This window comes from Schistocerca nitens, chromosome 9 (assembly GCF_023898315.1).
Source record: "Schistocerca nitens isolate TAMUIC-IGC-003100 chromosome 9, iqSchNite1.1, whole genome shotgun sequence".
Lineage (NCBI taxonomy): Eukaryota > Metazoa > Arthropoda > Insecta > Orthoptera > Acrididae > Schistocerca > Schistocerca nitens.
This window is the reverse complement of record NC_064622.1, coordinates 87,422,041-87,494,129: the sequence shown is the minus strand read 5'-3', so window position 1 is coordinate 87,494,129 and position 72,089 is coordinate 87,422,041.

The window sequence follows — 72,089 nt, the reverse complement described above, 5'->3', positions numbered from 1 at the left end:
TTGACCAGTAAAGTTAAGTTCTATATTGAACCTAAGGGTATTAGTGTTGTTTTCCAATTTTAATAGTGACATTGTATGTGTGCTTTCAAAACTGCTCATCCTAGGACAATCTATGCCCGATTTCAGTCTGATCAATATACGAAATGCAGTCCGTAATAATCATTGCTGTGTGGTGTTGTGTGAATTTAGCTCGTCCAAATTAATACAAAAAGAGAAAGCTTTAGTTCAGTGGATTTTTCCGGGTCCAAACTTTGCCATATAACGCATCATTACTACGTGTTACTATGCTTGTACATGCACCCACTTGTACAAGGAAAAGCTCACTCATTGCCTAAGTAGGCTGGCGACCGAATCATTAATTATAGGTAGCATCTACTGTGTATACTTCTTGTCCATGCGAACGAGCAATTATACTTTACATATGCTTGATGAATCACTGTAGTTATTGACTGATTACAAGTCCGATCTTGCTTCTATTAGGTACACGCGGTCAATTCATGTACTAAAATCCTTGATTATAAGGTGAAGCCCGTGAACTTATTACAGTACAGGCTTTATACAGCTAACGCACGTCCGTTTAAGGGCGGTAGCGTTACAAGGGTATTAGACTAATAAGTACAGATACTGTAATCATTGGTACATTAATATGTACTTATCTGCGTAGGTTATTTGTATTTCTCTCTGCGTCTAACAGTCTTGTCACAATCACGTCACATAATTTACTCCCTGATGTGTTCTGTACGGTCGTACCTGCACTGCTAACTGGACTACGCTGTCAGTATACACCAGGGGTTCGAGAACTTTTCCACTGACGGAACACTTTGAGAATCCTCGAACTTTGATGGAACACCTTGTATATTTTGAAGATTAATAATTTCTTAAAAACAAATAAGAAAACTAGTTTTGTTCAGTGATTACATCAATTTTAAATCATGTCTAGTAATACAGTAATCACTATAAAATTTTAAAAAATAATCAGCGTCGCCCAGGTGTCTGGAAAAACCGCCCTGTTATTAACAGTTTTCCGCGAAGCACTTATTCACTTCCCACGGAACACCAGTCTTCCGCAGACCATAGTTTTGGAAACCTGTGTATAGGCTAAGAGTTTTCTGTCCGTGTGTCAACACCAGAAGGAGTGCTCAGAGAAAAATAAGCCTTAATAGCAAAAGTCTCCAGATGCTGAGCAGTTGTCAGCATCTGGAAAGTTCCGCAGTTCCTCCTCCGTGGATTCATCTCCATACATCAATTTTGAAGTGTAGTCTGAAAATGGTTCCCCTTTGGCTGTAAACGGTCGCCAATAAACTTGATTTGTGCGATACATACTGTTTTTATAAGTATAATTGTCAAAATAGATCGCTGTTTCTCCCAAAATGTTTTCGAAAGAATATTTTTGTATTCGTAGGTGAAATCTGATGAGTGAAATTTCTTGAAAATATCGCACCCCGCCCCAACTCATTTGTCAAGTGCATGACACTCCGTCCCCTATTTAGCGATAATACAAAACGAGCTGCGCCCCTTTGAAATTATTCAATGTCCTCTGTGAATCGCATCTGATATGAATCCCATACCGTGCAGCTATACTCCAGAAGAGAACGAACAAGCGTAAATGGAGGCCGTCCTTCAGTAGGTTTGTTGCATCTTCTAAATGTTCTTCCTTCCCGACATCATTTTATGTGTGATGGGTGCAAGGAAAGCGTTTCTGAAGAAGAGAAATTTGTTAACATCGAGTATAGATTTAAGTGTTAGGAAGTCGTTTCTGAAAGTATTTGTATGGAGTGTAGCCATGTATGGAAGTGAAACATGGACGATAAATAGTTTGGACAAGAAGAGAATAGAAGCTTTCGAAATGTGGTGCTACGGAAGAATGCTGAAGATTAGATGGGCAGATCACATAACTAATGATGAAATATTGAATAGAATTGGGGAGAAGAGGAGTATGTGGCACAACTTGACAAAAAGAAGGGACCGGTTAGTAGGACATGTTCTGAGGCATCAAGGGATCACAAATGTAGCATTGGAGGGCAGCGTGGAGGGGAAAAATCGTAGATGGAGAGCAAGAGATGAATACGCTAAGCAGATTCAGAAGGATGTGGGTTTCAGTAAGTACTCGGAGATGAGGAAGCTTGCACAGGATAGGGTAGCATGGAGAGCTGCATCAAACCAGTCTCAGGACGGAAGACCACAACAACAACAACAACAACAACATCGTAATTCCAAACACTAGATATTTACTTGGACCGACAACGTTTTAATGTGTGTGATTTATTGTGTATTTGAAACATAACGTAACTGTTTTAATACTCACGAGGGGGACCGCGCCGACCTCATGCCTTATAATCTCATTCTATTTTCCTCGCCATACAGTTTTCTTATCTAAAATCGTTTTGGAATCGTTTACGATCTTCTGATGACTTTACTAAATCCTAAGCGACAGCATCGTCTTCAAACTATCTATGAGGGCCGCCCACACTACTACAGTTTTTTATAGAATACGAGTAGAGGAGAGCCTGTAACACTTCCCCTGGGTACCCCCAATATCATTTTGTTTGCGCAATATGACTTAGTATCAGTTACTACGAAACGTGACCTTTCGGACTGGAAGTCACGAATCTTGTCACACAGCTATAACTACATGTAATATGGAGGCAAAGGAATTTGCTGCTTCTGCTAAAGGGAGTCAAATTCTTCTAGAGCCGGCCGCGGTGGTCTAGCGGTTCTGGCGCTGCAGTCCGGAACCGCGGGACTGCTACGGTCGCAGGTTCGAATCCTGTCTCGGGCATGGGTGTGTGTGATGTCCTTAGGTTAGTTAGGTTTAAGTAGTTCTAAGCTCTAGGGGACTTATGACCTAAGATGTTGAGTCCCATAGTGCTCAGAGCCATTTGAACCATTTTTTGAAATTCTTCTAGAAATTTGAAAATATGGAAACAACTTGAGATCCCCTGTCGATGACATTCATTACTTCATGTGACGAAACAGCCACTTGTGTCTATAAACTATGTCTTGTTAATTTGTACTGGTTATGTTTTAATAGATAGTTTTCTTCAAGGTATTTCGCTATGTTGCAATACAGAATATGTTCCAAAATTCTACAATAATACGAATATCATTAATATACAGGGTATCCTAGAAATGTTGCGACATACTTCGAGGCGTCGTAGCGGTTGTCTTGGGGAACAAATCGAGTAAAGGAACCCATGTCCACAAACGTCATCCAACGACTTTGCAGAGCATCAAAGTTGTAGGCGCCAGCCCTTCAGCAGCAAACGTGACTTTTTACGCTAACGAACATTAGACAGAACGTCTCGAAATGTTATTTCTTATTCAGTGAAGTGACCGACTGCCACTATCGTCAGTGGAAGAGATAGAGCTAGCTGCTGCAGGCAGCCCTTATCTCCAATGAATGCGATTCTCTGTTGCCTTAGTGGATAACTGTTTTGGACAAGGGTTTCGATCTCCAGTTTATTGTCTCTCCGTATTCCGAAAAACACTGAAGATGTTAGAGGGTTCGAGGAGACAAATAAGCGGCGGATGGCAACCCATATCTGAAACCGACATCCACTGATGCAAATGAGTATCGCATTCACAGGAGACAATGCACTCCTAAACAGCAGCAAGCTCCATCGCTGCGATCGTGGCAACCAGACGCGACCACTCAATAACACTGCGGGGCGTTCGGCCTACGGTACGTCTGCGTCCAAAGTCATTTGTCTGTCGAGGGGTGACCCAGCGGCACGTGCTGTCGTCTCTAACTCTGACACTTTGTAGCGTCGTTGCATGACGATTACGGATACCGGTTCCTATCCTCGACCTGTTTCTCATGACACGCTTTACAACCCATCGAAGTTTAACTTTTTATACCTGGGATTCAGTCTTGTAGAACTTAATAAAAGACATCACATTTACGCCAGTGACTGTAACGCTTTCTTTCTTTCATGATTGCAATTTTGCCTTAGGTCATTATCAAGTGCAGATTTTTGTAGCTAAATTGCAATCGTGAAATAAAGAAAGTGTTACAGTCACTGGCATAAATATGATGTCTTTTATACCATCGAGGCAACGGCCTTGACGCAGTGGATACAACAGTTCCCGTGAGATCACCGAAGTTTAGCGCTGTCGGGCGTGGTCGGCACTTGGATGGATGACCATCCAGGCCACCATGCGCTGTTGCCATTTTTCGAGGTGCACTCAGCCTCGTGATGCCAATTGAGGAGCTACTCGACCGAACAGTAGCGGCTTCGGTCAAGAATACCATCATAACGACTGGGAGAGCAGTGTGCTGACCCTACGCCCCTCCTATCCGCATCCTCCACTAAGGATGACACGACGGTCGGATGGTCCCGGTAGGCCACTCGTGGCCTGACGACGGAGTGCTTTTTTGTACCATCGAAGTTTCTTGCAGTATTTATGGGACACACTGTATACAGGAATCAGTCAAGTATGTATTCCCCTTCACAGGAAAGAAACTGCCAGGACAAAAAAAAGGGAGCATATTTCCCGCGCTTTATGATACATTACATTCCCGAAATTTGTCATCTGTCCCATGGAGAAAAAAGACCCTTCAAAAGGCGAAGGAAAGAGCTGGCTTTAGGAGTGGATGTAACAGACTACACCATTTTCTAGTTGTGGATGAAAATACAGAATAGGGTAGAGAGTACGAAATATCATTCTAAGTCTCACGGATTACAAGACGACTTTCGGCTCACGTTCAACAGATTCGGTACTGACTGTCATTGTGCCACAGGGAATGTGTTCAAGCATGTTAGCACACAGAGGGAAACGAGGGATGGCCATACAGTTTTAACAACCACCGCAGAATCAAATTTCCGTAATTAGTTACCATTTTGTTTACAGGTTCACTGTAATGCTACACCCTGAAACACCTAAGCCACATTACAATAGCACGCTGTTAGAGGAGTACAAGATACAGTGCAGTATTGCGTGACAACTAGATATCAGCAACAGGGAAAACGTTTCAGCCCTGTAATGGCAATTAGGACTGATAAAGATGTCATCTGGACTCAGTAACTCGAACTGAAATTCAGGCGAGTGCTGGTTCTTGAAGAAAAGCTTCATTTCGTCCCACTGCGTCATAGTGGAAGAGCTTCAAGCGCACATTCATTTCAGTTACGTACGACCTAGAACAACCCAGAAATGTCTGTAACACAAGGAAAGACCACTGAAAGGGTGTTAAACAACGACACTCATGGTGTCTGGTATTAAAATTAATTTAAGAAGAAACATTCCCGAGTAAAGCCTGAGTAAGAGGATGGACAACTACGAAAAGTAGTTGCTGCTATACTCGGATTTACAGTGTCACCGACAAAAATGCAACCCAACTCCTTGAAAGAGCACACTGGTCTCTTAGTAGCGCTGCAGACGCTTTATACCTCGTAAAGATACAGGTGCAGGGAGCCTATAATATTTTTCTTCATTTCTTTGCTTTGGCGGTAAATATCAATATATTCCAATAAAACAGCAGAACAAATGTTTCAACGTAATTGTTTATATCTCTGCTGTGGGAGATTCTGTTTTCGATTATCGAAACTTAACAATCGTAGTCAGAGCAGTGACGAATAAGAGAAGCTGATCGTTGTTCAAATGGCTCTGAGCACTATGGGACTTAACTTCTGAGGTCATCAGTCCCCTAGAACTTAGAACTACTTAAACCTAACTAACCTAAGGACAACACACACATCCATACCCGAGGCAGGATGCGAACCTTCGACCGTAGCGGTCGCGCTGTTCCAGACTGCAGCGCCTAGAACCTCTCGGGCACTCCGGCCGGCGCTGGTTGTTGAGTTGACAGCGCAGCTGACTTGCTCATTTCCTTGCGTAAAGGTGCGGATAGAACATTTAAATTAATATGCAGTATCTGCGTGAACTGCAGAAATACAGTGTGCCGGCCGGGGTGGCCGAACGGTTCAAGGCGCTACAGTCTGCAACCACGCGACCGCTACGGTCGCAGGTTCGAATCCTGCCTCGGGCGTGGATGTGTGTGATGTCCTTAGATTAGTTGGGTTTAAGTAATTCTAAGTTCTAGGGTACTGATGACCTCAGAAGTTAAGTCCCTTAGTGCTCAGAGCCATTTGAACCAAATACAGTGTGGTCTATGGCCTACGGATAGCCGTAGCGTCTTTGATGTTGAATCAAAAGTCCTCGATTCCGGGTACGTAACGCGCCAACGTTTAAATTTTGATTAATAATCAGCATTGGCGGCCGAAGACTTCCGGCATAATAAGTCTCCCTCAATCTGCCAATGGCCTTGTCAAAGAGAGCGGAGGAGCGGACGGAAGTTCAGGAAACTCTCCTGCTCTTGGGTGGGAAACTGCCCTTAAAGGTGAAAGAATCAGCAACGATCAACGGCACGAGGATGTTGAAGGCAATGGGAACCACTGCATTAATGACTCAAAGCGTGTATACATAGGACATTTGGCATGAAGGTGAAAAAGTGTCATGATGATCTTTCCATTGACCAAAGATTTCGGAATAGTCCCCCTTTCGGATCTCCGGAAGGGCCTGCCAAGGGGAAGCTGACCATGTGAAAATGAGTGAATAACCAACGAACGGATAACGTCCTACGAGTCGGGGCATGGAATGTCAGAAGCTTGAACATGGTAGGGAAGCTAGAAAATCAGAAAAGGGAAATGCAAACGCCCAGATACAGTAGGGTCCAGTGAAGTGAAATGTAAAGAAGACAAGGAAAATAATACAACGGGAGTGGGATTCATTATGGCTCAAATGGCTCTGAGCACTATGGGACTTAACATCTGAGGTCATCAGTCCCCTAGAACTTAGAACTACTTAAACCTAACTAAGGACATCACACACATCCATGCCCGAGGCAGGATTCGAACCTGCGACCGTAGCGGGGATTCATTATGAATAGGAAGGTAGGGCAGAGAGTGTGTGTTACCTTGAACAGTTCAGTGATAGGGTTGTTCTAATCGACGGCACACCAACACCGACAACGACAGTTCAGGTATAAATGCCGATGTCGCAATCTGAAGATGAAGAGATAGAAAAGTATATGGGGATGTTGAAAGAGTAATACAGTGCGTAGAGGGAGATGAAAATCAAATAATAATGAGGGACTGGAATGCAGTTGTTGGGAAAGGAATGGAAGAAACGTTACAGGAGATTATGGGCTTGGGACATGGAATTAGAGAGGAGAAAGACTTATTGAGTTCTATAATAAATTTCGTGTAGTAATAGCGAATACTTTGTTCAAAAATCACAAGAGAAGGGGATACACATGGATAAGGTCATACAGAGATTCCAAAATCAGATACTGGATTGTAAGGGGTACCCAGAGGCAAAGATAGACAGATAACAATGCAATAGTGACGAAGAATACGCTGAAGTTTAAGAGGCTAGTCAGGAAAAATCAATACACAAAGACATTCGGTACGGAAGAACTAAAGAATAACGAGATTCACTTGAAGTTCTCTATGGCTATAGATACAGCAATAAAGAGTAGGTCAGTAGGTAACACAGTTGAAGAGGAGTGGACAAAAAAGGGCAGTCTCAGATGTTGGAATGAAATACATAGGTACAAAGAAGGTAACTGCGAAGAACCCATGGATAACAGAAGAAATGCTTCAGTTGATCGATGAAAGAAAAAAGTACAAAAACGTTCACGGAAGTTCTGGAATACACACTGAAGCGATGACGAAACTGGAATAGGCATGCGTGGTCTGATACAAAGATATGTAAAAGAGGCGCAATACGGCGCAGCGGTCGGCAACGCCTATATCAGACAAGAAGTGTCTGGCGCAGTTTTTAGATCGATAACTGCCGCTACAATGGCAGGTTATTAAGATTTAAGTGAGTTTGAACGTTATAGTCGGCGCACGAGCAATGGGGCACAACATCCCAGAGGTAGTGATGAAGTGGGTATTTTCCGGTACGACCATTTCACTAGCGTACCGTCAATTTCAGCAGCCCGGTAAACCATCAAATATCCGACATCGCTGAGTCCGAAGAAAAATCCTGCAAGAACGTGACCAGAGAAGACGGAAGGGAATCTTTCAACGTGGCAGAAGTGCAAGCTTTCCAAAGATTGCTGCAGATTTCAATGTTGGGCCTTCAATAAATGTCAATACGCGAACCAATCAACGAAACATCTTCGCTTCGGGCTTTCGGAGCCGAAGGCCCACTCGTGTACCCTTCATGACTACACGACACAAAGCTTTACGGCTCTCGCGGGCCTGTCAACACCGAAATTGAACTTTTTATGTCTGGAAACATGTTGCCTGGCCGGACGAGTCTGGTTTCAAACTGCATCTAGCGGATGGACATATACGGGTATGGAGACAACCTCGTCAATCCACTGACCCTGCATGTCAGCAGGGGACTGTTCAAGTTGGTGGAGGCTCTGTAATGGTGTGGGGCGTGTGCATTTGGAGTCACGTGGGACCCTTGGTAAGTCTAGATACGATTCTGACAGGTGACACGTAAGTAAGCATCCTGTCAGATCACCTGCATCCATTCATGTCCATTTTGTATACCGACGGACTTGGGAAATTCCAGCAGGACCACGTGACAACTCCATATGTCCAGAATTGCTAAAGTGTGGCTCCAGAAACACTCTTCTGAGTTTAAACACTTTCGCTGGCCACCAAACTCTCCAGACATGAACATTATTGAGCATAGCTGGGAAGCCTTGCAACGTGCTGTTTAGAAGAGGTCTCCACCCCCTCGTACTCTTACGGGTTTATGGACAGCCCAGCAGGATTCGAGGTGTCATTTCCCTCCAGCACTACTTCAGAAATTCGTCGAGTCCATGCCACGTCGTGTTGAGGCACTTCTGCTCGGTCGTTGGGCCCTACACGATTTTAGGCAGGTGTATCAGTTTCTTTGGCTCTTCAGTGTATAGAAATACAAGTCGCTCAGGAATGAAATAAACAGGAAGTGCAGAGAAGCAAAGACAAAATGGCTCTATGAAAAAATGTGAAGAAATCGAAAAAGAAATGATTGTCGGAAGGACTGACTCAGCGGATAGGAAAGCTAATACAACCTTCGGAGAACTTAAAAAGAATGTTGGTAACATCAAAATTGCATCGGGAATTGCACCGTTAAATGCTGTGGAGAGAGCGGATAGGTGCAAAGACAGTGAAGGCCTCTATGAGGGGGAAGATTTATCTGGTGTAATAGAAAAAGAAACGGGGTCGATATGGAAGGGATAGGGGATCTAGTATTAGAATCAGAATTTAAGAGAGCTTTGGAGGACTTGGGATCAAGTAAGGTAGAAGAGATAAATAATATGGCATCAGAATTCCTAAAATCATTGGGGGAAGTGGTAACAAAACGACTATTCATGTTGTTGTGTAGAATGTATGAGTTTGGCCACATACCATCTGATTTTCGGAGAAATATTATCCACACAATTCCGAAGACTGAAAGACCTGACAAGTGCGAGAATTGTCGTACAATCAGGTTAACAGTTTATGCATACAAGTTGCTTAAAATAAGAATATATGGAGGAACCGAAAAGAAATCTGATGATGTTTTGGATGTAGTTTGGCTTTGTTGTTGTTTTTGTGGTCTTCAGTCCTGAGACTGCTTTGATGCAGCTCTCCATGCTACCCTATCCTGTGCAAGCTACTTCATCTCCCAGTACCTACTGCACCCTACATCCTTCTGAATCTGTTTAGTGTATTCATCTCTTGGTCTCCCTCTACAATTTCTATCCTCCACGCTGCCCTTCAATACCAAATTCGTAATCCCTGGATGCCTCAGAACATGTCCCACCAACCGAACCCTTCTTCTAGTCAAGTTGTGCCACAAACTTCTCTTCTCCCCATTCCTATTCAATACTTCCTCATCAGTTATGGGATCTAATCTTCAGCATTCTTCTGTAGCACCACATTTCAAAAGCTTCTATTCTCTTCTTGTCCAAACTATTTATCGTCCATGTTTCACTTCCATACATGGCTACACTCCATACAAATACTTTCAGAAATGACTTCCTGACATATCTATACTCGATGTTAACAAATGTCTCTTCTTCAGAAAGACTTTCCTTGCCATTGCCACTATACATTTTATATCCTCTCTACTTCGACGATGAACAGTTATTTTGCTCCCCAAATAGCAAAATTCCTTTACTACTTTAATGTCTCATTTCCTGATCTAATTCCCTCAGCATCACCCGACTTAATTCGACTACATTCCATTATCCTCGTTTTGCTTTTGTTGATGTTCATCTTATACCCTCCTTTCAAGACACTATCCATTCCATTCAACTGCTCTTACAAGTTCTTTGCTGTCCCTGACACAATGACAATGTCATCGGCGAACCTCAAAGTTTTTATTTCTTCTCCATGGATTTTAATACCTACTCCGATTTTTTTTTGTTTCCTTTACTGCTTGCTCAATAAACAGATTGAATAACATCGGGGAGAGACTACAACACTGTCTCACTCCCTTCCCAACCACTGCTTCCCTTTCATGTCCCTCGACTCTTATAACTACTATCTGGTTTCTGTACAAATTGTAAATAGCCGCCGGCCGCTGGTGGCCGAGCGGTTCTGGCGCTACAGTCTGGAACCGCGCGATCGCTACGGTCGCAGGTTCGAATCCTGCCTCGGGCATGGATGTGTGTGTTGTCCTTAGGTTAGTTAGGTTTAAGTAGTTCTAAGTTCTAGGGGACTTATGACCTCAGCAGTTGAGTCCCATAGTGCTCAGAGCCATTTGAACCATTTTTTTGTAAATAGCCTTTCGCTCCCTGTGTTTTACCCCTGCCACCTTCAGAATTTGAAAGAGCGTATTCCAGTCAAAATTGTCAAAAGCTTTCTCTAAGTCTACCAATGCTAGAAACGTAGGTTTCCGTTTCCTTAATCTAGCTTCTAAGATAAGTCGTAGGGACAGTATTGCCTTACGTGTTCCAACATTTCTACGGAATCCAAACTGATCTTCCCCGAGGTCGGCTTCTACTAGTTTTTCCATTCGTCTGTAAAGAATCCGCGTTAGTATTTTGCAGCCGTGACTTATTAAACTGATAGTTCGTTAATTTGTCAACACCTGCTTTCTTTGTGATTGGAATTATTATATTCTTCTTGAAGTCTGAGGGTATTTCATCTGTTTCATACATCTTGCTCACCAGATGGTAGAGTTTTGTCAAGACTGGCTCTCCCAAGGCTGTCAGTAGTTCTAATGGAAAGTTGTCTACTCCCGGGGCCTTGTTTCGACTCTGGTCTTTCACTGCTCTGTCAGACTCTTCACGCAGTATTATATCTCCCATTTCATCTTCATCTACATCCTCTTCCATTTCCATAATATTGTCCTCAAGTACATCGCCCTTGTATAGACCCTCTATATACTCCTTCCACCTTTCTGCTTTCCCTTCTTCGCTTAGAACTGGCTTTCCATCTGAGCTTTTGATATTCATACAAGTGGTTCTCTTTTCTCCAAAGGTCTCTTTAATTTTCCTGTAGGCTGTATCTATCTTAACCCTAGTGAGATAAGCCTCTACATCCTTACATTTGTCCTCTAGCCATCCCTGCTTAGCCATTTTGCACTTCCTGTCGATCTCATTTTTGAGACGTTTGTATTCCCTTTTGCCTGCTTCATTTACTGCATTTTTATGTTTTCTCCTTTCATCAATTAAATTCAATATATATTGTGTTACCCATGGATTTCTACCAGCCCTCGTCTTTTTACCTACTTGATCCTCTGCTGCCTTCACTACTTCATCCCTCAAAGCTACCCATTCTTCATCTGCTTTATTTCTTTCCCTCAAAGCTACCCATTCTTCTTGTGCTGTATTTCTTTCCCCCATTCCTGTCAATTGTTCCCTTATGCTCTCCCTGAAACTCTGTACAACCTCTGGTTTAGTCAGTTTAACCAGGTCCCATCTCATTAAATTCCCACCTTTTTGTAGTTTCTTCTGTTTTAATCTACAGGTCATAACCAATAGATTGAGGTCAGAATCCACATCTGCCCCTGGATATGTCTTACAATTTAAAACCTGGTTCCTAAATCTCTGTCTTACCATTATATAATCTATCTGTCAGTATCTCCAGGCTTCATCCATGCATACAACCTTCTTTTATGATTCTTGAACCAAGTGTTAGCTATGATGAAGTTGTGCTCTGTGCAAAATTCTACCAGGCGGCTTCCTCTTTCATTTCTTACCCCCAATCCATATTCACCTACTACGTTTCCTTCTCTCCCTTTTTCTACAGCCGAATTCAAGTCACCCACGACTATTAAATTTTCATCTCCCTTCACAATCTGAATAATTTCTTTTATTTCATCATTCATTGCTTCAATTTCTTCGTCATCTGCAGAGCTAGTTGGGTTTAGGAAATGTAAAGGCGCCAGAGAGGCAATCATGACGTTGCTGTTGATAATGGAAGCAAGACTAAAGAAAAAGCAAAGCACGTTCATAGGACAATGTAAAACGGTGCAAGATGTTCGAAATTCTGAGAAAAATAGAGGTAGCTATTGGGAGAGACTGATAATACACAATACTTACAAAAGCCAAGAGGGAATAATCAGAGTGGACGACTAAGAACGAAGTGCTCGGATTAAAACGAGTGTGAGACAGGGATGTAGGCCTTCGATCCTTCTGTTCAATCTGTATATCGAAGATGCAACTATGGAAATAACAAATGGTTAAAATGGCTCTGAGCACTATGGGACTTAACATCTGAGGTCATCAGTCCCCTAGAACTACTTAGACATAACTAACCTAAGGACATCACACACATCCATTCCCGAGGCAGCATTCGAACCTGCGAGCTTAGCGATCGCGCGGTTCCAGACTGAAGCGCCTAGAACCGCTCGGCCACACTGGCCGCTGGAAATAACAGAAGGATGCAGGAGTGGAATTAAAATTTAAAGTGAAGGGATATCAGTGATACGATTCTCGGATGACATTACTATCCTGAGTGAAAGTGAAGAAGAATTACAGATCTGCCGAATGGAATAAACAGTCTAATGAGCACAGAACATGGATTCAGAGTAAAACGAAGAAAGACGAACGTAATGAGAAGTAGCAGAAATGAGAACAGCGAGAAAATTATCAGGATTGATGGTCACGAAGTAGATGAAGTTAAGGAATTCTGCTACCTAGGCAGCAAAGTAACCAATGACGGAGGGAGAAAAGAAGACATCAAAAGTAGACTAGCACTGGTAAAAAGGACATTCCTGGACAAGAGAAGTCTACTAGTATCAAACATAGGCCTTAATTTCTGAGAATATACTTTTGGATCACAGCATTGTATGGCAGAGAAACATGGACTGTAGAAAAACCAGAACAGGAGAGACTCGAAGTTTTTGAGAGGGGATGCTACAAAAGAATGTTGAAAATTAGTTTGACTGATACGGTAAGGAATGAGGAGGTTCTGCGCAGAATCAGTGAGGATAGGAATGTGTGGAGAAAACTGACAAGGAGAAGGGACAGGATGATAGAACATCTGTTAAGATATCAGGGAATGACTGTCATAGAACTAGAGGGAGCGCTAGAGGGGAAAAACTGTAGAGTAAGACAGATGTGGGAATACATCCAGCAGATAACTGAGGACGTAAGGAAGTGATACTCTGAGATGAAGAGAGAAGAGTTTGGCACAGGCATTCATATAACTGATTCCCGTAGATGGGTAATGGATCCGTCTACTTCAGTGAGGATGCAAAAGTACGTCCGACCTCTTGCGGGAGCCTCAGAGTAGCTTGCTTAGAGGAAATGGACACGGACTGCGTGTAGGTGGCTCTCTGTGGGAATGTGGGCCGGCCTTGAGGCGTACTGAGATAGTCTGCAAGATCACTGTGTCACACGTTCGAATCTTGGTCCGGTACACATTTTCACTTGTCGCCGCTATTCCGCGTAATGTCCCAGTAAAGCTGATGTCAGCAATCCCTACCCTCTTCCTCTCCTCTCCACCCCTCCCCCCCCTACCCACCCACCAACCACCGACGTACATATGATATTTATTGAACTATCTTGATCAAGTTCCAGCATGTCTGACTGAAGGGATAAGTTAAGTGCATGATTACAACATTATTGCATTTGAATCACACAGTAAATTCATTTCTATATCTTTCATCTAAGAATTCCGTAAGTGAAAATTATCACTACTAACTAACACAAGTCCATTCATTGTAATACAACGATATTGGATCACCACTTGATCAAACGTTCACTCCCACTGTTTAAAATTAGGCCAATCATCCCGTTTTATTATAAACTCCACCACGTGGTAATGCAAACCTCCACCGCTGACGAAACTCGTGGCGTTGAAGTAGTGACTATGCTGCAGTCGGTTATTTGGGATCACCGCAGTAAGACGTCTCGACGTGGCAGAATGATAGAAATGAGATACAGCGTTGCACGTGCCGCTGGCTACAAAGTGGGTGAAATTTCCTTGTATGCTGATGTATCAACGAGGGCTGTCCAACGTGCCTACAGGGTATGGAGTACAGCTGACAGTCGCGTGTCGTGGTTTGGGAATAGCTTTCGATGCAAGGTTGCTAATCAACGCTGACGGGAGACAAATCTCACGCCTAGTTAACGACAGCTCGATTTCAGTCCTATCAGGTGTCGCTGCTGTCAGTGAGCGCAGAACTATCTCAATCAGTTTCCGGGCCAACACTGCGAAGGGAACAGCAAGTGACAGACATTTTCTATTGGGGTATCTCGAAAAGGCCGTCGTTCACGTGGACGCATAGTGGTGAACGTCTTCAGTGGAACATCTTCATCGGGACAAACAACACAGCACCTGGACAGTAGGTGATAGAGAAATGTAGTGATGTCTGACTATTCACGAATTTGCCGCTTTTCAAATGATGCAAGGCGACGTCGCACCAACATCCCAATGAGGCGTATAATTAGAAGGGCGTACAGGATGTAGTGTAGGCCAGATCTGGTTCTGTGATGTTCTGAGGGTGTTTATAGCACTCTCCACTTATTAACGTCAACGTGAAACAGAATCCTTTCTTTAGCATTGTCGGTTTTCGAATGTTGCCTTTTTTAGGGTTCTGCACTTGAGCCTTACAATGAGCAGAATATAGGGTTGTGGTTAACTATAACATTTGGGTTGCATTCGAAAAGTATTGATATAATCAATCAACCTTAAATAATTGTTTTTCTAGTATAAATAGTACATTTGACTTCCAATCAGAAAGCTTGATATAAATCAAGAAAAACGGAGCCTTTAAAGGATCACTGGTCATTTCTTGATACTTGAAAACTCTCTCATTAATGGCTACAGGATACTTCCCTCTCACCTGGCATCATGGACTTTTCAAGAAGCAAGGTTGCACAGTACAAGTAAGGGAAAAATTCCGAAGATTGTTAATTTGTAGTTATATCCTGTAAAAATAATTTTTTGCCATTACGAACTTACACTGCATAGGTAATTCATCAAAAATCTCACCAACTACTGTAGAGGTTTTTACCTGGTTTTTAGTAATAGGTAGAGAGATTGACGAGGGAAGTTTGTTTATATAATTTACAAATATTTCGTGCTAATTGGTTGAAATACTAAATGAAGCCCCATGCCGCTGTGAAAACGATGCCCTTGCCACCCAGCCGTGATAGGTGTAAAGCCGACCGACTACAGCGCTACGATGGCGCTTGGATCACAGGTCGAATCTCAAAATTTTGTACATGTCTGGAACAACGTCCATAGGCTGAAATCTTCGTGAAGAAATAATAAGCAGCCAATCAGTTGCCAAATGGAAGGTTTATTTAAGCCCATTGACTATGGTTTCAACGATGACACAGGCCAACAGAATTTTTTTTAAACATTTTTACTTTGATAGCTGATCTTATAGATTTTTATCAGTTGAATCCAAATCCAGCCTTAGTTTTTTTGTATCACCCATAGTTTTCGAGCAATATGCTTTTTATCACATAGTATAAAAATGTCTGAGCAGTACACTAAATCACATTCTTGTTGAAAAAAAAAAGTTCTTTTCTTTTAATCTAGAACCAAGCAATTCAGCTTTTTCTTTCGTTAAGCCCAGATCCCTAACCAAATCGTTAAGCTCGGTCTAGGTAAACAATTTGGGCTCTAGACTTTCTGTATTACGATCAAATTCATCTTCATCGGGTTCATGTCAATCAGATTGTACATCAGAAAATACTTCTCTAGCAATAGAATTTAAATCAATTGGTGGTTCAGGAACCGGTAAATCTACGCCATGCCCTACTGATCGGATGGCGGACAGAAGGTTAGGGTAGCTTATTACCTTCTTGTTTTTTCCATTATGACCAGTAATATCAACACTGTAAAAATAATGATCATCGGCATGATTTCTTGGCTCCCTCCATATCGCAGGAACAGCAAATCTAAAGGCTTTTTTCTCCTTTTTGGACCATTTTCTTAGATCTTCAACACACACGTAACGTACATTACGTGGCGCCAAAGATTTATCTTGATCACCAAGTTTAGGTGCAAAGTATGATAGATAAACCTTTTTCATAAAAACTGTAATGTTTCTTTGTTGTTTTTTAATCACAAATTCACCACAAATATAACAAAAACAGTCAGCAGAGTTTTTACAACCACGATTAGACATTGTATTGAGCACATGTACAGGAATCGGAAAAGTTAGGTTAGGTTGACAGTAAACAAAACACCATCTGTTAACACAAAAATAGAATCGTCCTTTTTCTGCCAGCAAATGTTTTTCAGCAGTGCTAACAACGTGATCTACATTCTTTACACCTCCTTTTTAAATTATTTTATTATATTCTTTAAAAAATCGCTTAATTTAATAAATTTAACTGTAAAATGTGGAGAAATGTTGAGTGATAAAGTATTTTAAGTATCATATTTGCATTTTCCACCCTAAAAAACGTAAGAATAAGGTATTTTCAGCAAAAAAGTTTTTCCATCGTTGACCTGTGTTATGAAAACTTCTCCTTCAGAGGATATTAGTGATAGATGGGTTCCATCGTGGGTTCCATGTTTTAGCGGAGTTCTTTTAAAAATAGCGGTATGGGTCAGTAAAATATAAGATTTCACCACCATCAAACCAAAAACATGCCCAAAAACATGGTCGTCATTGGGTAACACTTCACCAATGTACAGTTCACGTATAACTAGGCTGTTGGATTAGCTGTACATTGGTGAAGTGTTACTGAACGACAACCACTATGAAGGGTACGTTTTTAATATAAGGAATGATGAATTTTTTTATTTTACTAAATCCTTTCGGCTGTTTCTTAATATATCTCCACTGCAACATGGAGCTCCCTTGGGAGCACCCTTGTCACTAGATCCTTCGAAAGAAGACGTTTCTATAAACACTGAAACTATGGTCAAGGGTTTTAAGTAAGAAGACATCACAGGTTCTTGACGAACTGCTCATTCTACACTCGAACACACACACTGACAGTCTATGCCTCCAACACGTACATCGCTTCTAACGCTTCAGAGCAAAATAATAGTGGTAACTGTTACAAAATTGTTCAAATGGCTCTGAGCACTATGGGACTCAACTGCTGTGGTCATAAGTCCCCTAGAACTTAGAACTACTTAAACCTAACTAACCTAAGGACAGCACACAACACCCAGCCATCACGAGGCAGAGAAAATCCCTGACCCCGCCGGGAATCGAACCCGGGAACCCGGGCGTGGGAAGCGAGAACGCTACCGCACGACCACGAGATGCGGGCTAACTGTTACACTACTGCACTTCCACTGTGTGGGATTAGGTACGAATATTCCATAAAATCTTAGCTGAATCATTCTACAGAACATTTCGTCATTTTCGTAACAGCAATAGCCCGGTGGCCAACTGTATCTTTCTGTTCTCTGTAGATTAATGTCAAATCCCACCAGTAACCGCAAAAGGAACGGGAGAAGATGGTCAAAGCACGTGCAATTGCTATTTAGCTTAGGGGGCAAATATAACTCCAGAATTACAAACATAAAATAAAAATTACGAGGCTGAATGTGAAATCAGTCAAAAATGTAATCTTACAATTAAAATATTCTTGAAATTTTTGGATTTCCCGGAAGTGGTATCTTGCCAGTGTCGATGTCGATAAAAATGGTCGAGAAAATGAATTCCGGGGATGCATGAATTACCTGTGTAGGCCTATATACACTAAAGCGCCCACGAAACAGGTAGAGGCATGGGTCTTTAAATAAGACCAGTGTCTGGCGCAGTTGTCAGATCGATTACTCCTGCTACAAGTGCACGTTATCAAGATTTAAGTGAGCTTGAACGTGGTGTTACAGTCGGCGCACGAGCGATGGGATACAGCACCTCCGAGGTAGTGATGGTGGGGATTTTTCGGTACGACCATTTCATAAGTGTACCTTCAATATCAGGAATCCGCTAGAACATCAGATCCTGCAAGAACAAATAGGACGAACGGCGACTGAAGAGAATCGTTCAACGTGACGGAAGTGCAACCCTTCCGCAAATTCCTGTGGATTTCATTGCTGGGACATCAACAAGTGTCAGCGTGCGAATCATTCAACGATAAAGGCTTTCGGAGCCGAAGGTCCACTCGTGTACATTTGATGACAGCACGACACAAAGTTTTACGCCTCGCCTACGCCCGTCAACACAGACATTGGACTGTTGATGTCTGGAAACATATCGCCTGGTCTGACGAGTATCGTTTAAATTGTATCAAGAGGTTGTACTTGTACGGGTATGGAGAGAACATTATGAATTTATGGGCCTTGCATGTCAGCAGGGAACTGCTCAAGTTGGTGGAGACTCCGTAATGGTGTAGGGCATCTGCAGCTGGAGTGATATGAGACTCCTGATACGTCTAGACACGAATCTGACAGGTGACACGTACGTAAGCATCCTATTTCATCACCTGCAACCATTCATGACCATTATGCATTCCGACGGACTTGGGCAGTTCCAGCAGGACAATGCGACACGCTACACGTCCAGAATTGCTACAGAGTGGCTCGAGGAACACTCTTCTGAACACTTCCGCTGGCCACCAAACTCCCCAGACATGAACATTATTGAGTAATCTGGGATGCCTTGAATGTGCTGTTCAGCAGAGCTATCGACACCCTCGCAGCCACGGATTTATCCCTGCAGGATTCATGATATCAGACGTTAGTCGAGCCCATGTCAAAGTCGTGCTACGGCACTTCTGAGTACTCTCGGGCGCCCTACGTCATATTGGACAGGTGTACCAGTTTCTTTGGCTCTTCAATGAATATAAGGGGTGTAACGGGTATAAGTGCAGATACTTCTATGGCCGACTGAAGACGGCGTAATGAACAAAAATACATTATCATTTACGTCCTTTTCAGGCTAGTAATTATAGCCATTACAAGTCATATGCTCCTAGGTTGGTGAGAATCTAAAAGTACATATGACAAGAGCAATCCGTTAACGCATATTTTCCCCTAAGCATCAGGTCAGGTGTTGAAGTTTGCGTGCATGGACGCAAAATAGTTTGTCTATACCGACAGGCATAGCCGACATAGTGGCGCAGTACGACCGTAAAGCAAACTTCACGTCGTAAAGTTTGTGACGTGTTCGTGGGAAGACCGTTCGATGCAGAGAAAAACCATTGAACCAACTGATGTGTGTACACATTAAGGTACTTCATATAAAAACGTCTGCACTTATACCCGTAACGACCTGTATAATACGGAACTCTGGAGTGTATGACTTACTCGCACTTGTGTGGTTGTGGTTTTTTTTTCTACGTGTTCATGATGAGTCTCTTTTGGACATTCGCAAGATGAATGTAACCGTGTTTTTTTTTTTTAGTTTGATAGTCCCTGAAGCAACCTATTTCCCATTTAATAACTCGTTCTGAATCCCACAGAGATTCTGGGAAAATTTGTTGGAACAGCAAGTGATATATCGCAATCAACACCCCCACAATTTGGTAATTATGCGTCGTCTCATCATCAGTTAGTGGTTTCATCTGGATAGGGACTATCTGGAAAGACTTGTGGACTCTCTTCCTAACCGCACAGTTACGTCTCTGAAATGGGCTAATGCTTTTTTTTTTTCAGTCAATGGCACTGGTAACTGACAAGCTTCCATTCAGCACCCGTTTTAACGTTAAAAAAGGAGACGTATTTGGAACTGTACTAGGAATGTGAAGCACCGAGACAGGACATTAGTGAAACAGTTATCTCGCCGAGTGTTCGGCGGAAGGTTTTATGCTGCAGCACTTCCGCAAACTGTCCGGTGACACGTTGTCCACACACTCAGTGTAAACGCACCGCTGCGGCCATTAGCTTCCCGGATGCAACTATAAACCAACGGAGCGAGAAATTCGGCGGTCATTTCCATTGCAAACGAGAGCCAATGGGGGCGCTCTTTGGGCCGGTAAAGCCGTTAGCACAGCCGCCGGCCGCTGCAGCGGACTGCTAATTGCTGCGAATCGAGACCCGAACGACCTCCTCGGCGCAATCAGCCACTTTAAAGCGTTAAAGCGGCGCCAGCCGGACCTCTGTCCAGCCCCCCAATTCTTCACCGGACCAGGCGTCTCTGGTGGCGTCAGTCACCTCGAGCCTCCTCTACTGAAAACAGCACGGACTAAAAATTGGCGAAAAGCCGATAATGGGCGCAATCCCAAGCTGTCAATAGCACTATGAACTCATTTCACAATACAAGTAATATAACGGGATGTGAGTACGACGGAAATTGATGACAGATTAACACTGTGGGGCAGGCAATTACTCTAATCCATAAGTCTGCCAGTTACGGGCAGTACTCTTACCGATTTGGTAAGTACACTACTGGCAATTAAAATTGCTACACCACCAAGATGACGTGCTACAGATGCGAAATTTAACCGACACGAAGAAAATGCTGTGATATGCAAATGATTAGCTTTTCAGAGCATTCACACAAGGTTGGCGCCGGTGGCGACACATACAACGTGCTGACATGAGGAAAGTTTCCAACAGATTTCTCATACACAAAGAGCAGTTGACCGGCGTTGCGTGGTGAAACGTTGCTGTGATGCCTCGTGTAAGGAGGAGAAATGCGTACAATCACGTTTCCGACTTTGATAAAGGGCGGATTGTAGCCTATCGCGATTGCGGTTTATCGTATCGCGACATTGCTGCTCGCGTTGGTCGAGATCCAATGACTGTTAGCAGAATATGGAATCGGTGGGTTCAGGAGGGCAATACGGAACGCCGTGCTGGATCCCAACGGCCCTGTATCACTAGCAGGCATCTTATCCGCATGGCTGTAACGGATCGTGCAGCCACTTCTCCATCCCTGAGTCAACAGATGGGGACGTTTGCCAGACAAAAACCATCTGCACGACGACGTTTGCAGCAGCATGGACTATCAGGTCGGAGGCCATGGTTGCGGTTACCCTTGACGGTGCATCACAGACAGGAGCGCCTGCGATGGTGCACTCAACGACGAACCTGGGTGCACGAATGGCAAAACGTCATTTTTTCGGATGAATCCAGGTTCTGTTTACAGCATCATGACGGTCGCATCCGTGTTTGGCGACATCGCGGTGATCGCACATTTGAAGCGTGTATTCGTCATCGCCATACTGGCGTATCACCCGGCGTGATAGTATGCGAAACCCTACATTTCAGCACGATAACGCACGACCGCATGCTGACACTCATACAACACGGACACAGTGTTATGCAGTTTAGATTCCGTTTACTGGTAGCTTAGGTTGCTTTTCGAGTTGGTTCAAATGGCTCCGAGCACTATGGGACTCAACTGCTGTGGTCATCAGTCCCCTAGAACTTAGAACTACTTAAACCTAAGTAACCTAAGGACATCACACACATCCATGCCCGAGGCAGAATTCGAACCTGCGACCGTAGCAGTCGCACGGTTCCGGACTGCGCGCCTAGAACCGCGAGACCACCGCGGCCGGCCGCTTTTCGAGTCCAGTTTCACAGACGAACATAGGCAATATTGGTGGTAGCTAAGTTACATATTTGTTGCACAAACGTTACAAGTTCTCTGGAGAAATGAGAAACAGTTGTGTGAATATCAAGAGCTGAAAAGACAAGCACGTTCTCAGCAAAGACAGCATGTATTATATACGGAGATCACTTTATACGAATATATTCTTACTAGGACACAATTTACACCATTAAATATTTGCAATTTCGTTACGACAGAAACAATTGCTAGCGCAGCACAATAGCTTGCGTACCTTATTCCAGATAACACCAGAACGAACAGAACAAAACAGACTAGACAGAAGAATGAACATTGCATTGTGTTTTATACTCTTACAAACATGATAATACTTCTTTTAATTACTTACACATTATAATCTCATACAATAAAAATAATGTCTTTTCTGCATCTATCGATCTATATTGTATATTTTTACAGTTAGTGTTATTACCTTTCGCATATAAATCGATGGTTGCAGTTCATTTTGAGTCACATACAGTCATTTTTATTTATGTTTCACCTCGATAAGGGTGAATATTGCAAAAGGGACACTACACGGGCCCTTGGGCTACAAGGAACACACTACTTAATGTTTGGTCCTTGTAGACCAAGAGTGTCACTTTTCTTTCGTTTGTTCGTCACTTTCAGTTCACTTTACCGTGTATTAGGTCATGGGTACACATTCATTTTGAGTCTTTTTACATAACGTGGCTGGGGACAGTTGCAATGTAACAAGCTCTTCAATTTGGACGATGGCCACAGGGAAACCCCAGAAAAACCTCGGCAGAGCTGATAGATTTAACTCTTTGTGTTACTTACACAAGTTGGTTCTACATGTTTTGGTATTATAAGTATTTACTTCGAATATAAAATTTTCTGAAAAGGAAACAAACATATAGTTTTTATATGAAAGTGTTCATCAAATTTTTTATATTGTGTTGGTAATATTTTGAGTTTCTTGTTATTATTTTTGTCGGCGAATTTCTCGTCGTGTGGTGTGGATGACTCTGTAAGTCGCTACCGCGATGCCTCGTGCCCGTTGCCATGGAGCGTCGGCTGGAAACTGTTGTTTTCTTTCTTGTCCGTAGCCGGCGGTCAGGATGTGGAGTACGGATCGACGTTATTTTGTCTGCGTGGGCGTCTGCATTGTTTCGCACCGCTCGTTAATGTTTTCAGCACGGGAGAGGATGTTGACTCGTGCAAATCATGAAACAAATTCACATATGTTATAGAACGGATATTGTAAGATGTTAATGCTGTGGGTAAGAATTGATTAGTGAACATTATAGCATCATCGAGGCACAGGCTCAGTTGTTTGGTATTTTCGTGTTCGTTTGCACGTACTGGTGCTGAATGATGCAGAAGATACGATGCTGAAGTAAGGAGTGCACATCCCTGTTGTCATCACTTCGCATGGAATATTTATGTTTCACAGTTTTTGTTTGACAGCGTTCCACCGTAGTTGCCGTTGCAGTAACGTCCTACTACGTGGTCCGTGACGTTACATTAATTGTTGGCGCACAGGAGGTAGCGTCCAAACTAAAAATGTTGTCTGTACAGTTTCGAACACACACTGATCACAGTTTTGTGTTTTCGCTCACTGCACACAGATATGTTTTCTTAATGTTTGTACCTCGCGCTTTTTCAGTTGTAGAGCACATAAGTGTTCACTGTCCAAGTTGATCACTAATACAGTTCTCAAAGTTCACACTTCCTCTGCGAATACCAACACACTATTATAATTCCTGTTAGTATTGCTTACAGCATGACTTTGATACAATTGTATTACATGATTACTGTTTTTATATATATATATATCACATAGTGACACAGATGTCTGTTCGTTTACACAATATGTTACAATGAATTTTCACAGATCAAAAGCACTTTCGTTCTGTTATTGCATACAATTAAGTGTTACATCATACATGCAACGGATTATGGCCTGACTTGCAATACTTTTATATTTGAGCATTAATAAATTTGTCATAGGGTATATTCATTCGGGGATTAGGACCGCTGCGCATGTGCTTGCTCCATAAGCTGTTAGCGTAATCGCGTATCCTGTAAAAGGTTTGCAACTGTCAAAAACAGGCTCTAAAGTGGAGCTCTCATTTAATCTCAAATATTGTGGCTAGATGCTTCTACTTTCTCTTTTAAGGTCAAAGCACGGCATCACAGATGTCACATGGTATGTGCTCAGTCTTTTGCATACACCTTTTCTATTAATTTTTCATGTGACAGATTAGAATTTAGTGCATTCTTTAAATAAACATTTATCACACAGCATAATAAAATTTGTAGTTACTAACTCTAATAACCACTGAAAGACATCTTACACTTACTGAACGCATTATTGTGGCCAAGATAGATACGAAGCCCACACCTACTACAGTAGTACAAGTTTATATGCCAACTAGCTCTGCAGATGACGAAGAAATTGAAGAAATGTATGATGAAATAAAAGAAATTATTCAGATAGTGAAGGGAGACGAAAATTTAATAGTCATGGGTGACTGGAATTCGAGTGTAGGAAAAGGGAGAGAAGGAAACGTAGTAGGTGAATATGGATTGGGGCTAAGAAATGAAAGAGGAAGGCGCCTGGTAGAATTTTGCACAGAGCACAACTTAATCATAGCTAACACTTGGTTTAAGAATCATGATAGAAGGTTGTATACATGGAAGAACCCTGGAGATACTAAAAGGTAAGACAGAGATTTAGGAACCAGGTTTTAAATTGTAAGACATTTCCAGGGGCAGATGTGGACTCTGACCACAATCTATTGGTTATGACCTGTAGATTAAAACTGAAGAAACTGCAAAAAGGTGGGAATTTAAGGAGATGGGACCTGGATAAACTGAAAGAACCAGAGGTTGTACAGAGTTTCAGGGAGAGCATAAGGGAACAATTGACAGGAATGGGGGAAAGAAATACAGTAGAAGAAGAATGGGTAGCTTTGAGGGATGAAGTAGTGAAGGCAGCAGAGGATAAAGTAGGTAAAAAGACGAGGGCTAGTAGAAATCCTTGGGTAACAGAAGAAATATTGAGTTTAATTGATGAAAGGAGAAAATATAAAAATGCAGTAAATGAAGCAGGCAAAAAGGAATACAAACGTCTCAAAAATGAGATTGACAGGAAGTGCAAAATGGCTAAGCAGGGATGGCTAGAGGACAAATGTAAGGATGTAGAGGCTTATCTCACTAGGGGTAAGATAGATACTGCCTACAGGAAAATTAAAGAGACCTTTGGAGATAAGAGAACCACTTCTATGAACATCAAGAGCTCAGATGGAAACCCAGTTCTAAGCAAAGAAGGGAAAGCAGAAAGGTGGAAGGAGTATATAGAGGGTCTATACAAGGGCGATGTACTTGAGGACAATATTTTGGAAATAGAAGAGGATGTAGATGCAGATCAAATGGGAGATACTATACTGCGTGAAGAGTTTGACAGAGCACTGAAAGACCTGAGTCGAAACAAGGCCCCCGGAGTAGACAACATTCCATTGGAACTACTGACGGCCTTGGGAGAGCCAGTCCTGACAAAACTCTACCATCTGGTGAGCAAGATGTATGAAACAGGCGAAATACCCTCAGACTTCAAGAAGAATATAATAATTCCAATCCCAAAGAAAGCAGGTGTTGACAGATGTGAGAATTACCGAACAATCAGTTTAATAAGCCACAGCTGCAAAATACTAACACGAATTCTTTACAGACGAATGGAAAAACTGGTAGAAGCCGACCTCGGGGAAGATCAGTTTGGATTCCGTAGAAATACTGGAACACGTGAGGCAATACTGACCTTACGACTTATCTTAGAAGAAAGATTAAGGAAAGGCAAACCTACGTTTCTAGCATTTGTAGACTTAGAGAAAGCTTTTGACAATGTTGACTGGAATACTCTCTTTCAAATTCTAAAGGTGGCAGGGGTAAAATACAGGGAGCGAAAGGCTATTTACAATTTGTACAGAAACCAGATGGCAGTTATAAGAGTCGAGGGACACGAAAGGGAAGCAGTGGTTGGGAAGGGAGTAAGACAGGGTTGTAGCCTCTCCCCGACGTTATTCAATCTGTACATTGAGCAAGCAGTGAAGGAAACAAAAGAAAAATTCGGAGTAGGTATTAAAATCCATGGAGAAGAAATAAAAACTTTGAGGTTCGCCGATGACATTGTAATTCTGTCAGAGACAGCAAAGGACTTGGAAGAGCAGTTGAACGGAATGGATGGTGTCTTGAAGGGAGGATATAAGATGAACATCAACAAAAGCAAAACGAGGATAATGGAATGTAGTCGAAGTAAGTCGGGTGATGTTGAGGGTATTAGATTAGGAAATGAGACACTTAAAGTAGTAAAGGAGTTTTGCTATTTGGGGAGCAAAATAACCGATGATGGTCGAAGTAGAGAGGATATAAAATGTAGACTGGCAATGGCAAGGAAATCGTTTCTGAAGAAGAGAAATTTGTTAACATCGAGTATAGATTTAAGTGTCAGGAAGTCTTTTCTGAAAGTATTTGTATGGAGTGTAGCCATGTATGGAAGTGAAACATGGACGATAAATAGTTTGGACAAGAAGAGAATAGAAGCTTTCGAAATGTGGTGCTACAGAAGAATGCTGAAGATTAGATGGGTAGATCACATAACTAATGAGGAGGTACTGAATCGGATTGGGGAGAAGAGGAGTTTGTGGCACAACTTGACCAGAAGAAGGGATCGGTTGGTAGGACATATTTTGAGGCATCAAGGGATCACCAATTTAGTATTGGAGGGCAGCGTGGAGGGTAAAAATCGTAGGGGGAGACCAAGAGATGCATACACTAAGCAGATTCAGAAGGATGTAGGTTGCAGTAGGTACTGGGAGATGAAGAAACTTGCACAGGATAGAGTAGCATGGAGAGCTGCATCAAACCAGTCTCAGGACTGAAGACCACAACAACAAACAACTGATTATGTTTCTAAACAAATTCTATTATTGGACTGATGGTCCGTTAGCATCTTTTTACTCGAAGGCTGATGTGTAAATCATTCCTTGACATAAAGACAAAACATCTTACTTACTAAGCACAAACAAAACATCAAATTCTTACAACTACACAAAAATATATATTGAAGTCTGTGCAAAACCTACATATTACACAAAAATACGGTAAATCATTCGCCGGCTGGAGTGGCCAAGCGTTTCTATACGCTACAGTCTGGAACCGCGCGACCGCTACGATCGCAGGTTCGAATCCTGCCTCGGGCATGGATGTGTGTGATGTCCTTAGGTTAGTTAGGTTTAAGTAGTTCTAAGTTCTAGGGGACTGATGACCTCAGCGGTTAAGTCCCATAGTGCTCAGAGCCATTTGCACCATTTTGGTAAACCATTCATGTCCTATTGTCAGGTACCACAAATTTCTTTAAGTCCTTATAGGGATACAATCCTTTGATCTTCCCACTCCTCACATCAGCTATAAGGTAGCTACAACCGTGCGGTATTTGTATAATTTTAAAAGTCCATTATACAGCATTTGCCATTTCTTCTTCTTCTTTGTTATGAGTGACGACTTAGGATGGTTTCTTATCAAAACTAAGTCGTTTATCTGATATGGGACTGTCCGTTTTATTGACTTGATATCGACTCTTTCGTTGACTAGCGCAGCTCGTCATGTTGCTGATGGCGTCCTTTATATTATCCTCTTGCCTCTTATCTGCTTTGCCGCAGTGGATACACCGGTTCCCGTCGGATCACCGAAGTTAAGCGCTGTCGGGCGTGGCGGGCATTTGGATGGGTGACCATAAGGGCCGCCATGTGCTGTTGCCATTTTTCGGGGTGCACACAGCCTCGTGCTGCCAAATGAGGAGCTACTCGACCGAATAGTAGCGGCTCCGGTCAAAGAAAACCATCATAACGACCGGGAGAGTGGTGTGCTGACCACACGCCCCTCCTATCCGCATCCTCAACTGAGGATGATACGGCGGTCGGATGGTCCCGATGAGCCACGTGTAGCCTGACGACGGAGTGCTTTTATCTGTGCGCGGCAATTTTGGTAGCGGCGTGATCCATTCATTTAGTTCTGCAGTACTAAATAATAACTCATTGGGCGTATATCCAGTAGCTGGATGAGGTAGATTGTTGTGTATATTTTCGAAGAAGGGTAACAGTTCTGGACACTTTGTATGTTGCTAACGAGTATATGTTCGGATAAATCTGTTGAGTTCCCGAAAAATTCTCTCTACGGGACTTACTTCCGGGTGGAAATGTGCAAGTAATATGTGCTTTATGTTTTGGTCACGTAGAAACTCCTTCCACTGAAAATGAAGGCGGTGAATTTTCTAGATTCCTTGGTTAGCGGGATTTGCCAGTAACTACTTCGCATATCTATCGAGGTGAGATATTTGACTTCATAGAATTTCTGTATTTGTTCTTCTAAATTCACCGGTCTCGTCCTAACGGGTACTATAATTTTATTAATGTTCCTGGCGTCTAGGACAAGTCTGATTTTTCCATCTGGCTTGGCTACAACTACCAGCGCTTGCTGTACGGCGAAAGGGATGGTTCTATTATACCCCATTGCAGCATTTTTTGGATTTCTTTGTTAACTGCCTCCCTTTTCGTCCACGGTACTGAATGTGATGCTTGGCAGAATATCGCATGGGGAAACACACCTATATTATACATATACCCTTTGATGATTCCAGGTTTTTCGGAGAAAACACCACTGTGGTTATTCAATAACTGTGCGAGCTGCTTTCGTTGGGATTCAGTTAGATAACATGATTCTTGTGCTTTGTTGTTAAGGGTTTCGGTCCAGCGAAGCGTTTCGTTTTAAGCTACGTCCGAATCATATTCTCCCTGGCCCCTTAAATTGCTGCTTAACTGAAATATGGGCATCTCTTCGCTTTTTACTCGTACGCTCGGGTAATCTTTACCGGGTGTACTTACTGTTCGTGTTAAATCCAGTACAATCTGCTTATTTTCATTCAATAGGGAGATCATCCCGCTGGAGAAATCAATTTTTGCTTTCTCCTCGCTCAGGAAACCTCCCCCCAGGATTCAGGTTACTCTCAATCCTTTGACTACATTTTACGTTATCTTCTCCTAGGCATAAATCTACCAGCACCTGATTCTGAACGTTTTGTGCTTGTGCTCCCATGGCTCCAATGGCACAGCAGTTTTGTACAGGAAATGTCGGTAAGTTGCGGTTTTCGCTCACGGTTTTGAATAGATCATAGCTCATAACATTAGTAGTGGCACCTGTATCTACGTATATTTCTACTGGCAATTCATTAATTCCTGCTTTTATGATGCTTTGTACTTCAGTTATTTCTTTTTTGTTACATTGGTTTGATTCTATAAGTAAATCATGTTGTGTAGTGTTACCATCTTGGTACCTCATTAATAATATATTATCTTGTGTATTGTTTATAGGTGTGCCGTCTGTTTTTTCGCCGACCATCAATTGGGAGCTTATTGTGGCCGTTGTTCGTTTGACGGTCTTGCACTGTGGTGGTTTCCGTCAGTGGGCATTTCTACTATCTTTACGCTGCTATTCGAGTCTGTCCATGTTTGTGGTATTGCATTAGTATTCTGCATAGAATTCCTATTGTTACACTGGTACTGGTTACCGTTAGGAGGCGGTGGCATATAAGTTTGCATCCACTGCATCGGGTAAGTGCGGTTGTTGGCACTACTGCTTTGTTGCGGCCATTGACCTTCATTTAGACGTTTGTTATTGTAGTTATTATTACTGTTACTGTAGCCGGGATGTCCTCTATCTTCCCACCTAGGTTTTTGATTGTAAGATGGTTGACCGTTTCCGTTCTTCCTGTTTTGTTCTGCGGATTGATCTTCCTTTCCATTTCCGTGGCTTCCAAAATTGGAATTGTTGTTGCCATTTTTAAACTTGCGTGGTGAACCGTTACTCTTCTCCCGGTCTTTATTAATCCTATTTTCTTCCTGGGAGAGATCGATTTCGTCCAGCACAGACAAGTACCGTTCCAGGTCATTTTCGGGTACATTTATTAATTTGTCTCGTATATAACCGGGCAATCGGAATTTTAAGATTTTGATCACATCACGGGCTTATATAGGGTCATCCCACTATCTAGCTTTGTTGATATATTTTTCAAAATATTTACGGAGTGTACCCTGTTTGTGATTGTACACTCCTGGAAATGGAAAAAAGAACACATTGACACCGGTGTGTCAGACCCACCATACTTGCTCCGGACACTGCGAGAGGGCTGTACAAGCAATGATCACACGCACGGCACAGCGGACACTCCAGGAACCGCGGTGTTGGCCGTCGAATGGCGCTAGTTGCTCAGCATTTGTGCACCGCCGCCGTCAGTGTCAGCCAGTTTGCCGTGGCATACGGAGCTCCATCGCAGTCTTTAACACTGGTAGCATGCCGCGACAGCGTGGACGTGAACCGTATGTGCAGTTGACGGACTTCGAGCGAGGGCGTATAGTGGGCATGCGGGAGGCCGGGTGGACGTACCGCCGAATTGCTCAACACGTGGGGCGTGAGGTCTCCACAGTACATCGATGTTGTCGCCAGTGGTCGGCGGAAGGCGCACGTGCCCGTCGACCTGGGACCGGACCGCAGCGACGCACGGATGCACACCAAGACCGTAGGATCCTACGTAGTGCCGTAGGGGACCGCACCGCCACTTCCCAGCAAATTAGGGACACTGTTGCTCCTGGGGTATCGGCGAGGACCATTCGCAACCGTCTCCATGAAGCTGGGCTACGTTCCCGCACACCGTTAGGCCGTCTTCCGCTCACGCCCCAACATCGTGCAGCCCGCCTCCAGTGGTGTCGCGACAGGCGTGAATGGAGGGACGAATGGAGACGTGTCGTCTTCAGCGATGAGAGTCGCTTCTGCCTTGGTGCCAATGATGGTCGTATGCGTGTTTGGCGCCGTGCAGGTGAGCGCCACAATCAGGACTGCATACGACCGAGGCACACAGGGCCAACACCCGGCATCATGGTGTGGGGAGCGATCTCCTACACTGGCCGTACACCACTGGTGATCGTCGAGGGGACACTGAATAGTGCACGGTACATCCAAACCGTCATCGAACCCATCGTTCTACCATTCCTAGACCGGCAAGGGAACTTGCTGTTCCAACAGGACAATGCACGTCCGCATGTATCCCGTGCCACCCAACGTGCTCTAGAAGGTGTAAGTCAACTACCCTGGCCAGCAAGATCTCCGGATCTGTCCCCCATTGAGCATGTTTGGGACTGGATGAAGCGTCGTCTCACGCGGTCTGCACGTCCAGCACGAACGCTGGTCCAACTGAGGCGCCAGGTGGAAATGGCATGGCAAGCCGTTCCACAGGACTACATCCAGCATCTCTACGATCGTCTCCATGGGAGAATAGCAGCCTGCATTGCTGCGAAAGGTGGATATACACTGTACTAATGCCGACATTGTGCATGCTCTGTTGCCTGTGTCTATGTGCCTGTGGTTCTGTCAGTGTGATCATGTGATGTATCTGACCCCAGGAATGTGTCAATAAAGTTTCCCCTTCCTGGGACAATGAATTCACGGTGTTCTTATTTCAATTTCCAGGAGTGTATATTGGCGGGCTGTATACTTCAGTCCTCAGGCGTTCTTGAATAGCCTTAGACCAGTATCTGTCTAGAAAAGATTTTTCAAATTGTGCCAGGCTAGGGCAATTTTCTATGACTTCTTTTGCCCATAAGGCAGCGTCGCCTTGTATGGTACGATTATGAACTGAATTTTTTGGCGTTCATTCCAGGCACTCGGTAATACATTTCGGAATCCTTTTATGAAGATTACCGGATGCACTGTCTTCTTTTCCGCGTTAAGTACTTGGTATTGTCTGTGTTTTATTAAGCGTTCATCAGTGTTATTGCTTGTGGAATTAGAAGCTGCCCCCACGGGGTTATGAATAGGAATGCTTCCTGTAAATTGTATGTTTTCTCTTTCCGAATAGCTTTTTTGTTGATATGAACTGTACGTAATGTTCTCATTACCGTATACGTTCCTAACAGGCGTGCCACAGTCAGTGTTGCCAACTCTAAAAAACCCGAGTCGTTAGAAAGTCGCTAAAACTGATTTTACCAGCGGGGGGGGGGGGGGGGGGCGTGGTAATAAAATATTAATAAAAATTGTCTCATACGTAATTGCTATATTGTCTTAATTAAATGACGCATCGCTTGCAACAACATACATATAAAATACGCTGACGTTTAATTAAACATGTTATCATAATTGACGCAACACATAAATTGTTGTTTCAATCACAGTAGTCAAATATACTAGAAATATACAACTATATTTGTAACAAAAGAAAGCAAGAACTCAAATTAGATTACAAAATATATACATACCGGTATGTGAGCTATTCGTCGTCGTCACTCAGAAGACCGAAGAACTCTTCTGTTTCATGCTCTAACAGAACTGTAGTTGATGTAGAGGGTTGAACGTCGCTTGTCTTTATCGATAATCTGTTACTTTGTTTAGTTTTTATAATGTTCATAGAACTGAATATTCTTTCCACTTCTGCACTTGAATGCGATAGGCATAGAATAGTCATTGCTAGCTGTGAAATCAAAGAAAAAGGATCCTCCCCTGCGGCGTTTTTATACTGCAAAACCTCACTCCAAAATCGAATAGTGTTAGTAGTGTTATTCCACCTAATGAATTTGATATTATGCCATTTTTGCAGAATACCGTCTATGAAATAGCCACTAAAACCCAATTCTTTGGCTACATCCGCTACAGCATTATTTTTATTCACTTTTAGTGTTTCTTCAACATTCAGCATTGACATTTTCTTCAGGATCGTAACGTTACTTGGCAGTCTTTGTTGAATTTCTTTTATGAGTTTCATATTAAACTGAATGCATCTCTTCTTCAAATAAACTTTATTTTCTTCAGACAAACTTGACTCAGACAATTTCTGTTCAAACATAAAGCGAAGGTTCGGATTTGCGTACATACATTCGCTTGGAACCGGTGTTGTCAACAAATCAACAGTTGGAAAAACTATGTTTTGTCCGAGTGACTGCATGAGAAATACAAGTGTATTTAGTAATTTAGTGGGATCATTGTCTTCTCCTTCAAAAGCTTTTATTGATATTTGTACGTCTTTTCAAGCATGTTTAAGGTAAAACATCTAAAGATGATTTGAGTCGTCACAATACATCTTGTACAAAAGATTGGCAGTGTAACAATTGTCTTGAACCATGGCAAGTGGAAAATATAGTTTTAGTTCTTCCCTCTGCTCCAGAATTCTTCGTATTGCTGCTTGAATTGAAAGCCAAAGTGTTGCACAGACATTCAAAATTTTTAGTGGCTATTTTCCACAGTTTATTGTCTCATAAACCTTTTTATATTCCTCTTGTCTTTTGGGTGAAATGGGGAACCAATTGTAGGTTTCCCGTACAAGAAACTCTATGTTTCTAGGTATGGTATTCACCGAGGCCTGCGAAACTGCAAGCTGAAGAGAGTGACAAATGCAACGGATCAATACCAAATGCTTCAAACCATATTCTCTCTTGAGTTGTTCCAAAAGCCCATTGTTTATTCCAACCATTGCAGAAGCATTATCTGTGCCAATTTCTACCATATTATCGACTGGAAGTTCGAGATCTTTCAAAGAATTCACAAGAACAGCAGCCAGATTTCTTCCATCTGCAGTTTCTGTAACAGCTAGTTTGAGAAATGCTTATCTAATGGTTTGGTTGTTTACAGTATAGTACTGTACAACGATACCTAGCATTTTAGATATTGATACATCTGTGGATTCATCTATTACTACACTGTATTTTAGGTTACCTATATCTTCAACCAATGATTGTGTAAAATATGGAGCCAAAACATCAGTTTAAATATTAGTGCACTTTGTACGATTTAATAGCATGTTTTTAGCGCCCTTATTACCGGAAAACACCTTCTTGCACAGTATTCCTCAATGATCTACAGCTAAAATAGAACAATGTTCAGCAATAAATAATGAAAGGGTGCCTTCCGCTCTGCTTGCTATTCTAACTGTAGTTTTAGGAACAATTTTCACAGGTAAGGTGCTTTGTGTTTTTTTAAATCAATTTTTTGTTTATGCTTAATAGTTTTCGAATGTTTTCTAATATCACACAATTTAGCGTAAAGCTCTCTTGCACATACTCGACATCTTGTCTTGGATTAGTCTCCAACGACTGGTTTCAGCCATCCATTGAATTCAGGTTCTGCTTACCATGCGTCCCGATATTTTTGAGCGTGCTGCTTCTTCTTCTGCGGTAAATCCATTATGTAATCCACCACAACGTAAGTTTCGCCAGTTTATAATCACTGAAAATACATTAAGACTCAGGCGAACTAGAGGTCATGAAACAATCTACTCACTCGGTAACTCGCTATCCCTCCTATTGTTCATTGTTTAAAATGTAATAATGTCTGAGATACCCGTATCGAATTGTTCTTGCGTTACCACTGTGCATGTGGTAATAATTTGACTGCGAGTTAACATTTCGAAAAATTAGGGGTTGCTAGACAGAAATGTATTTTATTATACTTAATATTACGTATGTTTTTTGTCAATTCCAAAAATAAAGGGAGTTCAAAAGTTGAAGAATTATAGGTCGATACGCTATCGACGATAACAGGCTAGTGGGTAATGAATAAGGAATAGTTCTATAGTCAAGGTTTTCTTACTCTGTGGGCAATTCCCACATTCAGGTTTACTAAATGCTGAACAATGCTACATGATCTGCTAAGAACTTAATTTAACTTAGTAAACCCTTAATTTAACTTAGTAAATCTAGAACAAAGTCAGTGTAGTACCCATTCTATAGTTAAAATCTTAGTTTTGTTAATGAAAATACTGGCCCAAAATAGTTTTGATTTGTACTTCAAAAGTCGTCAGTACTCCAAAAGTCGGCAGATAAGTCGCTAAATAATTTTTGTCGCTAAAATATTTTGTCGCTAAGACGAAGACAAAAGTCGCCATTTCTAACGACAAAGTCGCTAAATTGGCAACACTGGCCACAGTTATTGTCAGGTTTACTAAATGCTGAACAATGCTACATGATCTGCTAAGAACTTAATTTAATTTAGTAAATCCTTAATTTAACTTAGTAAATCTAGAACAAAGTCAGTGTAGTACCCATTCTATAGTCAAAATCTTAGTTTTGTTAATGAAAATACTGGCCCAAAATAGTTTTGATTTGTACTTCAAAAGTCGTCAGTACTCCAAAAGTCGCCAGATAAGTCGTAAATAATTTTTGTCGCTAAAATTTTTTTGTCGCTAAGACGAAGACAAAAGTCGCCATTTCTAACGACAAAGTCGCTAAATTGGCAACACTGGCCACAGTTATTGTTAAGATTTTGCAAATGTGCACGCTTCAGTTCAACAATTCTGTGTCATTTCATGCTGACACGGCGGTCCTGGAAATTTGTATCTCGCTTCGCTTTTTTCGCCTGCGAGTGGTAGTGTGTCTACTGTGGGTTGATTACATACAGCTGCTCCGTTAGTTACTTTTTGCAGAGCAGACTGTATTTTGATTTCTACACGTTCTGGATTTGGTTTTCTTTTTCAGTGAGCAAGTCAAGGAACTCTTTTTATACTTTCTGGGCTTGATCATTTAAATGCGTTTCTATGGTTTCTTTTTGTGTCATTTCTAAATTGTCCTTCGCAAGCTGTTCTACTTCGTCCCGGATGACTCTGTGTGCCGTCTGAAGCGTTTGCACATCTTGTGCTATGTTGCTTACAATGTTCGGCAGTTCGGCATGGGCTTTCTTTATTTCTGTCATTTCTTAATGTATCTTTTCGAACATTGTACCCATACTTTCTATTAAGACCTTTTCTCATTCTTCGTTTTGTTCCCTTATCTGATTGACTAGCTGTTGATACCTCCCTTCCCTCAATCTCTCTCTTTCTTCGTTTTGTTCCCTTATCTGATTGACTAGCTGTTGATACCTCCCTTCCCTCAATCTCTCTCTTTCTTCGTTTTGTTCCCTTATCTGATTGACTAGCTGTTCGTTCTTTTTCTCTAATTTCCGTAAAAATTCAGCAAATGGATCCGGTATTGGTGAGCATACCAGTGTGGTAGTTGTTCTAATCATTGGAAAATTATCACTAGTCCTGCTAGTAGCACCTATCGGTTTTACTGTTTTCCTCTGCTGGCTACTTCCTGGCATATCACCGGAAACTACATTGTTTACATTTTCTCCCCCCCCCCCCCGCCCCCCCTGCTGATCACTAATAATATTTAGTAAGTGTCGCTATCCATATCGCTCAATAGTTGCACATTATTTGTAACATTGGACACATTATCTGGTTGCAAATTTAACACACGTCCAACTTTTCCCATAATGACCATAACTTTCACTGGGCTAACTGCAAAAATTATTCCAAACTACAAATGCGGACTAAGTTCACAAGTCAAACTGCTTATTGTTTCCAAAATCACAAAATATTAATATCTACACCACTGTACACCATGTACCATCTATGATACTATACTTTGATGATACAAGCCTATGTAGCAAGCTTTTATGCATAGTGGTCCTTACCTTGATTTCTTATTTCTTTTCTTTTCTTTTTGCTATCTCGTCCTCTCAGGGTGTATACAGTTCTTCTCCGCTTTCCTCGTTCAAGTTTATACATGAAATGGAATTTGATATACATTAGAATACATACAATACACGTTAACAATTACATACATACAAACCCTAAAAAAATATTTTATCTCTTCGGGCCCCATGTAACAGGGCGCTATTTATTATATCTCTTAAAAAAAATAATGTAACTATTTATTTTGAGGAAACACTCTCCTAGTAAATTTGTTTGTCATTTAATTTATCGTGATCTGTTACTGATTTTTAGTGGAGTTAGTTTTTACTTTTAGCTTTCAAAAAAATACAAACGAGATATAATAAGCAAAATAATGAATATCGTAGGTTGCCAATTACGTATTATATCTAGATTTATCGAGCGCCAGGCTCCCTACAAATTACTGTAAATGCAATAGCGTAATATTACTCAGCTCCATATTACTATCACAGAAAATAGACAAGTTTTAGTAAAATTATTTCACTGGATTCCTTCAATTAACCTCACTGAATATTTCTACATAATTTCTTCCGCTACGGCTGTCAGACATTGTGCTGTGGAAAATATATTTTTAAATGTACCGCGTAATGGCGGCTAATTGTTAACAGTCAGAGATCACTGTTACTCGCTCCGCAGCAGCTAGAAACATGCTATATAATTTTCATTAAATATTCTTTTCATATGATAAATGTGGCGTAGGTTCTTGAAATAACACACGGAGATCACTTTATACCAATATATTCTTACTAGGACACAATTTACACCATTAAATATTTGCAATTTCGTTACGACAGAAACAAATGCCAGCGCAGCACAATAGCTTGCGTACCTTATTCCAGCTAACACCAGAACGAACAGAACAAAACAGACTAGACAGAAGAATGAACATTGCATTGTGTTTTATACTCTTACAAAGATGATAATACTTTTTTAATTACTTACACATTATAATCTCATACAATAAAAATAACGTCTTTTCTGCATCTATCGATCTATATTGTATATTTTTACAGTTAGTGTTATTACCTTTCGCATATAAATCGATGTTCGCAATTCATTTTGAGTCACATACAGTCATTTTTATTTATGTTTCACCTCGATAAGGGTGAATATTGCAAAAGGGACACTACACGTATACGTTGCAAGTTCTCTGGAGAAATGAGGAACAGTTGTGTGAATATCAAGAGCTGAAAAGACAAGCACGTTCTCAGCAAAGACAGCATGGAATATATGGAAGCATTAGACAGGGGAAGTGAGCTTCAAGGCAGCATTATAAATGATGAAATGGGAGATTTGATATTGCGACCAAAATCTAAGAGAGCACTGAAAGACCTAAGTCTGCCAGTATCTCTCTCAAACCGTTTCAAACTTGACAGAGGCGCTCATGTGTCGTAAGCTTAATTGTATCCAGTGGGAGAAATGGTTAGCTATGTTCCGCAATGAAAGAATAGCGAGGAAAAGTCGCTAATTTACTATCAGAGGGTGCAGTTAATAAAATGTGAAAAGATGAGGGGAAGGGCTATGCATTTCAAACAGGAGCAGAATTTAGGATCGACACTGAAATACTTGCACACGCTCTTCTGTTTATGTCTTGCTAAAACTGTTGCAGAAACGCTTTTTGTCTCTTGTCACTTATTTTTAACAACACATTCGCAGTAACACAGCTCAGAAAAAATTGTTCTACGTACTTCCAAAACGAAATCGTGTCTTAGAGGAAAGAATGCACGTAGATAATTTTCCAAATGGCACAATCATATTTGTGTTATAATTTAGCATTATCGATGGTTGAGGGACTACAAATTACTCTTCTTGGAAATTATAAATGACTTGTTTTGTTGTAGACACGAGCGTGAATGCCATAATGGCAATCAAGGCATTATTAAAGTACCTTTGTAATTCGAATAACGTTCAAACTGCTCGACATTCACCGCTGATTACTGTACTGTAATTTGCCCGTATTAAACACTTTCTTTTTGCTTTCAGTGTACAACTTCGAAATGACAAGTTTACCAAATATCCTATTAACCACACTCACACTCTCAGAGCATGTCACATGGTGAAGTGCAATATTCGTTTTGTTATTATTATTATTATTATTATTACACACGCTCCAGGCCTTTATCAGATCGTACAAAGCATTTATGACTACTTTTTCTTCCTGTTTTTTCAGTACTCTTGCATTCGTTCGCTCAAGGCCCTCTTCCTTTCTTCGGTCCATTGACAATACTTCCCAGTTTATATTTTGTGTCTATAGACGTCTATTGTATGCTGAATCTATCTGTGCTTTTTCCAGGTCAGTTTTGACTTGTGCTATCCAAGGTGTAGTGGTTTTCAGCCTCTGTATGTATCTAAGTACTCTGTTGGTGAGTCTGGTCTGTGGGAATCTGCTGATGTAGCCGCAAAATTTTAGTCGCCTTTTTCTGGTGTCCGCTGCGAGGTGGGACAAGGTCTCTGTGGTGTCTCTAGAGTGAAGCCTGTATCCTTCGTCTGTGACTTTTGTAAGAGGTCCGAGCAGATGTAATTTCGATGTATTGCTCATGCGCTGCCTGCGATATGCAAGGTATAAGAAAATCTCTGACCAGAGAGCAGTGTTGACTGCAGTAGGAACTGTGTAGCTGTAGCAGTAAGTTGTTGCTAGTATGGAGTCTGCTCTGGTCTGGTATGGTGTATCATGTTGGCTGGCCCTGTCGCGGTGCAGCGATGTCGGAGCCTGAGTATTATTGTATAAGGTAAAAAGCAGCCTCGCGCATATGTAGTAATGTTATCTCATTTCGCATGTAAATGTTTTAAAACTCTCGTAATAATAATATTCCTCATAAAAAGTAACTTTTAACAACCATTCATTTCAATTTAAAGAATTTTCTAATTTCTCCCATCCATGATCATCCCGATTATTGCAATAGAAAAATCAGTTGCTTCCTTTCATAAATGACAGATAGGTCGGCCAGCATTGCACAGAGCTGTGCCGGAAAAATTTATTGTAAGAGCAGATATATCCGGTGACTTCAGTGAGGTAAGAATTTTTCCTTTTTTTATTCAGAATGATCTTTCAGGGCCATGACGCAGCACTGCTGTCGTCCAAAATTTACCTGGTTAAATTCACAGTGAATTATTGAAAAGTCATAAGTGAGCGACAATTTAATTGAGAGGTTAGTTACATTGTTTTATTACCATGTTACTGAATTCATTTTTTATTGGGACGTTACACTGAATGTGAACGACGTAATTATAATTTTATTGTTGAGAGGTTTAGGAATTTTTCTGTTTTGAGCTTACACTAAACGTTAATATTATTTGTGTTAATATTTTCTGTTTTGAGGCTACACTAAATTAGAATCATATTCATATTATTTATTTTATTTTGTGGGGAGGTTACACTTTTGGTCCAATAATTTTCCTGATAATTTTTCTTTCCTCTGAGAGGATCTTCTCCAAGTCGCCCTTCGTGTGTGGCGTCAGTGTCTCGCATGCGTATAGCACCTTATATTTGGTTGCAGTTCAAATGGTTCAAATGGCTCTGAGCACTATGGTACTCAACTGCTGTGGTCATAAGTCCCCTAGAACTTAGAACTACTTAAACCTAACTAACCTAAGGACAGCACACAACATCCAGCCATCACGAGGCAGAGAAAATCCCTGACCCCGCCGGGAATCGAACCCGGGAACCCGGGCGTGGGAAGCGAGAACGCTACCGCACGACCACGAGATACGGGCGGTTGCAGTATTGTAGAGACGAATTTTGATGGTGAACAGACATTTTTTGTTGTAGGTACCCTGTGGTTTGTATAAGCCTCTCTTCATCTTCAGTAACCTGATTTTCTGCGTGATTTTCTCCTTTCCTGTAGGCTCGAGCACTTCCCCTAGGCATTTAAAATGTGTTAATATGTTGATCTTGCCACATTTTGTATTTAAATTCAGTATGTTGAATTTCATGCAGCAGAGGTCTGTATTTTGGAAGGAGATCCGTAGCCCTACTTTTCCTGCGCGCTCTTTGAATGCTTCTACCCCCCTGATTACCGTGGTTTCGTTGTATGCAGTACCAGGTCGTACGCGAGGACTAAGAGCCCATCTTCCATTTCATCCTTGAGTCGTCCAAGTCGCATTGGCATCCAGAATCCTTGTAATTTTAGCTCTTTCTCCCATTCGTTAATGACTTTGTCTAACACTAGTTTAAAGAGGAGTGGTGAGAGACCATCACCTTGACGCACGCCTTTCCTGATCTTAAAGGGTTCAGAGGTTTCCCGCCTAAATTTCACTTTTTATGTCGTGTTTGTCAGTGTCTGTTTGATCGGTCGCAGTGTCTTGTTGCCCAGGTCTTGTTCGTAAAGGATGTTGAACAACAATAAACGGTCAACGGAGTCATACGCTTTCTTAAAATCAACGAAAGTGCATATGACTGGCGTATTTCACAGGACTTCGATTTTCAGCGCAGTCTTCAAATTGAGGATTTGTTCTGCGCAGGAGCGACCAGGTCGGAAGACCCCCTGGTACTCACCGATCTTGTGTTCCAACTGGTCCTGGGTCCTTTTGAGTAGGCATGCTGAAAGTATCTTGTATGTGACTTGTAGTAGGGAAATGGCCTGTAGTTGCTTACGTCTGTACTGTCCGCCTTTTTATGTTATGGAAGAATCAGTGCGTATTTCCAGTCATCTGGCAGCTTTTCTGGTGTCCAGATGTGTGTGATAATCTGTGTGAGATCTGTAGGTGAGTTTGGTCCGAGATTTTTCAGTAGTTCGGCCAATATATCGTCTTCACCATACGTTCTGTTGTTTTTGAGTTCGAGAACGTGTATGTACACTGCTGGCCACCGTAAATGCAACACCAAGAAAGACAAGAGGTAGCACAACATAATTTATTTTGTAGATAACATGTTGACCAAGTATCAAATGATTACGTTTACAGACGTCTGTGACATGTGGTTCCTGCCTGAATCAGTAGCCAGAGTAGCCGCCATTGTTGGAGATCACCGCTGCCACACGTCTCGGCATTGAGTCAAAGAGACGTTGGATGTGTTCCTGGGGTACAGCAGCCCAAGCAGCTTCCACACGTTGCCAAAGATCATCTGGTGTGGCAGCTGGGGATGTAATCTGGGTCACTCGTTGAGCAACCATGGACCACATGTTTTCTATCGGCGAAAGATCCGGAGAGCGAGCCGGCCAGGGAAGCAATTCAATCTGGTTATTGACGAAGAACCTTTGGACAATGCGTGCCACGTGTGGTCGCGCATTATCCTGTTGAAATATGGCTGTGGTCGAGCCCTGAAGGTAAGGAAGGATAACTGGCTCCAGCACCTCGGATATGTAGCGCCGGCTATTTAAAGTACCGGCAATGCGTACTAGAGGCGTGCGAGAGTAATATCCAATACCGCCCCATACCATAATACCCGGCGCAAGACCAGTGTGGCGGTGCATAATGCAGCTGTCCAGCATCCTCTCTCCACGGTGTCTCCACACTCGAATCCGACCATCGTGGTGCTGCAGACAGAAGCGTGCCTCGTCAGTAAAGACAACGTCATTCCATTCTGCCATCCACATCAGTCTGTCATCACACCATTGGCGACAGAGACGTCTGTGGTTCTGTGTCAATGGTAGACGAAGCAATGGACGTCTTGCGGGCAGACCACTCTGCTGTAAACGGCGTCGAATGGTACGCGCAGACACTGGATGATGCGTTACAGACGCAATGTGCTGTGCTATGGTTCGGGATGTCACTGAGCGATCCGTCACTGCCATGCTCACAATTTGCCTATCAGCACGTGCAGTGGTGCACCGAGGTGAATGCGATCGACCACGTTGGTCCGTCGTACCCTCCTGCATCTAACGGTCACATATCCGCATTACAGTTGTTTGGTTTCGTCCAACACGACTAGCGATTTCTCTGTATGATAATCCACAATCTCGGTAAGCCACTATCCTTCCTCTGTCGAACTCGGATATTTGATCAAACGATGTTCGCTGTTGTCTACGAGCCATAACTGATCGTCTTGTGAAACAACCACAAGGTAAACACACGTGCCGAACATACACTCGTCGAAATCGCCAAGCCTTAAATGGCGCTATGAGGTGGCGCCACAGGCGCGCGTGATGTGCGTCTGCGCTGAAATTCTAATCAGTTGCATATCTCATCACTGCAAACCCATGGTGTAAATTTCACTTGATTCGGATGCTTCCTTCAGGGTGTTGCATTTACGGTGGCCAGCAGTGTAGATCTCTTCTTGTGTCGGGGGTAGTGAGTCTGTGTGCTTCTCTGTCGGTTCTTCCTCTAGGAGTCTCTCTGCGGGTTCTGGTCAATCCAGAAGTTCTCAGAGATACTGTGCCAGCACCTTGTAGTTATCCTTATTTGTCAGTGCCAATTTTTCATTACTTACCCTGAAGCAGAGGTTCGGTGATGTGCATCCTCGGTTTTGCCCTGCAAACGTCCCATCTGCTTTAGTTACGGAAGTTGTCCTCTTCTTCAATGAACTTTCTCTTGGCTCCCCAGGTACTTTTTGAGCCTGTTTTTTGTGTTTCGTTGAAAGCCGGCGAATTATCCGGGGATTTTTTGCTATTGTATTTCTAACATGCAACTTTCCTAGTGACGAGTGCATTCTCGCTGTCGGTGTGCCACCAGTGGTGTTTGGTGTTCTTCTTCAGAGGAATGAGGGCTTGTGCTTTTTCTATGATTTTTCGCTGGAAATTTTGCCAGTCATTTACATGTTCCTTTTCCCAGGCTTCTTTCACTACAGATTCTGCGATGTACTTTGTGTCAAATTTTGGTAAGGGGGTTTTCTCATTGAAAGTGTTCTTTGGGACGAATTTAACTTTGAACACGTGTAAGGTAATGATTCGAGTCGACGTTAGCTCCCCTGCGTTCCTGCTCATTGTGGATCTCTTTCTGAACTGGGTACGAGATTTCCACATGGTCGATTTGGAACTCACCTAACTGCTGGACTGATGAGGTTTTCGGTTTTAAGTGGTCTTTTCTGAGGGATGTCGACATGAGCTTGAGGCTGTTCCGTTGGCAGAGTTCTATGAGCCGAGTGACATTTTTATTGGTAAGTTTATGCGCTGGATAATTTCCGACTGTTTCCCTGTGTCTTTTTTCTCTGCCGGTCTGCGCTTAAAGTCGCCCAGAAGGGGTTTGTCGTTATCATCTTGAGCTTTGGATATCACTTTCTCGAGGGTCGACCAGAATTGTTCTGCGGCCTGTGCGTCTTTCTTGTTAACCTTGTTGGTGGGGCCTTTGCGTTGATCAGTGTGTACTTTTTGTGACCCACTGAACCCGTATAGCCATCAGTCGGTTGTTTACTGGTGTAACTTCTTTTATGGATTCGACTTTGATCTTGTGAACCATGAAGGTCATCCCCAGTAGTGGAGGGTCTTTGGCAACACGCCTGTCAGTTTTGCTTTTGAAGATGCGGTATTTTCTGCAGTCCGTGGTGTCTTCGTCTGTGATACATGTCTTGTGGAGCGCAAGGATTAGAATCTTCTGTTTATCAAGTTCTGTCACTAGGTTTTGCTGCTTTCCAGGCTGTATGAGAGTGTTAATGTTGAGAAACCCTAAGTATGTTGTTGGCTTGAGTGTGGGTTTGCCACAGAACTCCGATTTTCTCCGTATTCGTGAAAGCCCCGGACCCCCAGAATGCGAATGCCCGGTGGCCGTAGCCGGCCGCTGTGGCCGAGCGGTTCTAGGTGCTTCAGACCTGAATCCCGCTGCTGCTACGGTTGGATTCGAATCCTGCCTCGAGTACGGATGTGTGTGATGTCCTTAGGTTAGTTAGATTTAGGTAGTTCTAAGGCTAGGGGACTGATGACCTCGGCCTGCCGGAGTGGTCGTGCAGTTCTAGGCACTACAGTCTGGAACCGAGCGACCGCTGCGGTCGTAGGTTCGAATCCTGCCTCGGGCATGGATGTTTGTGATATCCTTAGGTTAGTTAGGTTTAATTAGTTCAAAGTTGTAGGCGACTGATGACCTCAGAAGTTAAGTCGCATAGTGCTCAGAGCCATTTGAACCATTTGAACTGATGACCTCAGATGTTAAGTCCCATATGCTTAGAGCCATTTCAACCATTTTGAACCCGGTTGCCGTGTGTTGACGGATGGATTGGTTACCACCTGGGGTAATGCCGTTATTATTCGCACGAGTCATGGTTGCTTGTAACCAATGGTGTCCAGTGGTTGCCCACTAGGTTTGTCAGAACCAGGGATTGTCAGATACTGGAGCACCTGTTTCAACCGCACCTCTTGGTGAACAGACGCTGACCATGCTGCCACTTGCTCCAAGTAAGACGCAGCATAGATTTTGGTTGACATTTTGGGTCCGCGAGTGGTATTTTATTTCCCACCTATCCTGCATATCTGCCAGGCATTTCCCTGTTCTCCACCAGGCGACGCTCCCGATGTGGGTTGACGACCCCACCATGTTACTTATTATTATTTATTAAAAAGAAAATGAAATTACGATAATCGAACGAAATACGTTTCTCGAGATTCGAGCACTTAGACGGCTTTTAGTAAAGGACGTGACGAATATAGTACCAGTTCGGATACGACAAGATTGAGGAAAGGAAACCGATTCCTCGTTTTCATCTGAACCGTTTCCTGGAAGTGTTTTGGAGCAAACTTCGGAACCATATAGCTGGACGACTGGACAGTGATTTGAATTGATCTCATGCGTATAGGTCTAGTGCCATATGTATTGCAATATACGAGTCCACTACACTGTAAATGACAGTTACGTACAAAGAGGACTTACAGAGAATTAAAGCCTCCGAATGTTTCATGTGAAAAATTAAAACTCTCTGAATAAAACAAATGCTATTTACATGCCACGTATTTATTCTTCAAGTGTACATGTTTATTTCTCAACATAGTCACCCTGGCGGTGAACACATTTCTCCGAACGAGAGACCAGTTTGTTGACACAGTCACTGTAGAACGTCTGACTTGGTCGGTGGAGTCAGAACCGCACTTCGGCTTGCACTGCTTCATCACTATCAAAGTGATGTCCTCGAAGGAGCTGTTTAAGTTTCGGGAACAGATGATAATCCGACGGGGCCTAACCGGAACTGTATGGTGGATGCTCGATGATAGTGAACCAGAAGCGTCGAATTGTTGGAGATGTCGCAGCGCTCATTTGTGGTCAGGCTTAAGGAGAGGGTGCTCCACATGTGGACGAACGATTTCTGCTGTCAAAAACGCGATTACAGCACGCTGTTTCTCAGGCACCGAAGTAGTTACGTTACACTCCACTACGTTGCACGGTACAATTTGAAGCCCTCTACCGGCAGAGGGTTGCAAATATGTACACCCGAAGAATAAAGGTGTGCAATGTTAATAAAGTTTTTTTTTATAAAAAAAGCTTTAAGAGTTTTCACACAAAAATTTTGGAGGCATTGCTTTTCAGCACACCCTTGTAATTCTTAATATGTATTAACTTTCTCAGTAGCTAATATGAAATTCCAAAACAAATAAACTTCTTGCAAATACATATAGTATGTCTATACTTCCAAGGAGCTGCTTTTGTAATGGCGCTTCATACGTTCTGTTACATGCGGAGGCTCAAATACTCGCACGAGAACTGCAAAAATGGTTCAAATGGCCCTGAGCACTATGGGACTCAACTGCTGAGGTCATTAGTCCCCTAGAACTTAGAACTAGTTAAACCTAACTAACCTAAGGACATCACAAACATCCATGCCCGAGGCAGGATTCGAACCTGCGACCGTAGCGGTCTTGCGGTTCCAGACTGCAGCGCCTTTAACCGCACGGCCAGAACTGCAAAAGTGCGTTAATTTATACACAACGAATTTATGATTACGAACAGATATACGGAGTTTATCATAATTAACAGCGTTAATTACACAATAATACAATCAAAAATATTGCAACAAATATAAAATGACGAGCCATTTGCGGCTGAATAATTAATATTTTATGAGCTCCTACTGACTTCTGTGCGAGCTATTCTCCTACTTTGTACTAATGTATTATAAATGTAAACTTTTCGATTAAGTCCCTATTTAATTCGGTATGGAACGCGTTGACAAAATGATAACCGTAAAAGATCTTTTTCGGGCTTTACTCACACAATCTGCATTGAATTTCTGCACTTTCCTGTTCCTTCAAAGTGCCAGAGGCTAGAACCGGTGCAATAATGGAAAGATGGTTTTCACATTCATTTCCTTTCTATTTATGTTTTCAGTAGAATGCATTTCAGTACGTTTAATGGGGAAGTTAGGTCTACAATTATTTGCAAACCTTTGAGCGAATCCTATGCAAAACGACGCAAAATGATTTTACTCCGTCAAACTGATGTGCAGTTGTCAGTAGACGTTGTAATTCACTCATTTGCTTTCAATCTCTGTTGCCGAGCATAAGGGCAGAACAGCAAAGATTGCTGTTGCATTTGTTTACTCGTGGCAACAGGAAATCACACTGGTTACGTGGCGCTAATCACATCCAGGCTTCGAAAACACTCCCCGTTCCGTACCCCTGAAGTATTTTTGCTTATAGATGTAGGGGAACGTTAGTACCAATTGGTCACCTAAGGAAATTGTGTAGTAAAATCCTCAGATATTGTAATAAATATTTTAGTTTCAGAGGAATTTGGAATTTGTCTTTTGTATTTCGGCATAAGTCACAAATATTCACTGATCATGAAATATTTGAAAAATAAAAACATGTTTCATAGGCCCAATTAAGTGGTTTCCTTCATTGGGCCGAGCAATTTCCGTGAATAAACTACAGAGTAATAGCTTTTAAATACAACACACCTCTATATATACGCCAGTACATTTTATATTATTATAGTTTTTTGTTGGAATCTGAAATCGAATAACATGTATTCAAAACCAAGGAGGCTAAAAGTAGAAATGACTATCAAAACACTTACAATTAGAAAACCTATAGCGAACGCTGTTACTTAAATTTTGTTCATTAATCAAAATACTAGGTGGCTCGTTCAAGGCAACTCGCACTACATCGCTTAACAATCTAGTTTATGTCCACGGCACGTAACTTTATATTGTGAATGCGATAAAAAGGTGTGAACTGCTCGTACTTTCAGATGATAGCTGCAGTAATTTCATCTCTGTTACCATGTCGCTACGAAATTTCAGTCATTAATAATAATAAGTTTCAAGAACATAACGCAAACCCCATCCTTTCTCAATGTTGCTTTGTGTCTTCGCGGAACATCTCACCAAGAAGGCGGCGAATCTTTAGCCACACGCTACGATGCCCCTGATGTCAATATCGACAGAGAAGTCTATTGATGCAGCTGGTTCATCAACAGCAACTTTATCCTACTTTTCTGTTTATGATCTACGAAAGCTGTTGTTTCTTTATAAATTCGTTATTTCGACAACTTACTGCTTTAATAATTCAACTGCACGTTGCCAACACTTCAGAAGATAGCAGTGCGTCTCGTCATCTGGATGTGTAGCATCCACTTCTACACAAATCGACATTCTCGATGAGCCTACGCTAATGAAAGTCACGAAAATATTTCGCCGATATGAGCTAAGAATTGGGGAAAGATTCCTGAGTTATAACTTAGGAGCTGATAATTAAAAGAATCAATCAGTGTAAATACAAACACCTAGTCCACTCATTTCGTAAACCTGTTAGTATCCATAAATGTAACCGTTCCCCGTGGGGAAAAAATATGAACGATACTGATTCTAGATTTGAGGGCGCTGTTTATCCAGTCAACTATTTTCATTTGTTACTTGGAGGTAACGAAGCAGTTTTTCAGCCGTATTGAATCTGCATTAAAGTAATTCGATGTAGACCACTCGCTACAACCTTTCTGCTAGGAATGATGCAAGCAACTTCAGGTGAGTACTTCTTCATCTCCACTCTGTATGATGGACGAAGTTTACGTGTGCAGTATACCAGGGCCTTAATGGATTGGATAGTTCAAAACACAAAATCTGCTCGTAGAACACTGAATTGAAGAGTAGTGGCACAAATGTAGTAAACACAAATATGAGTGACGAGAATGCCATGGGAAAGCAAGACATAATCTGACAGAGGATAATGTTATATATGATTATTGTAAACAGGTACATTATATTGAAACGTCCCCTTAGAAAAATTATTGAATTACTGTGCTGATAAATCTCTTACATTATTTGATTTTCAAACAGCTGAGCAAAACTGAACGTACTCAGACGTTTCGCTCTTTACCTATTCTGATCAACACTAAACTGACACACAATATTTTTAGCGCGACGCAATCTGACTTTCAATAATCCCTACAAAAGAATGGCCCTGACTAACATTAACCTATACCTTTCACAAGTCACTTACCTCACAAGAATCTTCGTTACTCGAACTACTGCAATACAGCGAGCGCCACTACTGCCAGCTAAATAAAAGATTCAAACTACTGAAGGCACTAATAGGCATAGTTAGCAAATGAAAGATTTTGATAGAGAACAATGTATTTACCTTAATAGTGTTCAAAAGTCATAATATATATAGCAGTTCAGGACATCCATTCTTACAAATGTACTGTTTCTGATGGACACACATCCAGATCATCCGCTCTCAAAAATCCGCCATCTCACTTCCCCACATCCACCACTGCTGGCGGCTCACCTCCAACTGCGCAACGCTATGCTCTGTTAACAGCCAACAGCCCAACACTACAGTAGCGAATATGACAACAATGCGACCCAGCCACAGACTGTACACAGCACAGCCAGTGATTTTAATACAGAGCGCTACGTGGGGTTACCAATATAAAAACCCAAACAGCCTACTTACAATGTGACAAAGTTTATGTAAAATCAAACTCTAATATGTACGAGGGCGGTTCAGAAAGTAACCTCCGATTGGTCACAGTGCGGGTTGTGGGGGGAGTAGCGACGCCATCTGTGCGTTCACGCACTCAACAGGTCAGTCGGCATCAAGCCGTGGTCGAGTGAACGTCGTACCTGCGCTAATTTAGTTTTTGTGGCAGTTTGAAATGTGTGCTGCAATAGAAAACACCGCCAAATGTGAAGTGCGTGCTGTCATAAGGTTTTTTACAGCCAAAGGATATTCTGCAGCAGCTATTCATCGTGAGCTTTGTGCCGTGTACGGACCAAGAGTTATGAGTGAAGGAGTTGTCCATGAATGGGTACGTTTATTTAAAAGTGGACGAGAAAACGTTCATGATGAAGAGAGGAGTGGTAGACCATCATTGGTGACTGACGAACTCGTTCAGACAGTTGATGCAAAAGTTCGTGAAAATCGACGTTTCTCAATGTCGGAGTTGTCTACTGGTTTTCCACAGATTTCTAAGACTCTCTTGTACGAGATAGTGACAGCAAGATTGGGTTACCGTAAGTTCTGTGCACGATGGGTGCCCAAAATTCTTACCGACCACCACAAAACTCAAAGAATGGCCTCTGCATTAGACTTTCTGTCACATTATGAGGACGAAGGAGAACCATTGTTAAACAGAATCGTTACCGGGGATGAAACCTGGATTATGTACGTGAACCCTGAGACAAAAGAACAATCAAAGATGTGGGCACATTCAAATTCGCCTACCAAACCAAGAAAAGCCTCGCAAGATTTTTCTGCCAGAAAACTGATGGCAACGGTGTTTTGGGATGCCAAAGGGGTGTTGTTGGTTGAATTCATGGAACGTGGTACGACCATTAATCAAGACGTGTACTGTGAAACAATAAAAAAGTTACGACGGGCTATACAGAACAAACGCCGTGGTATGCTGACTTCCGGTATCGTTTTTTTGCACGATAACGCCCGTCCTCACTCTGCTCGCAGAACAACGGCCCTTCTTGAGTCCTTCAAGTGGGACGTTATCAACCATCCACCTTACAGCCCAGACCTGGCCCAAGTGATTATCACCTCTTCATGCATTTGAAGAAATGGCTCGGGTCACAGCGGTTTGATGACGACGAAGATCTCAAAGATGCGGTCACAGGCTGGCTCCAGGCACAAGCGGGTGATTTTTATGCAGAAGGAATTTCAAAGCTTGTGAAGAGATACGATAAGTGCCTCAATCGCTATGGAGACTATGTAGAAAAATAGTGCAAAGATGTAGTTGTAAGATGTATATATTAAAATATTTTTATTTAACTTGGTGTATTTTTTTAAATCAACCGGAGGTTACTTTCTGAACGGCCCTCGTATATAGAGGAATGCTGTGGAAAATATAGTGGAGTATACTAGTTGTTTGTAATGTATATTATGTTGAAGATACGAATAACTTCGACGCGTCGACGAGTATGTTTTTCTTATCTACAATATAATAAAGAAATTGCAGTTATAGTGGTTAAAGGCTCATCTTCAGATATGTTAATTCTATAATACTTACTATCGTGAAATGTAATCGTTTCTTTTGCTACACTACTGGCCATTAAAACTGCTAAACCACGAAGATGACGTGCTACAGACGCGAATATTTAACCGACACAAAGAAGATGCTGTGATATACAAATGACTAGCTTTTCAGAGCATTCACACAAGGTTGGCGCCGGTGGCGACACCTACAACGTGCTGACACGAGGAAAGTTTCCAACAGATTTCTCACACGCAAACAGCAGTTGACTGGCGTTGCCTCGTGAAACGTTGTAGTGATGCCTCGTGTAAGGAGGAGAAATGCATATCATCACGTTTCCGACTATGATAAAGGTCGGATTGTAGCCTATCGCGATTGCGGTTTATCGTATCGCGACATTGCTGCTCGCGTTGGTCGAGATCCAATGACTGTTAGCAAAATATGGAATCGGTGGGTTCAGGAGGGTAATACGGAACGCCGTGCTGGATCCCAACGGCCTCGTATCACTAGCAGTCAAGATGACAGGCATCTTATCCGCATGGCTGTAACGGATCCCTGAGTCGACAGATGGGGACGTTTGCAAGACATCAACCATCTGCACGAATAGTTCGACGACGTTTGCAGCAGCATGGACTATCAGCTCGGAGACCATGGCTGCGGTTACCCTTGACGCTGCATCACAGACAGGAGCGTCTGCGATGGTGTACTCAACGACGAATCTGGGTGCACGAATGGCAAAACGTCATTTGTCAGGATGATTCCACGTTCTGTTTACAGCATCATGATGGTCGCATCCGTGTTTGGCGACATCGCGGTGAACGCACATTAGAAGCGTGTATTCGTCATAGACACTGGCGTATCACTCGGCGTGATGGTATGGGGTGCTGTTGGTTACACGCCTCGGTCACCTCTTGTTCGCATGACGGCACTTTGAACAGAGGACGTTACATTTCAGGTGTGTTACAACTCGTGGCTCTACCCTTCATTCGATCCCTGCGAAACCTTACATTTCAGCAGGGTAATGCACGACCGCGTGTTGCAGGTCCTGTACGGGCCTTTCTGGATACAGAAAATGTTCGACTGTTGCCCTGGCCAGCACATTCTCCAGACCTGTCAACAATTGAAAACGTCTGGTCAATGGTGGCCGAGCAACTGGCTCCTCACAATACGCCAGTCACTAATCTTCATGAACTGTAGTATCGTGTTGAAGTTGCATGGGCAGCTGTACCTGTACACGCCTTCCTAGCTCTGTTTGACTCAATGCCCACGTGTATCAAGGCCGTCATTACTGTCAGCGGTGGTTGTTCTGGGTACTGATTTCTCAGGATCTATGCAGCCAAATTGAGTGAAAATGTAATCACATGTCAGTTCTAGTATAATATATTTGTTTAGTTAATAGCAGTTTATCATCTGCATTTCTTCTTGGTGTAGCAATTTTAATGGCCAGTAGTGTAATTCCAGCAAGAAGGAGCATTTTTCAGCTTCCAAACAAACAGATACTTCATGCAGTGTGCATGAAACACATAAATGCTTTTAAGTTCATATATTAAGTGAGTTTAATCACAGTGTTCTAAGCCACAAACCTGTGAATGAGAGGCATTTTTGTCACAATATGGAAGAGTTTTATGATGAGTAAGTAACGTTTTATTGTTTCTGTCCTTACGTACGAGCACATCTGAAGTGAGAAGCATAGTATTAGCGGCCTTTTTGTGATTACACAGTGGAAGAGATGAAATTTTCACAACAATTGAAATTACGCTGTTCATGTACTGACTGCGAATATACATCGGGATTTCAGGTAATGTCTACCTGAATATCTGGCCTGAAATAAGGCACACTATGAATACAAATTTGTCAGAAGAAAATTTGTTATTGAGATAATTAATTTTCTAGTATTTCTTAACTGAAAGTAAAGATTAAACTATGCTGAATGAATATATAACATGATACTTCGACGGAGATTAATCCTAGAAAAATAAATTAAATCAGCGAAATACTGAAAATTTAAGGATTATCTTTGGGGCAAAGTTGAAACGTGACAACAGTCTATTAGAAGAGGAGTTCTGTCAAGAAACAGAATTAAAAATAATTTCAACAAATTTACAGTGATGTCGTTAATTACAAAGAACGTGCAAGTTCTTTTGTATCAGAGAGCTAGTTTTCGACAATGTATCAACTACAGCCAGCTGAAATGTAATGCTATTGAAGAATGTTACAAATTAAGAGGACCTTACAGTATGAAATGATGTGCTAAAAAGTAAGAGGAAGGAAATCTGTGGTGACCTCATACTTGAAGAAAGTGTTTGTTGGGGACCATCTAACACGGCTTCCTAGCACAGTTAACTTGGTGCTCGAAGGAGTAATAGTACGGAAAAAAAGAGACCACCAAACAAGAATACGTGAAACACATTGCAGTGGTTGTTAGAAGTACTAGTGCAATATAATGAAAAGATAAGCACGAGATAGGAAAATATCGGAGACATCATGTGAGTTAACAGACAGCCGTGGCTAAAGCCCGCCGGTTTGAGAGATGAAGCATTGTGGCATTAGTCACATACTCACAGGGTGGCAATGTGTTGGAGCTGTCACGAAGAGCAGACGACACGTGATAATCTGCTGTTGGTGGGACGCACTGACCATGAAGTAATCCGCAACTGTCAGCAGTCAGCAAGTAAACTGAAGGTTACTGTGAGTGCCCTTCCCTGTGCTATTGGCCGTTGCAAGGTGGCAGGTGACGTGAGAAAACTCTGGGGTCACAAGTTATTTCACGGCTGCCGAACGAAAAGAAACACGGTACGAACAAAGGAACGTAATAGGCAATGGCACCACATGTAAGAGTAAAACGAGGAGGGCAATCACGCTTAAAGGCGCGTTCTATTCGTCTTACTTAACCTTCGCTAGACACGATGGGAAAAGTTGAAGCACATTTTATTTTTAAGACATAGTCATCGATCATAACAAAGAAAGTGTCAACTCACAGCACTTGAAAAGGCACTGTTGACAGTCAGTACCAGATTTTTGTTAGACATTACAATGTGAATAATATGAATGATGATTCCAATGATTAATATTGTGATGTAAGCACGAAAGAATTTTAAATCCGGTATAGCACCACTGTGAGACAATACAGCAAACAGCTGTCTGGAAATGCATAATTCTTCTCAGGTTTGAAGAGCCATTCGTGCATAAAGCTGATTTTGACAGACGAGTCGTAATGAGATAGCAAATAACTCAAACCCCAGAATTAATTTTCACTCTGCAGCAGAGTGTGCGCTGGTTTGAAACTTTCAAGTAGATTTGTGTGTGCTTGACCAGGATTTGAAACTGGGACGTAAGATATGAGGCACTATAGGATGTAAATCTGTGAAGAAAGGGGGAGGCGGAAGGAGGTGGGGGGAGGAATTATCGTGAGTCGTTCTCTGCTACCTCAGTCGGTAAAGAACTTGCCCGCAAAAGGAAAAGGTCCCATATTTCAATTTGCCAAGTAATTTCAACTCACTAAGTAAGTTCCGCAGATAAACAATGTCACCACATTAAAGCTGGTGTACTGGTTGTACTTAATACAAGGTGTTTCCGTAAGAGCTTGCAAAAATTTAAGAGTATATGGAATATGCTCTGAAGAACAATTTGAGGTAGGAAACCTGGGTTCAGAGAAGCCAGCTTAAGGAGATAACAGGAATAAAATCAAATTACTTTGTACTCTTTTATTTACATTAGTTACAGTTAACTACAAATACCATCATAAACACAATGAACGTACCATTTGTACTGTATCTTACAAAAAGTGCTGAAACTGACGACCATCAACCTCAATGCAAGCATGACATCAGTGAACAAGATTCTGATACACCCTGACAAATATCTCTGGTGTGTTTAGTATCACATCATAGGCGCCAACAACTCTGACAACTAATTCCACCCCCGTAGCCATGGGGGTCCCAAACACAAGTGAATTTAAAGATACCCGTAGGAAATAATCAAGGGGATTCTGGTGAGGTGACCACGCAGATTATGGAATAGGTCATCCCTTCCGGTCCAGCGACCAGGAAACACAACACTGAGATGTTTGCGGACATCCACACTGAAGCGAGACGGTGCTCCATCACGTTGTATGCACATCCTGTCACGACATAGGACAATGTAAATACGATACAACAGAGCCGCCTTATGCACAAGCAGAGTAAACAAAACGTGCATCAAGAGTTCTTAGTAATCCTCCTTGTTTACGTGCAGGGGATAAAGAATGTACATATAAATAAACACCACAGTACGCATAATACACTACTGGCAATTAAAACTGCTACACCAAGAAGAAATGCAGTTAATAAACGGGTATTCATTGGACAAATATATTATACTAGAACTAACATGTGATTACATTTTTAAGCAATTTGGGTACATAGATCCTGAGAAATCAGTACCCAGAACAACCACCTCTGGCCGTAATAGCGGCCTTGATACACATGGGCATTGAGTCAAACAGAGCTAGGATGGCGTGTACAGGTAAAGCTGCCCATGCAGCTTCAACACGATACCACAGTTCATCAAGAGTAGTGACTCGGGTATTGTGACGAGTCAGTTGCTCGGCCACCATTGACCAGACGTTTTCAATTGGTAGCAGATCTGGAGAATGTGCTGGCCAGGGCAACAGTCGAACATTTTCTGTATCCAGAAAGGCCCGTACAGGACCTGCAACACGCGGTCGTGCATTGCCCTGCTGAAATGTAAGGTTTCGCAGGGATCGAATGAAGGGTAGAGCCACGGGTCGTAACAGATCTGAAATGTAACGTCCACTGTTCAAAGTGCCGTCAAAGCGAAAAAGAGGTGACCGAGACGTGTAACCAATGGCACCCCATACCATCACGCCGGGTGATACACCAGTATGGCGATGACGAATACACGCTTCCAATGTGCGTTCACCGCGATGTCGCCAAACACGGATGCGACCATCATGATGCTATAAACAGAACCTGGATTCATCCGAAAAAATTACGTTTTGCCATTCGTGCAACCAGGTTCGTCGTTGAGTACATCATCGCAGCCGCTCCTGTCTGTGATGCAGCGACAAGTGTAAGCGCAGCTATGGTCTACGAGCTGATAGTCCGTGCTGCTGCAAATGTCGTCGAACTGTTCGTGCAGTTGGTTGTTGTCTTGCAACTCAGGGATCGAGACGTGGCTGCACGATCCGTTACAGCCATGCGGATAAGATGTCTGTCATCTCGACTGCTTGTGATACGAGGCCGTTGGGATCCAGCACGGCGTTTCCTATTACCCTCCTGATCCCACCGATTCCATATTCTGCTAATAGCAATGTCGCGATACTATAAACCGCAATAGCGATAGGCTACAATCCGACCTTTATCAAAGTCGGAAACGTGATGGTACGCATTTCTCCTCCTTACACGAGACATCTCAACAACGTTTCACCAGTCAACGCCGGTCAACTGCTGTTTGTGTATGAGAAATCGGTTGGAAACTTTCCTCATGTCAGCACGTTGTAGGTGTCGCCACCGGCGTCAACCTTGTGTGAGTGCTCTGAAAAGCTAATCATTGGCGCATCTCAGTATCTTCTTCCTGTCTGTTAAATTTCGCGTCCGTAGCACGTCATCTTCGTGGTGTAGCAATTTTAATGTCCAGTACATCTACATCTACATCTACATTCATACTCCGCAAGTCACCCAACGGTGTGTGGCGGAGGGCACTTTACGTGCCACTGTCATTACCTCCCTTTCCTGTTCCAGTCGCGTATGGTTCGCGGGAAGAACGACTGTCGGAAAGCCTCCGTGCGCGCTCTAATCTCTCTAATTTTACATTCGTGATCTCCTCGGGAGGTATAAGTAGGGGGAAGCAATATACTCGATACCTCATCCAGAAACGCACCCTCTCGAAACCTGGCGAGCAAGCTACACCGCGATGCAGAGCGACTCTCTTGCAGAGTCTGCCACTTGAGTTTATTAAACATCTCCGTAACGCTATCACGGTTACCAAATAACCCTGTGACGAAACGCGCCGCTCTTCTTTGGATCTTCTCTATCTCCTCCGTCAACCCGATCTGGTACGGATCCCACACTGATGAGCAATACTCAAGTATAGGTCGAACGAGTGTTTTGTAAGCCACCTCCTTTGTTGATGGACTACATTTTCTAAGCACTCTCCCAATGAATCTCAACCTGGTACCCGCCTTACCAACAATTAATTTTATATGATCATTCCACTTCAAATCGTTCCGCACGCATACTCCCAGATATTTTACAGAAGTAACTGCTACCAGTGTTTGTTCCGCTATCATATAATCATACAATAAAGGATCCTTCTTTCTATGAATTCGCAATACATTACATTTGTCTATGTTAAGGGACAGTTGCCACTCCCTGCACTAAGTGCCTATCCGCTGCAGATCTTCCTGCATTTCGCTACAATTTTCTAATGCTGCAACTTCTCTGTATACTACAGTATCATCCGCGAAAAGCCGCATGGAACTTCCGACACTATCTACTAGGTCATTTATATATATTGTGAAAAGCAATGGTCCCATAACACTTCCCTGTGGCACGCCAGAGGTTACCTTAACGTCTGTAGACGTCTCTCCATTGATAACAACATGCTGAGTTCTGTTTGCTAAAAAATCTTCAATCCAGCCACACAGCTGGTCTGATATTCCGTAGGCTCTTACTTTGTTTATCAGGCGACAGTGCGGAACTGTATCGAACGCCTTCCGGAAGTCAAGAGAAATAGCATCTACCTGGGAGCCTGTATCTAATATTTTCTGGGTCTCATGAACAAATAACGCGAGTTGGGTCTCACACGATCGCTGTTTCCGGAATCCATGTTGATTCCTACATAGTAGATTCTGGGTTTCCAAACACGACATGATACTCGAGCAAAAAACATGTTCTAAAATTCTACAACAGATCGACGTCAGAGATATAGGTCTATAGTTTCGCGCATCTGCTCGACGACCCTTCTTGAAGACTGGGACTACCTGTGCTCTTTTCCAATCATTTGGAACCCTCCGTTCCTCTAGAGACTTGCGGTACACGGCTGTTAGAAGGGGGGCAAGTTTTTCGCGTACTCTGTGTAGAATCGAATTGGTATCCCGTCAGGTCCAGTGGACTTTCCTCTGTTGAGTGATTCCAGTTGCTTTTCTATTGCTGTAAATACGCTGGAAATGGGTAATGCTAGACAAAGTGGTAGACAAGTTTACTTCCATATCTTCTTAAGCTGCCTTCTCCGATCCCAGGATCTCTACCTCAAATTTTTCAGTGGAGCGTTCTGTATCTTCCGTTACATTTTTGCACGCTATTACTGAAGCGCCCCTATATAACACTTGCGGTGGCGATAAGTTAAACGTAATTTTTTATTCATTGAAATCTCTGTACGTTTTCAGAGACGTCAGAAAGCAAGGGTGAATTATGAAAGACGTGTATACTCATATTTTCAGCAGTAGTATACACAATAAAGACATTTTTGTGAGCTTTGCAACGATAGGTGGAAGGATATTTAACGGCAGCGGCTACATTGGCCCAATTCTTCCGGGTGTACTAGCTTGTCGAGGGAAGGCTTGCGCGGATGCTAACAGCCTGTCAGTCGAGAACCAGAAGTCTTCGACATTTTTCGTGTGATAAGTCTACAAACTTATAAAATCTCTGTGTGAGTTCGTGGACTTCAGAAAGATATTCACAGGCGCTTTGGTGAACTGTAACTCTGAAGAATCCTGTAGTGTTACAGATTTCTCAGATATTTCCATTGGCTCGTGGATGTTGTCCACAAGAGATTTTTTCCTGACTTTAGCTGTCAAGACCAGTGTGATCTTCAGGATTTGGTAAATTCCTGATATGGCTCACATATCAATCTCTCGTTGCACTCACGGCAGTTAATCAGCTGTGAGATAAACATTTATATTTACTAAACTGCTGTTTAGGTGGTTTTATTTTGCGCATCATGTGTTGCTTGTATTTTATTGTTATCTCGTTCTTAATGGAACGGTGCTCGAACAATGCGACGGGTGAGTCATCATCCGTTTGACTCCAACACAGCCATCAAACTTTAATATCGATAAAAACTTTAGAACTGAGGGAAAAAAGACGGAAACGTTAGCAAGTACAAGAAGACTGCTAACTTAAAAATAAAAAAAAAGTATCCGCCAACCATCAACGGCAGACCTTAGGTAAGGAAATAGTTTTACAGAAGATTAAAGGTTGAAACTTCCTGGCAGATTAAAACTGTGTGCCCGACCGAGACTCGAACTCGGGACCTTTGCCTTTTGCGGGCAAGTGCTCTACCATCTGAGCTACCGAAGCAAGACTCACGCCCGGTACTCACAGCTTTACTTCTGCCAATACCTCGTCTCCTACCTTCCAAACTTAACAGAAGCTCTCCTGCGAACCTTGCAGAACTAGCACTCCTGAAAGCAAGGATATTGCGGAGACATGGCTTAGCCACAGCCTGGGGGATGTTTCCAGAATGAGATTTTCACTCTGCAGCGGAGTGTGCGCTGATATGAAGCATCCTGGCAGATTAAAACTGTGTGCCCGACCGAGACTCGAACTCGGGACCTTTGCCTTTCGCGGGCAAGTCCTCTACCATCTCAGCTACCGAAGCACGACTCACGCCCGGTACTCACAGCTTTACTTCTGCCAGTACCGCGTCTCCTACATTCCAAACTTTACAGAAGCTCTCCTGCGAACCTTGGAGAACTAGCATTCCCGAAAGAAAGGATATTGCGGAGACATGGATTAGCCACAGCCTGGGGGATGTTTCCAGAATGTGTTTCTCACGCTGCAGCGGCGTTTGCGCTATTATGAAACTTCCTGGCAGATTAAAACTGTGTGCCCGACCGAGACTCGAACTCGGGACCTTTGCCTTTCGCGGGCAAGTGCTCTACCATCTCAGCTACCGAAGCACGACTCACGCCCGGTACTCACAGCTTTACTTCTGGCAGTACCTCGTCTCCTACCTTCCAAACTTTACAGAAGCTCTCCTGCGAACCTTGCAGAACTAGCACTCCTGAAAGAAAGGATATTGCGGAGACATGGCTTAGCCACAGCCTGGGGGATGTTTCCAGAATGAGTTTTTCACTCTGCAGCGGCGTGTGCGCTATTATGAAACTTCCTGGCAGATTAAAACTCTGTGCCCGACCGAGACTCGAACTCGGGACCTTTGCCTTTCGCGGGCAAGTGCTCTACCATTTGAGCTACCGAAGCACGACTCACGCCCGGTACTCACAGCTTTACTTCTGCCAGTACCTCGTCTCCTACCTTCCAAACTTTACAGAAGCTCTCCTGCGAAACTTGCAGAACTAGCACTCCTGAAAGAAAGGATATTGCGGAGACATGGCTTAGCCACAGCCTGGGGGATGTTTCCAGAATGAGATTTTCACTCTGCAGAGGAGTGTGCGCTGATATGAAACTTCCTGGCAGATTAAAACTGTGTGCCCGACCGAGACTCGAACTCGGGAACTTTGCCTTTCGCAGGCAAGTGCTCTACCATCTGAGCTACCGAAGCACGACACACGCCCGGTACTCACAGCTTTACTTCTGCCAGTACCTCGCCTCCTACCTTCCAAACTTTACAGAAGCTCTCCTGTGAAACTTGCAGAACTAGCACTCCTGAAAGAAAGGATATTGCGGAGACATGGCTTAGCCACAGCCTGGGGGATGTTTCCAGAATGAGATTTTCACTCTGCAGCGGAGTGTGCGCTGATATGAGTCGTGCTTCGGTAGCTCAGAGGGTAGAGCACTTACCCGCGAAGGCAAAGGTCCCGAGTTCGAGTCTCGGTCGGGCACACAGTTTTAATCTGCCAGGAAGTTTCATATCAGCGCACACTCCGCTGCAGAGTGAAAATCTCATTCTGGAAACATCCCCCAGGCTGTGGCTAAGCCATGTTTCCGCAATATCCTTTCTTTCAGGAGTGCTAGTACTGCACGGTACGCAGGAGAGCTTCTGTAAAGTTTGGAAGGTAGGAGACGAGGTACTGGCAGAAGTAAAGCTGTGAGTACCGGCCGTGAGTCGTGCTTCGGTAGCTGAGATGGTAGAGCACTTGCCCGCGAAAGGCAAAGGTCCCGAGTTCGAGTCTCGTTCGGGCACACAGTTTTAATCTGCCAGGAAGTTTCATATCAGCGCACACTCCGCTGCAGAGTGAAAATCTTATTCTAGATTAAAGGTTTCATGAAATTTCATCATGGTATCTGAAATTTCTTGTCAAGTGACTCGTATCTTTTCTGCAGGTATGAAAACTAAATTATTTCCGCTCATTATATTACTTTGTCGATATAACATAATAGTCAGCTTATTAACCCTTAAAGTCAAAACAATTGAAAAACTGACATTATGGAACGTAATGTAGAAGAAAAGTGTAAGTAGGCTGTTTAGGTTTTTTTATTGGTAACGCCACCTCTGTATGAAAATCAGTGGCTGTGCTGTGTGCAGCCTGTGGCTGTTTTGCATTGTTGTAATACTCGCCATTGTAGTGCTAGGCAGCTGGCTGCGAACAGCGCGTAGCGTTGCGCAGTTGGAGGTGAGCCGCCAGCAGTGGTGGATGTGGGGAGAGAGATGGCGGAGTTTTGTAATTTGTCATGAACTGCTATATATATGATGATATCAAGGTAAATACATTCTTTGTTCTCTATTAATATCTTTCATTTGCTAACTATCCCTATCAGTAGTTAGTGCCTTCCATAGTTTGAATTTTTTATTTAGCTGGCAGTAGTGGCGCTCGCTGTATTGCAGTAGCTTGAGCAGCGAAGATTTTTTGTGAGGTAAGTGATTTGTGAAAGGTATAGTTTAATGTTAGTCAGGGCCATTATTTTGTAGGGAATTTTGAAAGTCAGATTGCGTTGCGCTAAAAATATTATGTATCAGTCTAAGCACAGTCTTGTGTATAATTTGTTCAAAGGGGACGTTTCATATGGCGACCCTGCCAGGATACCTCACTGGAATCTTCTGATTTTTTTTTCTTGTAGTTTGTGTAATTAGTGTAGCTTTTGTTTATTGCTAGCGCGTAATTGTAGAGAAAATCTCCTTTGTAGTTGCAGTCTTTCATTGTTGTACAGTAGAACAGTTGTGGTATGCATGTAGATTTGCACCAAGTATTTCGCAGCTGCAATTAACTAGATATTATTTTCAGTGCTATGTTAATGTGTTCCCCTATATTTGCTCTTCAAATTGTGTTTTTCTGTGTTGTCGTGTGAAATATTGTGACAATAATGGCGTGTGAAAAACGTAACACTAGGCTCCAAAGTAAATTGAGAAATGACAGCGAAGACGATAGCAGTGTGTTAGCGCCACCGTGTAATGAATTAACTAATATTCAAAGTAGTAATTTGGTAACTGTGCATAGGGAAATGGAGTGGGTGGCAAACAATGGCGTAGACAGTGATACAATCAGTGAGCAGGAAAGCATTATCGATCGGTCGGTCGGCAACAGCTCGCCTCAGGAATCCGAAATGACAGGACACAATTTTTCAAATATTGTAGACTGAGGTTTTGGGTCCTCACCGTTTTCTCAAATGAGTCAAGACACATTTTCTGCTTGTCAAAATGTGAATGTTGCCAGTGCAACTTCACTACCGAATAGCACTGAGGAACATGTTTCAGACACCGGTGCACTGTTATTACAATTAATGCAACAAATGGGGCAAAAGCTTCAAAAGTTAGACATAATGGAACAAAATCTTCAAAAGTTAGACACAGTGGAACAAAATCTTAAAAAGTTAGACACAATGGAACAACACCAGAGACAAACACAGCAACAGTTAGACACAGTGGAACAAAATCAGAGACAAACACAGGAAAAGCTTCAAAAGTTAGACACAATGGAACAACACCAGAGACAAACACAGCAACAGTTAGACGCAATGGAACAAAATCTTCACACCACGCTAGAACAAACACGTGAAGATATAACTACTGAGTTACATAACATCGAATCGAAATGTCAAAAAGTCTGTAACGACGTAAAAACACAAATTTGTGAGCATTTCCAACCTATTTTTTCGCGTCATGAAAATGCACTACAGAATCACGAAGCAGCCATAAACGAACTGCAAACTACTGTTCATGAAAATCATGAGACCTTGGAAGCTAAATTTGACTCAGTTGCATCTACCGATTCGGTTACGCAACTTGCAAAAACACAGGAAAACTTGAAGGACACAGTAGATTCGATTTCAACACAAATGGACACTCTGAAACTTGGTTCAGAAAAACACACTGAGGAAATGTGTTCACTATCGGAGAAAGTAGCCGAACTTTCGGATCAGTTCACTAACTTATCTACAAAGGTAGATGATCTGAATGACAAGACCCTTAGCCTTCACTGTCACAGAAGAGTATGAAAAAATTAGAAAATTCAAACAAAATCAAAATCAATACACAGTACCAAAGAGAAATCCGAGAAGTACAAGATCAGTTGACGCAGGTAATACAAGAATTACATATTTAATAGGACACTCGCGCGCCAATACAGGGAGAGGGACATAGAAATACGGAACAGGCACAAAAAAATAACACAGGGCACTTCGGATATTATGAAAGAAATGGGCAATGTGCACCGAATTTTGAGATGGAACCGCCGACACGACGTAACAATGATCGATATGCGACTCGCCGACATGATGATTTTGACTATAAGCTGTTCATTACTACACGTAAATTCAAAACATTTAAGAATTCTGGTAACGACATTCATCCAAAAGCATGGCTCCATCAATTCTCTCATTGTTTTCCTCCCAACTGGTCGTTAGAACACAGATAAGAATTTATGTGTGGCTACTTAGAGAATGAACCAGCTGTAAGAATGCGATCGGTCATTCAAGATTGCCACAGTGAAGGAGAACTTTACCATGCCTTCCTCTCAGCATATTGGTCTCAAGCCACACAAGACCGAGTAAAACATGGCATCATAATGATGAAACATTTCGAACAATCTGAATTCTCCAGTCTTGTGAAATATTTTGAAGACATGTTGCACAAGAATCAGTACCTGTCAAACCCATACAGCCCCTCAGAACTCATCCGCATTTGCTTAATCAAATTACCTGAACATTTACGACATATTATTTTAGCAGGACGTTGCAAAGACGACATTGAAGCATTTCAGGGACTCTTACAAGAATTAGAAATTGACACTGACAATCGCGGAACGCGAAACCAGGAACACAACAATTACAGGTCACATCCGTCGCAATTCCGCGATGAAAGAAGTAATAACTGGACACGACAAGGCTATTCTTTCAACGTAAATCGTGACCGAAACAGACACCACCCGTATGACAACCGTAGTAATAATTACAGGGAAAGATCACCTCTCCGCGGTAATGACTATCACAGAGACAATCAGAGAAACAGACAATATGGGAACCAAAATAATTATTATTACGGGAGACAGAATCACTTTAGACACAACGGTCTAGCGCGCAGTTACGATTCAGGGAGAAATTCTCCACCATGTGAAGGACAAGGAAGAAATTATGAAATCTACCGACATACCGACAGACCTGAATTGCATCAGAACTGGCGGGATTCAAACAGAGCAGGGCCCTCTCATCACTGTGAATTTGTAGAAGTTAGGTCTCCAAATCCCAATAACGACGCGCGCCAACAAAGAGACAATAGGCAATGACTCACACCGCTGGCAGCAACAAAACGCACGTATGAAACTAACGACGCAGCTGCCGTAGCTAGTAATTACGTAAAAATGGAAGACATTAGGGATATCTTACTCCAAGAACACGACGTAAAACATATTAACATTGCATATCCTGTGATTCACATTACAGTAAATGACGTAAAATTTACGGCAGTGCTTGACTCTGACAGTCCCATTTCAGTAATTAGTGAAACAGCCTTTAGCAAATGCAACAAATCGAACGATTGCCCCATACTTCCGTTACGTAAGATTAAATTACAAGGTGCAATCTTTGGAAAAAGTGTAGATGTACGTCAACAAACCAACTTAGAATTCTTTTGTCAAAGCCACAGTTTCTCTATGAACTTTCTTATTGTTCCATTATTGTCGACGGAAATTATACTGGGAGTAGACTTCTTGAATGAATACAAAGCAATCTTAAGCTTTCACGATGCTGAAATAAGTTTAGAAAAAGAAGGTAAGTCAGTAGCTTTGAAATTTGAAGATTGGCTCTCAAACCATGACGAAGAAATTAATCGGCTTTACCTCCTGTTAGACAACAGTTCGGAATTTTCGACGGAACTTGACACTAACAATCACTCTGCAAGTACTGACAGGGGTGATATCGACGGCGCATTTGATACTAATGAGTTAATTCAGAATAAAATTCAAACAATTGAGAATTGTAATGACAATGATAGGCAAGACCTTTTTGAGATTTTACAAGCACATTCCACGGCTTTTACTCACAAAACAGGAACAATCAAGGGATTTCAATACCAATTTCGTGTTCGTGAGCATACTAAATTTTGTGTTAGACCATACGTAATTCCGGCGCATTATAGGGACCGTGTTAGAACAGAAATACAATCTATGCTTGACGAGGGCATTATTGAGCCTGCAGTAAGCTCATACAACAATCCATTACATGTTGTCGAGAAGAAAAATGGATCAATCAGGCTTGTCTTAGATTCGAGACAAATCAATACTATCATTATTCCTGAAACAGACAGGCCGCAGACGTTGGAAGAACTTCTTCAAAAATTTAATGGTGTAAAAGTGTTGTCTTCCATTGATCTCAGATCCAGCTTTTATCAGATCGAACTTCATCCAGAATGTAGAAAATACACAGCTTTCCTTTGTTTCGGCGTTTGTTATCAGTTTCGAAAACTTCCTTTTGGTTTGAACATTTCTTCAGCAGCATTCATTCGCGGTCTAAATTCTATATTACCTGAGTTCTTAAAACGTCACATCACCTTATATGTGGACGATATTCTAATAGCAGAAGCTTCATGGGAACAACATAATCGCATCCTCAACAGTTTGTTACGTATTTTTGCAGAATCTGGAATTACAGTTAACTTGGAAAAGTCTGAATTCGGTAGGTCAAAGGTGAGGTTTTTGGGACATATTATTTCTTCTGAAGGTATTCAGCCGGATCCTGAAAAGTTAGATGCAATCAGAGCCATTCCAGTTCCATCCACAAAAAGACAAGTCCGCAGTTTTCTAGGTCTCGTAAATTTTTACCGTCGTTTTCTGAATATGCAAATCCTTGTTACACCAAAACTTTGTTCTCTCACTGGAAAAAATACTATTTGGAACTGGGACGAACAAGCACAGTTGGAATTCAATTCTTTGAAATAATCGCTACTTAACGCGCCAATACTAGCTCATCCAGATCTGTCACAAGACTTCTGCCTTAGCACGGATTCTTCTAAAGTCGGTCTTGGTGCCCATTTATTTCAAGAAGCCACAGAAAATGACACTACTGTTCAGAAAACCATTGCTTTTGCTAGCCGAGTGCTAACCAAATCTGAAAAAAATTATTCCGTTACTGAATTAGAAGCTTTAGCTATCGTTTGGGCATTTAACAAATTCCGTTTCTTTCTTTCTGGTAAGCACGTAAAAGTATACAGTGATCATCGTGCATTACAATTTCTTATGTCTTCAAAATTAAATCATGACAGGTTAAAACGTTGGGCATTGTTTCTGCAAGAATTCCGCTTCACAATAGTCTACATTCCCGGCAAGGACGCACTGTCACGCGCACCGGCTGGGCTTGAGAAAAGTACCACAGAAGGCAACCTCGAGAAAAATTTCAGTATTCTTTACATTCAGAAAGTCGCCTTTGAAAACTTCATCACCACATCTTTAAAGGACATTGCTCATGAACAAGATAAAGATCCGATTTGTAAAGACATCAAGAGCAAATGGCATGAAAAGACACACACTCAGATTCGGCATTATTATCTGGTTAGAAACAACATACTGTTCAAACGCTGCACTGTTGATGACAAGCTATGGGTACTTTGCATTCCTGACGATTTTGTTAATAAGCTCATTTGGTACATTCATTTCAGCTATGCACATTTTGGCCCACGAAAATGTTATCATATTCTTCGAACGACTTGTTATTTTAACAATATGGAAAAGAGAATTCGAAGAGTCTTGTCTATTTGTAAACTTTGTCAAAAGGCGAAACCATCTACTATCTCCCATCGTGCTCCGCTGTTTCCTATCATTCCTTCTAAATTAAAAGAATTTGCTGCTGTTGATCTCTTGGGACCGCTTGTCAGAACATCTAATGGATTTTCGTACGTTCTAGTCGCTGTTGAACTTACTTCAAAAATTGTTTCTTTCACACCGTTATGTAAAGCCACTGGACGGTCTGTATCCAACGCCTTTGTTAAAAATTTCTTACGTGAAGTTGGACACGTTAGTAAAGTCATTTCAGATAACGGACCGCAATTCAGATCTGCTGTTTGGACACGCATGCTTCGCAACCATAAAATCAAACCTGTTTTTATTTCATTGTACTCACCACATTTTAACCCCTCCGAACGGATTATGAAAGAAATCAATAAGCTTTGCAGACTTTATTGTCACAGAAAGCATCAGCATTGGGACAGATATTCACACTTATTTCAAAACGTGCTGAATGAAATGCCTCATGATTCCACTGCTTTACCACCTACTCTTGTACTGAAGAATAAAAAACCACCGAACAGAATCAGAGAGCTTGTACCTTTCCCGAATACACGTAAACTTCGACACAAAGACATAATTGATTTGGCTATTAAAAATATAAAATCTGCAGCAGACAAAGGAGAAAACTACACGGTAAAGCAAATGCAAAGAAATTGTATATTGGTCAGAAAGTTCTCATTAAAGCTCATTCATTGTCACATAAGAAGAAACACTTAAGTCACAAATTCTTTCTAGCTTACAATGGACCTTACAGAATCCGACGTATACCACATGATAATTGCGTTGAAGTTGAAACTCTGCGTACTAGGAAGAGTAAAGGTTTACACCACATTTCACATGTAAAACCTTTTATTGAAAGATAATCTGCTTTTTAACTTAGTCTTTGCCATAAAATTTTTCACTTTACATTACTAGTATGCTTTTTTAGACGTAAGTAACTGTTAATATGCAACAATGTTTGAAGTTAAGTATCCAGTCTAGAACCTATGGAACATTTTTAAACAGAAATTACGAATGCATTGTTATTGTGAACAGACGGCACAGTGTTATTGTATTTGTACATTCTTGCTTGATAGCTGCACGATTACGTAACGACTATCAGGCTTACATAGAACATTTACCAGTACTGTTAATGAGATTTTAATGCAACATTTTGGTTTATTTGAAAATACATTCTGAAATTCAGGTGTTTTCTGAGAGATACCAGATGACATAGAGGTTAGTTTATGTGACAGCTACACGACTATATCACGACGCTACTAATGTGTGACACAATTTACATTGTTGCTTTTGCGGTGTATCTGTTTTATATCTGCACAGTTTTCTGAATTCTTTTGGAAAGAAAAACATGTTTTAGTAGTAACTCTTGTGGTATAGCAACAATGAGACAGCCTTTTTCGTAGCACAACAATACGTTACAGTACAGTACTTTCTTCATCACAACAATAAGCGTAATAACTAAGATATCTATACACAAAGCATTTCACTTTTGTTTATCATGAGGTAAGTACATTGACTTCTGCAGAACTTAGCTTTCGGAGGACGATAACTACGAGACTTTCACAGAGATTATCTTACAACAAGACGCACAGTTTAGCGCTACAGTACACGCATTTGAGTGATTAATTTTGTACTTAAAACATTTATTTTTAAAGATACTTGAAGTACAATGATACGAAGTTTTTCCGTGATACATTTCATTCCATTGCAATAATCTGTTACACCTGAGGGTATAATTACATTAATCCTCAGGGGGGTACACGCTTACTTTGTGTACCATGTGTTTGGCACGCACAAGGAGCCCTAGCTAATATGGTATTTGCTTATACAACTTTACACTTCGGTACCATATTTCTCCAACACAAAATACACAGCTATCTGATTATTTACCTGAGAGAGACAAACATTTATTTTACTACATCAGTGACAGACGTTTACGTAATTACACCGTTGGATAACTTCATACTTACGAAATTGTATGTTGTTTGTACTTTGTGAACTGTTCATATTTTTTTCAGAACCATTGTGATACTATGAGAGCTTTGAATGATATATTTGGTAAGGGAGCATGATTTTAAAGTACATTTGAGGTCGATGACCCCATTGAAATGAGCAGAGAATTTTTTTTAGGTTTTGATATTATTGCAGAAACCTACGACGATTGAGAGATTTGACTGAGGTGTTATGATGTTATTTTTACGACGATGATGTGTATTATGCTGTTGACATATGTTTATGATCAGTAAGATGATGCTACCGTATATGAGGAATTTGATTATGCTACGGATTTCTAAGATGAAATATTGAAGACGTGTCTACGAATATGTATATGTGTAATAAAGTAAGGAATAATGAGTAGTGGTTAGGGAAAAAGGATGTTGGAAACCAAGAATTGTACTTTAAGAGTTATGAAATGTGTGTAAATGCGTGAATGTATCACAATGCTGACGAATACTTTTTTTTGGACACTTATATTTATAGGATTTTGTTTCTACAGATTGGTAACGCAAATTCTCAACCTGTGAATTTTTTTTTTATATAAGACTGCCACTGTAGCGGAAACTGCTGTCGTAAATATTTCCGTACGAAAGTTAAGTGACCACCTGCACGTAATGCGTCGCGGGCACCCACCTGGGCGACAGCGGCCCAAAAAAAAAAAAACAGCCATTAGCCTTCCAGCGGCACAGGTAGAAAAAAAAAAGGGGAGGCCATTATCCTCGCTATTGACGTTCCTTTGTAGAAAGCATCGTAAATACGAGACGCTAATAATAACTTGGAAACATTCTTACATCTGCACACCTGATTAGGACAAGTGTCTATCTACGAGAATTGAGAGAAATGCCATATGGCTTGCTTTATGTATTTATTTACTCATTTTGTTTAATATCTAGTTTCTAGCTGCACTGCAGCACTGGTTAAAATAAAATTTTATAGATGTACTAATATAAATATTTTCTGTCTCCAGATCCAGTAAATAATTTTATGATCTATTCAAAAAACCGAAGGAGCATAAAAAGATATTTCCCTTCACAGGAATTGCATACGGAATTTTCTTCTCAACTACTGGGTAATTTTTTTTGGTAGAATAACTTCTTGTGGTGCACCACTTTAATTACTTAGACATTAAGATGTGATTATACATTTCTCTTATCTGCATTGTTGTCTTTACTGTAATATTTTTCTGCTTGAGCGTTGTCATGTTTAGATATAATTTATTGATTTTGCTTCTGCTGTTTGCCAGGCATAATGTTACTGAATTTGACTTTGTATTACGCTGTTAAGCCAGTTTTACTAATGATTTATTTTTATTGTTTGCTGTACATTGCCTTAGATTAGTTGTAATATTACAATTGCTTTGCTAATTTCTTAATGCTGCTTGCTTCGCAAATCTGCGTTTTTTTTCATTGCTGTTTATATTAATTGTTTTATGTGATGCTGCATTGCCTCGTCCCTTGGTATATATATCTGAGCTCAGTAGATTTAAGTTAGCTTAAGAGGGGGTAGACTATATAAGAGAACAAGTTGTGATGAATTGGAAGAAATACATTGAAAATCTATAAGAAAATGGTTTGGCCAAAACAGTATTTTGAAAGAGGATATGAACAAAAAAGTAGGTTTTAGGGACAACAGGTTTAGGTAGGATTTTCGTGGAAATAAATGATGAAGTAAGATAATGGAAAATAAATAATGAGGTAAGAAATATGTGAACATATATATACAGAAAGCATGCTTGAATAGGATTTTTTTTTGGTGGAAGCAAAGGTTGAAATAAGACAAAAGGTCTACAGAATGAAGTTTTGCGTTGGACTGCAGTACCAAATGATACACTGAAAACAAACCCTGTCCTTTCCTTTTGTGTTATCGCACTATGTGTTTGTGTTCCCTTGTGTATTTGTGTTTTTCCTGTCTTTATGTGTTTAGCTGATGTTGTTATATTGTAGAATTTTTCTAATACTATGTTATTTACTTTGTAAAGATGTTTAAACATTATTCACTCTGTTCTGTTTTAATGCTCATGTGTGAAGTTGATGTTTCAATAATTATTCTGATCTTTTATGTATTTACTTATGTCATAATTCCTGTAACATTGATGTATATGTTTATTTCTATTGTGTTGTAAAGCCTGTTTTACTACAAATGTTGTCTGTATTGTTATGTTCTTTAATGATGTATTTTGTATCTTTGTAATTGTATTCTCATGTTATAAAATTGTAATTGACAGCAGTTCATCAAATTAAGTAACTTGTAAGTTACATCTCACTGCACACGTTTCTGTTGGTCATAGTATATGGACAATATGTGAGAAGTAGGGACTGTTAGTGTTTGCACGTGTGTTAATAATTCAGCAAGGGACTGGATAACAGCATTGCTGGTTCTAAGGACAATTCCAAAAACTTTGTGAGTGCACAAGTGGTGGTTATGGACTTGCTATATTATCTGCAAGACTCTTCAATTGTGATTGTGCACCTGCACAGTCACAACGGATGGCTGCTGGCCGTCTCTACGAGGACTACAGTGGGTCTACGTCGTTGCTGACTCACCAGTACCATAATCTCTACACGGACTACAGTGGGTCTACATCTTTGATGATCCATCAGTACCATTATATCTACAAGGACTGCATTGGGTCTGCACCTCTGGTGGCCCATCAATACTGTAATCTCTACCAGGACTGCAGTGGGTCTGCTCTGTGATGACCTACCCACCAATACTCTTCAAAACTTTGACTGACTCCGCTGTGGGTTTGCTCTGTTGTGGCCCATGACCTGTCTGCATGTCGAGAGTCAGCACTGTCTTTCCGTTGGAAGGACAACGATACTTCTTCAAGACTGCATGGAAATCCACTACTTCCGTGTGCATTTTCTTTTACTGCTCAGACTTTGAGAAAAACACTGCAATGTGATGAGTGATCAGGACTGTCTTTATGGACTGTAAGAAAATTTTAGCTTTTGACCAACATTGTATCAATAAGTGTGTGCATTTGATTTCTTTGTTATTGTAATTGTAAAAAAAAAATTTTAACAAATATGTATTGGCCAGTGCCCAAAAAAATTTTGTAACATTTTTTGTGGGTAGCATGGGGGCTATGTAAGTAGGCTGTTTAGGTTTTTTTATTGGTAACGCCACCTCTGTATGAAAATCAGTGGCTGTGCTGTGTGCAGCCTGTGGCTGTTTTGCATTGTTGTAATACTCGCCATTGTAGTGCTAGGCAGCTGGCTGTGAACAGCGCGTAGCGTTGCGCAGTTGGAGGTGAGCCGCCAGCAGTGGTGGATGTGGGGAGAGAGA